The sequence below is a fragment of the Meles meles genome, chromosome 1, assembly GCF_922984935.1.
Source record: "Meles meles chromosome 1, mMelMel3.1 paternal haplotype, whole genome shotgun sequence".
NCBI lineage: Eukaryota > Metazoa > Chordata > Mammalia > Carnivora > Mustelidae > Meles > Meles meles.
The window spans coordinates 202,483,945-202,550,440 of NC_060066.1; the positions used below are offsets into that span (position 1 = coordinate 202,483,945).

Genomic DNA, 66,496 nt, shown 5'->3' on the forward strand with positions numbered 1-66,496 from the left:
CAGACACGCCCACAGACACACACAGATAACACAGGCAGACACAGTCACACACAAAGACATACAGACGCATACAGGTAAACGGGTACAGGCACATGCGCGCGCGCACACACACCCCTAGACACACACATGGATATACACAGACACATTCCCCTGAATTGTGGTCCTTAGAGAAGATTCCCTGACGCCTCGGCTAGGGTCTTCACATGAGTAAATCCAGAGAAATCTTTTTGGGTGTTCCCTGGCCAGTTGCAATCCAATCCTTCTCAAGAATACAAAGAACTAAGCTTTCTGAAGAGGAAAACTTCTCCTTTCCCCTACTTCCTTCTCGCTTCTCTGCAATGATGGGAAATCCAGCCGGGGCGTGGCAGGAAGAAGGCAAGAGGGTTGGAATTGCAGGGAAACTGGGCGGCCAGCCGTTCCCAGTGGAATCAACTGCTCGACAAGTGTTTCATTCTTTCTTAACAAGGCAGGTGACCCCTCTGGCTGGCCGGGCTGTGGTCTGCTCGGTCCTTGGGGGTCAATTGACCCCTTGTCCCGCACGGCATTATCGCCTTCCAGCCTCCACTCCCCCCAGGACCCCCATTCTCTGCAGAAGCTGACAAAACCGTAGGTTTGGAGTCAGACCCAGTTTCCAATGAGGCTCAACTCCTTTTCGACTGTGTGACCTTGGGCAACTCACTTTCCTCATCTGTAAATTGTAGGGAGGATGAACCCAGGTCATTTAGCTAAAATGCCGGGAACTGAGCCCAGCGCAGAATGGTTGCTCAGCCCATATGGTGCTTCCTATCCCTTTCCCACCAAGCACTCTCTCTTTACCCTTCTGGTGTGGTTGGTTTCTTGACAGTCACCCTGGGGTCATGTTCACACCGCCTGCTTCTGACCTAGGCTCTGCAACACAGCAGATGATGCACAAATGGGTATTCAATCAATCTTTCCAAAACCCAGATCTGCTCTTGACTCTCTTGTGCCCCCAGAACCCATCAGTCGGTGTTCATTTCCTTCAGACTTGCAGGCTGAGGGCTTTCGCCTGGCATTTGAAACCTCTCGTCATCTGATCCCAGAATCACCACCTCCCAGTACTGTCCTTAGCCCTCAGATCTGGGTGACTGGGGCCCCTGCCCTGGGCCTGTGCTTTAGAAGATCTGGGGGTGTCTGGGTGGCTCAGTTGGTTAAGCATCTGTCTTCAGCTCAGGTCATGATCCCAGGGTCCTGGGGTCGAGTCCCACCTCGGGCTCCCTGCCCAGTGGAGAGTTGGCTTCTCCCTCTCCCTCTGTGCCTTTCCACTGCTCATGCATGCTCTTTCTCTCTCAAACAAATCATAATATAAAATCTTAAAAAAAAAAAAAAAAAAGAAGGTCCTGCTCTGGCCTTCCTCTGGCCTGGCCCCTCCCCCTGGGGCAAGTAGTCTGCAAGGTCAAGGGGACACGTCCATCCAGAAGCCACACGTTCTCCTCTGGACTACGCTTTGAGGTCTGGGCCCCCAATTCCCAGCTGAATGGCCCTAGGTTTGCTTTCTTTGTCTGCCTGGAGCTCTTCCCAGGGTCATCTTCTGACAGCTGGACCACACTTCCGGTGTGTGCGTCCCTAAGTCCAAGGGACGGCCGCTTGTCAGACCTGTGGATGGTGCTTGGCCCTATTTCTGTGAGTCCCCACCTGTGCTCCTGAAACCCTTTGCAGAGTGAGATGGAATCCGTGTTGGGAAGAGAGGAGGTCGGGGGGTGCTCCTGACATGACCTCCATTGGTATGCTTGCCCCGGGCCAGCCAATGTTAGGTGAGGGTCCAGTACCCTCACCTTTCTGACTGTCCTGCAGGAAAGAGGGTGCTCAGGTGTGGAGGCAGGGAAGCGTGAGTGTGAGTTTGGAGGCCTCTGTGTTACGGACTCCTGTCTTGGCTGGGTCTGGCGTTGTCTTACCCGTTGGAACCACGGCTGGGCAGGGATGGGCTATCCTGTCCATGGGGAGGAAGCGTAACAACAGCGGGGACGAGGTGGTCCTCAGTGATGTCAGGAGGTTCTGAGGAGGTACTCTCTGGCCTTGGTGTGAACTGAATGCCACGTGTTGCTCTGTTCCAAGTTGTGGCCTTGCCCAGGAGCTGGTGAGGGAGGGCCCCACAGAAAGGGAGAGCAGGGACAGTGGGAGCCCCGAACCCTGGTCAGGGCCAGGCGTGCTGAGTGTTGTTGGGTAGGGCCTGGGAGCAGCGGTAAGGACGGGCCGGGCCAGCTCCCATCAGCTCCCATCAACTCCCAGCTGGGCTTTGCTCACGGGGTTGCGTGAGAGCCTTGCACCGGGGAGGCCCGGACTCAGTCCCCAAGCAGACTCATAGCATGAGGGCGGCATGGCGGGCCTGGCAAGTGATCCAGACCTCCCCCTCTTGCTTTGTTTGGGTTCTTTATCGAGGTATAATTTATATACAAGAAAGCGGGCCAACTTCACGTGTACAGTTTGATGACTCATGACAAATGCCTACAGCGGTGCCACCGTGACCACAATCGTGATGGAAAACATGGTCATGTCCCTTGTGCCCCCTTGCAGGTGTCCCCGCCCTCACGCCCAGGCCCAGGTAACCACCGATCTGTTTTCCATGTGGACTTGCCCTTTGCCGGATTTCACACAGATGGGATCGTACAGGATGTGTCTTCTGTGTCTGGCTTCTTTCACTCAGCACAGTTACGGTGAGACTCAGCCGTCCCGTGGCTGTGTCTGTGCATTCCTTCTCATTGCTGGGAGCGTTCTAGGGTCCGCACACCAGTTGTCCACTCACCGGCTGATGGATGTTTGGGTTGTTTCTAATTTGGGGCGATTGCATATAAAACTGTGGTAAACAGTCACATCCAGGTCTTTGTGTGGATGTAGGTTTTCATTCCTCTTGAGTGAAATTGCTGGGTCACACGGTAAGTGGATGTCGAGTGTTTTGGAGAGTTGCTCTCCTGTTTTGCCTTTTCTCCAGCAGGGAATGAGAGTTCCGGTTCCTCCATATCCTTGCTAAAACTCTTCAGCCTGGAGCTCCTGCCCCCGAAGCCCAAGCAGCAGAGAGACAATGAACTGAAGGCTGGTAGACAGGTGAGGGATGCTTGGCTGGGCTGCTTATCTCGGTGAGGACTTAGACTGTTAGAGTAGCAAGAGTCTCCAGGGATAGGAAGCTCAGTGGTATCATTTTACAGATGGAAAAACAGAGGCCCGGAAACAGGCAGGGATCTGGTACAGCTGGGAGGCCGGAGTGGGATGGAGTGGGACGAAGAACAGAGATCTGAGCTGGCTCAGCCCCAGAGTCTAGTCCTGGCTTGCTAACCTCTCTGAGCCTCCACTCTTGCTTCTGCAAAATGGGGACGAAGCTGCCTCATAGGCTACACTGGGAGGATCAAGTGCCTGGAGCTCAGTGAGTTCCAGAAACATTTATTGAGCACCTCGGATACGCCAGGCACTTGGTACAGGGGATAGAAGTCCCTGTGCTCCTGGAGCTTGCAGAACAGGGGGAGGAGATAGATTATAAAGAAACAAACAGGTAACGTCACTAATTATGATTTGTGACAGGTGTTACTTGAAGGAGCCAGATTTTCATCTACTTCAGAGAGGGAGATCAGAGAGTCTCTCCAAAGAGATGATACTTAAGGGGAGGCCTGATGATGGGGGTTGGGGGAGGGAGTTGACGGCGAGCGCAGGTGGTGTTCCAGGCTGTGGGAACAGCAGAGGCAAAGGTGCAGAGGTTGGAAAGGACTGACCACGCTCCACGTGCAGGAGGGGCAGCACGACGCCAGCCGAGATCCAGGAGAGAGTAGCGTGGGGACACGAGAGGGATGTGGCGAGTTCCCGGTTGTGCTGAGCCTTGCAGGAGTTTGGATTTCACATGAAGAACAGATTTATTTTGGACCCAGTGAGTGCTGGCTGTTATTATGCTTCCTCTTATTTTCCATCACTCAGGGCCCTAATTCCCGGTTCAAGCCTTTTTCCGAAAACCCGACGCGGGCAGGTGCAAGCCTGGGGTCTGCAGCCAGCTGAGCCCGGGGCCCCCCACCCCGACCTCTGTGGCGGGGCTGGCAAGCTGAGTGGCACCAGCTGGCGGGGGGGGGGGGGGCGGGCTGGGGAGACCATCTGCTGTTCTCCATTGTCCATCAGCCCATTGTCTGGTCTACGCCCTCTGCTCTGAGGACAGCGGGGACAATGGGGGAACGCAATCCGTGGGCTTCTGTTTCCTGGCCTGGCCCCTCGCCCCCGCGATGACACCAGGAGAATATGCCCCCCTGGGGGTGGAGGCAGGGGCTCTGCCAAGCAGGAGGCGGCACACACGCATCCCTCGCCGTCTCCCTGGCAACCGCAGCTGCCGAATTGTTGGTTGGAGGGTTTTTTTTTAGCATTCCGGGTGGGGGTTTTCTTCTTGCATCGCCCCCCAAAGGGTGGGTGCTCTGGGGAGGGGATGGGCTCATGGCTTCCTGAGGGCCCCAGCTCCCAGCCTGGTGCCTACGGACTCCTCGGGCCCTCTGAGAGCCCCGTGCAGGAAGGTGCCGAGTTGGATCAAGCACTTCCTCAAGATGCCAGCAAGATGGAGACAGGAAAATAAAGTCAAATGTTACCCCAGACAAAGCGCTCGTGGGCTCCTCATCCCCCAAATCAGGACTCTGGTAAACTTCTTTGTGCTCCTTTTATGTTATGGTGGTGTTTTTATTCGGATTGATACAGCATGGGGAGCCCCACACTCTTCTCACAGCACTGGAGTCTCCGAAAGTCTGGACCTGGCCCACAGGGGATGCGGAGGCAGAAGAAGAGCCCTGGACGACTGCCTCCCAGGCCTCCCGCAGAGAGATTCGAGCCCCGCAGGGCCGCTTGGGGACCTGACTCATTAGCCGCGGTTCAGGCGGTCAGTCTGGCATCCCAGAAGCCAAGAGGCTCAGATAGTGATGTAATAGGCAGATATCATAATAGACGATGTTTATTGAGCACTTACTATGCGCTGCTAATTGCCTTCTATATAGTAACTCATTTAATCTTCACAAGCCAAGCTGGGAGATGAGTGTGAGTATCATCAGCCCCATTTTATAGATTGGATCACTGAGGTGTGGAGAAGTTACGTGTGTCATCCAAAAAGTCACACAGCTCTTGGGCGACAGAACCAGGATTTGACCTCAGGTGGCTGAGCTCCATGTGCAAAACTCTTAGGCTCTCTATCTCCCTGCTACCCCGATTCCAGGTGGGCTGGTGCATAGCTCCTCTCCCAGCCCCACTCCAGGCCAGAACCCTGGGGAGAGAAAAATAGGAGCCCGGTACCTCTCTGGGCCACCCTGATGACTTGGCATAGACTGTGGTCAGATGCTAGACTGACCTCGGTTTGTGTCCCCGCTCCCATACTTACCAGCTGTGTGGTCTTGGTTAAGCCTCTTCACCTCTCCGAAAGTTACTCTCCCCATCTGTAATTCGGGGATAACAATCATGCCTTCCTCCGTGGGATGAGTTAATATATGCCAAGCACCTAGAACAATGTGTGCCCCTTAGAATGTGCTCGGTGAGTGCTAAGGGTGGCTGTTATTCTTGCTTTGCCCCCCCTTTAGGGTGATCGTGAGGACTGAGTAATGGGTGAAGGCACTTTGTACACGGAAGACAATTACACAAATGTCAGGGCTCGGTGTGACTCACTGGATAGCAGGAGAGGGTGGGGGCTGAGATGGGAACCAGCTTCCTGGGTGCCAAGTACCAGCTTTGTGGGATGGTAGCAAGGCCACCAGCAGCTAAGAGGTACAAGAAGGATGCTCTGCTCCCTGAGCCAAAGGAAAGTGCTGGGGGGTGGCAACCCCTGGCATAGTTCCTTCCCTCTTGGGGTCTCAGGCTCCTCATCTGTAGAATGGGTGACTGGGAATGAGCTGATTTCTCAGCTCCCCCGTCCCAGCTCTGATTTTCTACGACTCTGATAGAAGGAGCGGGTGTGTCACAATAAAACTGGAAAACAGACACATGGTGCAGCGGATGGATTGTGAAAGTGCCCCGTTCTTGCCTTCTGTCTGTAAGCATGACTTTGACAAATGACTCAGCACCTTGTCCCTTCCGAAGGTGGAGTCTGCATCCCCAGCCCATGGTTCTGGTTGTCCTGATGCTTATCTTGGGCGAATGCAAAGTGCAGGAGGGGCACGGTGCTGGCTCCAAGCAAGCCTCCTCTCCCTCCCTGTCCAGCCCTTTCTCCCGCTCATGGTCTCTCTCTCTCCCTGACCCTTGAGATCGTCCTGCCAGCACTTCCGGGCTAGCCTGCGAGCCTGCTGGAGGATGAGAGACAGGTGGCCCAGTCCCTTCCTCATCCCCACTGACAGCCCGCTAATTGTCAGCCAGGTGAGCGAGAGACCACCCTGGATGCGCCAGCCCGGCCCAGCCCAGCCACCAGCAATGGGCAGGCCCACCTGGGAGGCAAGCCGATGGGAGCCCAGCCTGGCCCAGGGCAGCAGCACCACCCGGGGGGCCCACGGGCTGCCGAGAGAGGGGATAAGTGTGTGTTGTTTTGTGGTTGTCACTCGGCTTTACGTTAGCAGATAAAGCATACCCAGGGCCAGTGGGAAAAGTGTGGCTTGATCCACTGCGCAACCTCTGCCGGGGACTGTCTGTTGCTCTCGCTGCGGGGGTGGGGTGGGGGGAAGGGGAGGATGGGCTCAGCGCCACGCTTGAGGCCTCAAGCTCTAGATGGACACTGTCATCCGTGCTTTTTTTTAGATTTTATTTATTTATTTGACAGAGATCACAAGTAAGCACAGAGGCAGGCAGAGAGAGAGGAAGGGAAGCAGCCTCCCTGCTGAGCAGAGAGCCCGATGTGGGTCTCGATCCCAGGACCCTGGGATCATGACCTGAGCCGAAGGCAGAGGCTTTAACCCATTGTGCCACCCAGGCATCCCCATCTGTACTTTTGATTCCAGCTTTCCCCCTTTCTAGCTGCATGGCTTTGGGCAAGTTACTTCACAGGGAGGCCTCTGTTTCCTCTAAAATCTAGTGAATCGTAGAACCCATCTTTGGGGTTGGCCTGTGGATTGAATTAATGCATGTAAAGCACTTAGAGGAACTGTGCCCGTGGTATAGTTTTTAGGGGTTTAAGGTCTGCAGTCAGGTAAGGTGAGACTGAGTCCCGCTTCTGCTACTGACTGGGGCTGTAACCTCGGTCCTTACTAAGTTGTCCAGCCCTGATCTATAAACTGGGGCTCCAACGACCACCTTCCTCAACGCTGAGGTGGTGGCTACAAAGGCCTTGGCTTGGTGCCTGCTCTAGGGGGTGCTTAGGAGGACTCAGTATTGGGGAACCATCTGCCGCTCATGGAGACATGGAATGGATGTCCCTTGGAGACCAGTTTGTGTTTTTTTTTTAAGGATTTTATTTATTTGACAGAGAGAGAGAGTGCGAGAGAGCAAGCAAGCGATTACAAGCAGGGGGAGCAGCAGAGGGAGAGAGAGAAGCAGTTTCCCTGCTGAACAGGGAACCTGATGTGGGACTCGATCTCAGGACCCTGAGATCATGACCTGAGCCAAGGGCAGATGCTTCATCAACTGAGCCACCCAGGTGCCCCTTGGAGACCAGTTCTAAGCCAGATTCCTCAGATTAAAGACGGCAGAGCTGAGACCCAGCGTGGGACTTACTCAAGGTCACACAATGTCTGTGGCCAGAACCCACGTGCTCTGACCTATAGCCTGGGACGCTTTCCATGATTCAGGGGGGTCATGCCCCTAAGAGGTATGTGTGTCCTGAGCTAGGGGGCTCAAAAGGGCAGACTCAGCTGGTTCCCGCAGCCTGTCCCATCCAGGACACACAGAAGGGGCAGGCTCCCTCTCCCTGGGTGGTGAAGCCTCTCACCTACTCTCCCATGAGCCCACCCAGGCCTGGTGCAGGAGAGCTCCCAGAGAGATGGGGCCGGGCCCCTGGCCATGGAGGACCCTGCATACTGGTGTCAGGACGTGCAGGTGGCGAGTGACCCCCCGCAGTATGAATACAGGGGAAAGCAGGGCCTAGGGTCCCACACTGGGTATCCACGGGGCCACCGGGGCAGGGCCCAATGGGGCAGAAGCAGAGGTGTGACAGAGAGAAGGAACAAGCCAGGCCCTGTGGAGCCCACCCCACCCTAGGCCTCAGCCTGGCTCCGGGAACCTCCCTGGGCACTGTCCTCCAGCCCCACCTCTGTGCCCGATGATTACAGGACTGCGGGGCCTGGCTGTGGCCCAGACACTGGCTCCTGGATCCTCTCCGGGGGAACTGGTCGCTGACTTCACTGTCTGTAGGGGCTGCACAGATGCTGAGTCAGAGATCGCCCAGGCCCCGACCTGCCTCTGTGGATGACCCTCCAGGTCTTAGCTTGTCTCCAGGGAGGAGACAAGAGGTTCCCAGCGTCCTTCCGTCCCTTCCCTGGGCCGGCCCTGTGCGGATGCTGGGGGTGTATGCACGTGTTATTTGTTCCATGCGCTCACTGGGGACATGGCCGGCAGGTGTGTGGGTGTGTTCCCCTAAGTTCTCACCGTACCCATTTCTGTCCGATGTGTGGGCCTCCCACGCGTGAGGTGTGTGCACAAGTTATGTACCATGTGTGTGCACGCATTGGTGGGTAACAGGGCCCTGGGGCAGAGGCATGCCGAGCTCACATCCTGAGCACTTACTATCCACTCTGTGTGCACTGTGTGTGAACTGAGTGTATGCACACTGGGTGTGTGTGCAGGTGTGTACGTGTACAACACAAACACACCGTTTATTATACATGTGGCAAATGCGCAGTGATCAGTGTTCAGAAGTGGGGGGTTGGCTCTGGGGGTTGACTGGGGACGTTCTGGTGCCTGATCTCACCAGCCTGCCTCAGGGCCTGCTTCTGGGGTTCCTGCTGGCACAACTCACACAGGCTCAGGGCATGGAGATTGCCTGGAGGGAGGTGGAGTCCCTCGGGCCGCGTCCTGCACTGAAGGCTGGTGCCGCTCAGCAACCTGGGCCCCTGCCTTTCCTACTGGTGGAGATGGGGGAGGCAGGTCCTGGGGGGCTTCTTTTGGCCAACCTACCCCTTCATCTTTGGCCCCCAAAGATTTTTGGCCTCTGGGACCCCTGCTGTTTTTGAGGGTCCTACATGTAAGAGGTCCCTGAACCTCCATGCAGGGGGGTTGTGGGCTCCTGGAAGCCCCTTGGTTGCACTTGACCTTACAGCCGGCCTTGTTCCAGCCAGGAAGGAGGGAGCTAGGTGGCCTGGAGCCCAGGTCTGTTGGCATCCAGGTCCTGGGCCCCCAGCCACTTCCCCATCTTGCCAGAGACTCCAGCAACCACCCGATGGGGTCGGGGAGGGAACGATAACGGTGGAAACTCGAATCAGTCCACCCATGTGCTCTCTTGTAATCTAGGGCATAAGACACAGCATGGTCTCCGCACCCCTATTCCAGGGCTGCCATGGCAACGCGGAAGTTGGCTCACCATCTGCTGCCTGTGGGGACCTCAGTCAGGCCTTTGCCACGCTAAGAATGAGCATGGGGAGGCACCTGACATGATCCGGGATGGCTACTGGCCCCATCTGACACCTTGCAGCCCTGGAGAGTTTGGCGATGATGCAGCCTGAGATCCTTCTGGCCGCTGGAGAAGAGTGGACATCGAGAGAGCCCATGGTTCTCCCCGGGCTTAACCTCTCCTGGTCACATCCTCTCCCAGGGAAGGGTCAAAGATTTACTCACAATACATCGTAAATGACTAACCCCTTCCGCGAGAGCAGTGGGTTGAGGGAGTGCAGATAGTTGGGCTTTAATAGGAATTAGAAGCTTAAATAAACCAATTACCAATAGAGAAGATTTGGGACATGAGAGGGACGTGTAGGGATATTAGACATTTAAAAATCTGGTTGTGGGGGCTCCTGGGGGCTCAGCCGGTTAAGCGCCCGACTCTGATTTGGCTCAGGTCATGATCTCAGGGTTGTGAGATTAAGTCCAACATCAGGCTCGGCGCTCGGCCTGGAGTCTGCTTGAGATTCTCTCCGTCTGCCTGCCTTTGCTTCAGCTCGCGTGCTCTCTCTCAAATAAATAAATAAAATCTTTAAATAAAATTAGTTGTGAAAGTGGTTCTGGGTATGTGGTTGGACACTGCAAGTCTAACTTGTCTGCAGGAGTTGGCGGGAGGAGGGGAGAGACCCATGTCTCTGGTGGCCTGTGTCTCTGAGGCCTTTGCCTCTGTGGGGAGCTGAGTGTTTTCTGCTGGGCTCCGAGATCCTCCTACCTCCGCATCTGGCTCCTCTATGATTGTTTTCCTTGGAAAATATTCTCATGTTCTCCCTTGGATTCTCTACGAAGTGTGAAAAGAGCAGTGGAGAGGAGGAGGATGTCAGGATTCCAGGAGAGGAGTGAAGTGGGGGTGGGGAGGAGTTGGCGGGGGAGGGGTGGATGGGAGAGGGAGACTGAGAGGGAGAAAGAGAAGGCAGGTCTGAAGGAAAATGGTACCAGTTGCAGGGTCTGTTTGAATCCCTGGTCTGTCCCTAGAGGGCATGTGAGGGTGGGAGAGAGGCTTCTCCCCGCCCCCCCCCCCCGCCCCCATGCCTCAGTTTCTTTATCTGTAAAATCGGTACACTCCCTTCCTGAGGTGGCTGTGAGGACTGGGGGAGATGCCCATGGAGGCCTGGCACGGTGAGAGCACACAGCGTTGCTTGGGAAACCACAGTCTTGACCCCAAGTCCCTCTGCCATGGATTCTGTCTCAGACAGGGAACTTTCCAGACCCTACCCCAGGGCCTTCACTCTTAGGAGGAGGGTGCTCCGGCATCTGAGCCTGTCTCCTGCTGACCTGGGTCCCACAGTCGGCCCGAGTGAGGAACCCCCTCCCACAGGCCCTGGGCAGGTCCCACAGGCCTTCTCCTCGCCAGGCCACAGATCCACAGGCTGGGAGTAACCCACATAAATCGAGGTCGGTGTACTGTGCGGAGCCGGGATGCCAGAGGAGTCCTCCACCTCAGGGGCCCCCAGGCCCAATCCAAGGCCCAGGAACTGGGACATACCGGGAGGACAAACCGGGAGATAAACAGAGGAGTCAATCTCAAAGGTGGATCCCACCTCCCGGGCCACGCCCAACATCGGGGCAGCCAGGCCCCAACAGCACCCTGCTGGGCTCAGTAGGGAAGACAGGAGGGTAGAGTTCCGAAGGGGAGGGTGGTAGGGGGGCTCATATTAAACCCTCTCCACCAATGAGCTCCTTTCTGTGAAATTCTAGCATCTGCAAATTTATTTCTGCCAGCAATTTACCTTTTCTGCAAGCAAGAGAAATCTGTTCTTGTTTGTGAGTCACTGCTTTTTTTTTTTTTTGAAAGATTAGAAAAAGAAGCATCTGTGGATCTGTGGTTGGGAGTGAAACAGGGGGGTGAGGGGTGAAGTTCAGTGGCAGGGCCAGTAAAAATAAGCTCCCGCATAAAGTCTAACGGTCTCACTCCCCTCCAACCAGAGATATCATTTTGTTGGCTGGAGGTGCACAGCTTTATTAATATCCACACATCAGTATCCTTTTTGATAAAGCAAACATTTTTTATGTAAATAAACTTTGAAGCTTAAAATCGAAAGCTCTACTTGACACGATGTAATAAACTGGAAAATGTGCTGTCTGTAGAGACCTATTAGAATATAATAAGTGGAGTGAGAATGGTGTGGGTCGGAGTTCAGTATGAGATCCACAGGGGGGTGCTGGAGAAGGTGGCTGGCCCCTGTCTCTGGGGTTTAAGGCTGGGCCACCATCCTGTCCTCTGAAGGGGATTCCACTATAAGACCCTCTTAGGGGTCCTTCCAGGGACTGTACTCCTTCCCCCTGGGGGCCTCGGTCAGGTACCTTAGGCCACATTGCCTGGTGTTGGGGAATCCGCCAGTTGTCCCCGGTGTTCCTGGTCCCCTAGCTCAAGACTACATTTCCCAGCATCCATTGCAGCTAACCCAACCATGTGACTGGGATCTAGCCAATGGAAATGGGAGTGAAAGTGCCTTAGGCAATTTCTGGGTGTTCCCTTAAAAGGGCTGAAGTTCCCTTCTCCTCTTCCTGCTGCTGAATACCCCTTGGATCCCAGGATGGAAGCCACATGTGGAGGCTGGCAGAGCTGTCCTGGACATATACCTGTCGGCTGTCATAGGAGAGAGAAGTGACCTTTTATCTTGTTTAAGCCAATGTATTTTGGGGTCAATTTGTTACAAAGGCTTATTTTGTACCTTGCTTCTTCATGTGGCAACACAACTTGACAACCAGTCCAAATCCTGAGTTCTTGTGTGTGGTTCCCTGGCAAGTTGTTTAGCGTTGTGGTTCAAAGCCTGTGAGACCTGCCTTCAAGCCACTGTGCTCTTACTTACAACTTTGGGCAAATTACTTCCTCTCATGGCACTGGGAAGATTTCAGTAGGAAGTGCACTTCTTACTGAAGTCACACAGGTGACCCTGTGTCCACACTCATATGTCACTGGGACAGAGGTTAGCTTTATGACATACAGTGTCCTCTGATACCATCTATGCCAGTGGTTCTCAAAGTGTGGTCCCTGGACTGGCAGCATGAACATCATCTGAAAACTTGTTAGAAATGCAATTTCTTGGGCATCATCCTGCACCGGCTGAAACAGAAACTCTGGGGTAGTGCCTACCAGTCTGTTTTTTAACAAGACTTGTGGGTGGTTCTGATGCAGTTAAAGTTTGAGAACCACTGTTTTTACTACATTTTTTTAAAAAAGGCTAGTTATCACCTACTGTATTGATCTCATAACCCACTAATAGGAGTCAGACTCATGTAGACTTAACAGACATCAGTTATGGCTGTTATCCATGGCTCCAAGGATAGGTCAAGACCCCTGGTCAGCTGACATAATGATCAGTTCAGGGATGAGCATGGGATCCTTCTTGTCCAATGAAACCCGATCCTAAGACATTTGCTGCCACTATGGGGAAAGACAGGCTTCATCCCCAAGGCTTGCTGAGCTGTAGAGGAGAGCCCAGGACTGCCCATGTCAGTGTTGTGGCCCCTGGGGGAGAGGCTGCCTGATGCTGCAGGGATCTCAGAGGAGGGGAGCTGAGGAATGAGGAGGCAGTGGGCAGATGTTCCCAGCTCCCAGCATCTACCTTGAGCGTCTCAGGAGCTGAGGAGCCCGGCCAGCCAGAGCACAGGCGCAGCCCTGCCTCTCGGGAGGTTAATCCCCTTCCGGGCCCCTCTCAGCCAGTGTAGTTAGGGGTTACAGCGTCAATGCCCTCCACTCCTGCTCTTCAGAAGGACAATGCTGGGAGGCAACGTGCTTCTCCAAGACTGCAGAGCAGTGAGCCCATGTTGCCTATCACAGCAAATGTGGAAACACGCTCTTTCTCCCCGCTTTCCTTCTTGCTTGTCTCAAGCTCCTCTTTCTCCCATTCCTGCTTTCTGTAATCCCCTCCCAAATAAACCACCAGCATCCGGGTTCTTGTCTCAGGCCTGTTCTCCCAGAAACCCGAGCGAAGATGGATGCCTGTTGACATTTGAGCCTTCGGATCCAGCCATACATGAAACAAACTCCACTCCTGGACTTTCCAGTTAAATGAGCCAAAAAAAGGCCTCCTTTTTGTTAGTGTATCAGTTATCTGTTACCAGATGGATAATAGTTCCCTGTTACCATGTAACAAATTGCCCCCAACCTTAGTGGCTTTCAACAGTAACATTTAGTATCTCACAATTGCTCTCCGGGAGGACTTTACCCGCATCCTATCAAGGCTCAACAGAGAGAGGACCTGCTTCTGAGCCCACCTGTGATTGTAGAATTCAGTTCCTTGGGGGCTGTCGGATGGAGGCCTTCAGTTCTTTGCCCTCTGTTCCTTGCCATGTGACCTCCACGATGGGGCTGCTCCCAACATGGCGGCTGGCTTCCAGCAGAGCGAGCGTGGGAGGGAGCCAGAGAGGGCAGGCAGGCAGCATAGAAGGCAGAGTCTTTTGTCACCTAATTTTGAAAGCTACATCTCAATACTTTTGTTGTCTTTTTTTTTTTTTTTTTTTTTTTTTTTTTAGTGTTAGAAGTAAGTCACTAGGTCCAGTGCAGCCTCAAGGGGAGGGGATTACACAAAGACCCCAAACCAGGGAGTGGGAATCATTGGGAGCGAACTTGGAAGCTGCTACCATGGGCCCAAGGATCACGAACACTTGCTGTTCTCTTCACATAGGACTTTTCTTTCTGCTTGATTTACACGATGCTGCGATCGCACCAGCTGACCTTTATTTCATGATTGTCCTGAGTCCACCCCTGGACTAAGACCTTGACCTGAGTGATCTCATTTCATCCTCCCCTATGACATCAGACCGGAAAGCATCCTCATTTTATAAGATTAGGAAACCGAGGCACAGAGAGGTTAAGTAACTTGCCTGAAGACGCACAGCTTATTAAGTAGAGGCATTGGAATTCATTGGAGACAAAGTCTTTACTTGCCAGGTGATGAAAACCGTCTCAGCCTGGTGAACATAAAGGCATTCAAAGAGGCTTGAGCGAGTTCATTCATTCAGAACCTTAATCCCCTGCCCTTTCACACGGGTATTAAGCTTCTCACCGGAACAGTCTCCTGTTACTGAATTTTCATTACTGCCAGCATTTGTAAACCTCCTTTGGGCCAGGGAGGCACTGGGGAATGTACTGAGGGCTATGGAACTTCCCCTCCACCCCCCCCTCCAAAAAAATACATTCCTGTACTCAGATCAATACTTGCCTTATGATTTCCTATGGCAGCTGGCTTCCTGAAGGACCCCAGGGTGCCACGATGGATTCTCACTGGCTCACCTTGAGTCTCATGCCCAGCCTGGAACCAGTCACTGCAGCCCTGGGGATTTGGTGCTCTGGTTGGCCAGATCCTTAGAGACCATGACATCCCATCCTCTCATTTTACCGACAGAGAAATTGAGGCTTAGACGGGAAGACTGACTTGCTCGAGGTCACATGGCATTGGTGAGCCCTGATCAGACTTATGCAGTCAGGCATGACTGTCCCTCAACCTGCAGGGTCTTCCCAGTCTGGGAAATGGTTGCCCATTCACTCATTCTCAGCCCCTTGGTCTGGGCCTGGCATGCAGTAGGCATTTAATAAGCACTAGGGAAATTGATCTGAAAGGTACGCCCGGAGGGCATAGAGACAGAATCCATGGAAGTTGAGGATGAAGTAGTGTTTACCCTGTAAGACCCCGAACACTGTCCTGCTGGGGGTTATTAGGTATCCCACGAGAAAAGAAGGGGCTCTATGAGGAAATAAATTTGTGAAACACAATGTGAATTTATTTCTTTACATTAAAACTCAGAATTCTTTTTTTAAAATTTTATTTATTTGAGAGAGAGAGAGAGAGAAAGAGAGAAGGGCAGAGGGAGAGGGAGAAGCAGACTCCCTGCCAAGGAGGAAGCCTGATGCCGGGCTTCCTCTCAGGACTCTGAGATCATGACCTGAGCCAAAGGCAGATGCTTAACTGACTGAGCTACCCAGGTGCCCCTCAGAATTCTTAATAGGATCATGACAGAGAATCCCTCAGAAGGAGGATATAGCACGCAGTGTTTCCCAAGCTTGTTTGACCATACAATCCTTTCATTAAGTGGGATTTTTAAAGAATTAGTGTTGAGAAACATATATTGAGAAATTCCAGACACAGAAGGATCAGCATGGACCAGGCTGGTGAGAGAAGGCTTCTTTTTTTTTTTTTAAGATTTTTTAATTTTATTTATTTGACAGAGAGAGATCACAAGTAGACAGAGAGGCAGGCAGAGAGAGAGAGAGAGAGAAAGGGAAGCAGGCTCCCTGCTGAGCAGAGAACCCGATGTGGGACTCGATCCCAGGACCTGAGATCATGACCTGAGCCAAAGGCAGCGGCTTAACCCACTGAGCCACCCAGGCGCCCCGAGAGAAGACTTCTTGGAAGAGGAGGCACCTCAGCTACATTCAAAGATGGGAGGATTGGGAGATTCAGCTGAGAACAGGGAAGGCATCCTAAATGAATCACAGGAGAAAGCACTAAATATGACATAATACATTTGAGTGGAAAGACTTATACCTGTCAAGACTCCATTGGAGACAAGCATCAGAAGTGCAGTTCAGACTGGCTTAGGCAAAGAGGGAAATTTATTAGCCCATGTAACCAATTTCAGGCATGGCTAGATCCAGGTGCTTGAACCACATCCTTAGGGATAAATATTGGCTTCGTTCTAAGGCAGACTCTCTTCCCAGGTGTACCTGTTATCTCTAGGCTCACATGCTCCCAGCCAGCAACCTCAGCAGCAAGGGAGATGCTTATTATCATTTCAATCAAAGTCCCAGGACGGACTCTCATTGGCTCAGCTCAGGCCAGTCTGGGACCAATCACTGTAACTTGGAAGATCTGTCTCATGCTCTGATTGGCCAGATCCTTAGAGATCATTGCACTCCATCCTCCCATTGACAGATGCAGAAATAGGAAACAAGAGAGAAAGAGCAACTTCTTTAGGGCCACACAGCAAGTGGGTGGTGAGCAAGAGCAAGAACTTTCAGTCCAGGGGCCCTTTCTGCTGCAGCTGGTCAGGGAGGGAGGGCACTTAGACCCCTATGGACTGGTGTCTTTGTATTGAGTGCTGTGGGAGAGCCCTGCCTGGAGAGGAGGCTGGAAAGGACAGGAGTTCAAGGCCCTGAAGGACCAGCTGTCTGCTGCAACAGCCTTGTGACCGAATTGGCTCTGAGCTCATGTGGGATTGGCCATGGCCAATAAAAGTGAAGAGAGTAGACCAGAGGTGAGTAAAGGGAATGGCTCCCTGGCTTCTGGTGGGGACAGGTGGGGCAGGGTGAGGAGGATCTGTCAGAATGGGGGTCTGTCTGAGGCCTGGGGTGTTTCACCAACTCTTCCTTCTCCCTACGTTTCCATATCTGAGCTGACTCTTGATTCTGCCTTCCAAATACCTCTAAACCATCCACTTCTCTCTGGTTCTACTGATCCCACCTGAGTCCCAGATACCATCATCTTGCACCTGGCTGCTGGCAACAGTCTTCCAAATGGTCCTCTCACCGGGGCACCTGGGCGGCTCCATCAAGTGGCCGACTCTTGATTTCAGCTCAGGTCTTGATCTCAGGGTTGCGAGTTCAAGCCCCACATTGGGCATCACACTGGGTGTGGAGCCCCACTTCCATTCTTGTTCCCTTGGCCCCCACCCTCATCTGGATTTAGTCTCTTCATAGAAGTCTGGATGCCCTTTCAAAAACTCAGATCACATATCATTGTTAAAATTTTCAAGGACTCTTCATTGGTCCCAGGATGAAATCCAAACTGTGGCCCCTCAGCATCAATCCTGCCTCTTCGTGAAGAATTCTCCCCACCCTCCAGACATACGGGTTTCTCCTTTGAATGGGTTTCTTCTTGAAAAGGCCCTTCCCCCGGGCCTTTGCACGTGCTGTTTCATTTGCCTAGCACTCTCTTTTCCCCTTTCCTCCTGGCTAAATCTTTTTTTTTTTCCCTTTTTATTAATTTTTTCAGCGTAACAGTATTCATTCTTTTTGCACAACACCCAGTGCTCCATGCAAAACGTGCCCTCCCCATCACCCACCACCTGTTCCCCCAACCTCCCACCCCTGACCCTTCAAAACCCTCAGGTTGTTTTTCAGAGTCCATAGTCTCTTATGGTTCGCCTCCCCTCCCCAATGTCCATAGCCCCCTCCCCCCTCCCAATCCCACCTCCCCCCAGCAAACCCCAGTTTGTTTTGTGAGATTAAGAGTCATTTATGGTTTGTCTCCCTCCCAATCCCATCTTGTTTCATTTATTCTTCTCCTATCCCCCTACCCCCCCATGTTGCTTCTCCATGTCCTCATATCAGGGAGATCATATGATAGTTGTCTTTCTCCGATTGACTTATTTCACTAAGCATGATAAATCTTGTTCCTCCCTCCAATTTCTACTCAATGTCCCTTTCTTTCCTGGGGGAAATCTTTGGTCCCTTCCTAAAGGCTGGACTGGGCCCATCAGCTCCAGGTCCCCATAGTGTCATGTCCCTGGAAGGTGAGGGAACTCCAGAAAAGGAAGGGACCTGTCTGAGGCCACAAGACTGGGAAATGGCAGAGCGGGCGATATGCAGTTCAGGTAATATACGCTGAGTGCCTGCTGTGGGCCAGACCCTGTACCGTGTGTCCAGCCCTAGGGGAGCCCTCAGAGCAGCTGAGGAGACAAACTTGTGAACAGGGATGAGGATGGCAGCTGAGGGAGCTGGGAGGGAGCTGTCTCAGGGAGACAGGGAGGGCTCCGGGGGGAGGCGGGAGAGGCGGGAGTGATGTCTGAGTTGAAATCTGATGGACGGATGTCCAGGTGCAGGTGAGATCATTCATTTGCTCACTGAGCGAAGGAGCGATTCTGCACATCTGTGTCTCGGGCGATGTAGGTGTCGGGGGTGTGTGCATGTGTGTGTGTGTGTCCCTGTGTGTGAGTAGGTGTCGGAAGGGATTAGTAGCCATTTACATGCCCCTGAGTGTTGGTATCGTGCAGAAAACGCCGTGTGTGTGTGGAAGTGCACACAAGCAGGTGTGTTCACAGGAGTATATGTATGTGAGGACAAACACGGTTGACATGGCATAGACATGCATTCCGGGGCAGCATCACGCAGCGGAATGAGGCTGCTGGTTCGAATATTCTCTCTGTCTCTTGTATGTCCTGGGCAAGTTAACCTCCTGGTCAGTCTGTTCGTTCATAGACTGGGGAAGAGGATAGTAGTTCGCTGGCTAGCTAGGGTCTATGAAGCCCCTGAGAAAGGCACACAAGTGACTTGTGTCGGGAGAGATGGTAAGGGAGTGAGGGAGGCAGGTCCAACTAGAGGGGTCGTTAAGCTGCCGGAGGCTTTATCTGCCGGTAGCCTGGGCCCAGCCCATGGGGAGTCCTGAAGCCTGAATGATCCCAGGGGGTTAACCCAGCCTGAGGGAGGGAGGCCAGCTGCTGCCCACCGGCATTGGCTGTGCCTCCCGAGCCCTCCACTGGGAGGAGGAAATAATCTCATGGGCATTTTCTGGGGAGGCTGCCAGCTTGGGTTGAGGGAAGCATTCCAGAGCCCGGCTGCCCAGCAGCCTTTACCATACCTCTGCTTCTCAAAATGAGCTTCTGGGGCCGGTAGCATTGGCCTCCCCTGGAAGCTTGTTGTAAATACCGTGTCACAAGCCCTTCCCCAGGCCTACTGGCTCGGAACCTGCATTTTAACAGGATTCCCAGACCTGAAAAGGCAAGTTCAAGAAACACTGTAGGACACAGTGACTCGTAGGGTTTGTTGTGAGGATTCAAGGGGGTTAAAGTGTAGAAAGCATTTACAAAGCATGCGGCGCAGGATCGGGTCTCTTAATGTTATTTGCACTGAAGTGTACGGTGCTCGTTTGCTTATCCGGATCCTTCTGTGCAAATAAATGCACGCAGGAGGGAGGGCTGGCTATGAAGTTGGCTGGGTTCAGTGCAAAATGGAATGTGGGTCCCCTGTTAAAAAAGAAATTGACAGCAGACAGAGCCTTCAACTGGCCCTGGGAGGGCGGGGCTTCTGAGAATGAGGTCCCCTGTGAGTGCACAGGTGGCCAGAGGGAAGCAGGCACCTGGATGGATGCGCCGCAGTTCCCCAAGCCTTGCTGATCCGCGGCTTTCCTTTATTTGGCCCATCCTTGTGGTTTCAGAGCAGAGCCAGGGAAATCAAGGCGAGGGATACACGCAGACAGTGGGACTTCGGCCTCCCCATCTCCCCGGGTCGCCCCCCCCCTCCGGAGCAGCACGTGCTTGTGTGTCTGAGGCCGCCTCGGTGACTTGGGGGAACCGTGAGAACTCACGGCTGAGAAATGTTCTGTCACATCTGCACACTGCGACCGGAGTATGTTCCCCCATGAATCGTGGGCCTTCGTTCCCGGGGAGCTCTGACTGCTCAGTAGAAGGGGTGTGAAATTTAATTTGCACTAATTACGCCGAAGTGGGGGGGGGGGTGGGAAATGAGCTGGCGCCGCGCACGTTTGGCCTCTTCCTAGGTGCTAGGGTGGGGGTGGGGTGGGGGATGCTGGTACCATGGCAACCGCAGCTGCTGGGATTTGGGGGGAGGTTGATGGGGGAGGGGAGGCAGTGGGCCAGGCTGGGGCCGACCTGGGACCTTTGTCCCTGTGACTGTGGAGGTCTCGATGGGGTGGGGGGAAGGAGAGGGAGGCCGTCCCTCCTCTTGCGACAGCTGAGTGACTGAGTGAGGTCTTGGGGGGAGAAGGTCAGCAGCTCTGTCCCAGGAGACAGTGGGGCTGTCCCAGCCTGGAGGGAGAGAACGGAGTTTCAACCATTCCGCGGGGCAGGGGTGTCCCTCTGAAGTCGCCAGGGCTTGGGCTGAGCCGGAGGGCAGAAACCCAGAGGGGCAGCCCGTCCAGCGAGCACTGCAGGAGGAGGAGGGACTCTGGAGCCAAGAAAAATGCCCTGCGGGGTCTCCTCTGGCTCCAGGCCCACCCCTTCCTCAGCCTCAACTCTCCCTTCTCCTCCTCTTCTCCTCCCAACCCCGCCGTCAAGTCCCGTCCCATCCTCTCCCCTACCCCTTCCCGGCCACCTCCCTCCCTTCCTTCTCTCTCCCCTCAGCCGCCCTTTCCTGCCACCGCTAGAGGGCGCCGAGGCGCCACAGTCGCCCTTGACTTATCTGCCTAGGACGGGGCTGTGGGCGCCTGGATGGGGTGGGTGAGGGAGGCCCCACGGCAACTGGGTCCTCGGAAGAGCTGGGCTGATTGTACTCTGGAGCCTGGGGCAGGTCTGGGCTGCCCCCAGTGGCAGAGGCTGTCGCCAGGACCTCTCCCTTACAACCTCCAGGGGAGGAGGTTTTGGAGGAGAGGGTGTTCCCTTGGGACCTGGAAGGACCAAGCCTGGATTTCCACCCCAGCCTCCTTCCTTCCTCCTGCATGGCATCACCTTGCAGTAAGGGTAAGTCCCTTCACCTCTCCAAGCTGCGGTTTTGTTTTTTTTCTTTCTGTAAAACAGTTGTGAGAATAGCACAGAGTTAAGTACAGGCACTGAAGTGGGAGCTTTCCTTTTACCTGAGTAGGTTAGTTCTTCAACAAGTAAATGTTTGTTGGGCACCTACTAAGTGCTAGGAACTCTGCTAGGTATTGGGGATAACTGGGAACAAGGTAGACACAGGGCTGATCACCATGAAGCTTTCAGCCTAGCAGGGATGAGATTATTATACATAATTGCAAATTCTTAAGTCATTATAAATGTGTGCAATGTGTTGCAAAAGAAAAGTTCTGCATGCCGTGGGAATGAGGATCAGGGAACCTGACCCCGTCTGACATTCAAGCTGAGCTTCCTTTAGAGCTCAGTCACAAGGGAGGCAAGAGGGAGGGGTTCCAGGCAGAAGGAGAAGCAGGTGCAAAGGCCCGGAAGGGAGGAGGTACGGGATGCATTCCAGGCTGTCCATCGTGGAGGGGGGTGAGAGGGAATGGGGTATGAGATGAGTTGGAGAGTGGGCAGGGCTGAGCACCTGGAGAAGGTGAGTGCAAGTACGGCAAAGTAGAAAGCCTGGTGGCCCTTTTGTGACAGAGGAGGTGGGCGTTTTCAAAGGGGCGTCAATGTGTCTGAACAGGAGAGCGGATTTTTTTTTTTTTTCCCTAACACTCTTATAACATCTAAAAATAAAACAGGCATGGAGAGGACATCTCCGTGATGACATCACCACGCTGGATCTCAGATGTGGATAAGAGGGGACGCCCAAGCGGACCAGGAGGCTAAGCTAGCCCCGTGGCATCCAGGGGGAGGACTGAGGGTCAGGTCCCTGGGCTCTAGGATGCTGCCCCTGGAGGGTCTTTGCATTACAGGTTGACTCCCTGCCCATCTGTGATAGGAAGAGAGCTAGTCTTGACTGCGTCCCAGCTAGCCTGTGAAAAGCAACCGTGAACTCCTTGCCAGTAGGAGGTTTGCAGGTACCATAGTCAAGGTTTGCCCCATTGCCCCCAGTCCTGAGCAACCACAAATCTACTTTCTGTCTCTCTGTGTTTTTCTCTACTCTGGACATTTCATATCAACAGGTCTTATAGCATGTGGCCTTTTGTGGCTGGTTTCTTTCACTTAGTGTATGTTTTCAGGGTTCATCCGTGTTGTAGCAGGTGTCAGTCCTTTGTTCCCTTTCATACCTGAATAATGTTCCATTGGATAGATAGACCACATTTTGTTTATCCACTCATCAAATGATGGACAGTTGGGTCCTTTCTACCTTTTAGCTCTTATGAATAATGCCTTCGGGAATATTTATTTGTGTGCAGATTTTGTGTGTGGATGTAAGTTTTCATTTCTGTTGAGTGTATTATACGTAGGAATGGAATTGATGGGTCATAGGATAATTTGATGTTTAAACAGTTGAGAACGGCCAGACTCTCTGCTAGGGCAGCCGTACCATTTTGCATTCCAATTAGCAATGTATGAGATTTCCAATTTCTCCACATCCTTGTCAGCACTTGTCGCTATCTGACTCTTTGATTATAGCCATTCCAGTGGGCGTAACATGGTAGCACATTGAAGTTTCAATTTGCATTTCCATGATGGCTAATACTGTTGATTATATTTTCAAGTGTTTTTGGACATTTGTATATCTTCTTTGGAGAAATGATTATTCAGATTCTTTGCCCATTTTTAATTATGATTATTTGTTTTTTTTATTACAGAGTTGTATGAGTTCTTTAGATCATCTAAATACAAATCCTTCATCAGATTTATGATTTGTAAACACTTTTCTCGCATTCTGTGTGTTTTCTTTCCACTGTGTTGCTAGTATCCTTTGAAATACAAATTTTTAAAATTTAGATGAGCTCCAATTTACCAATTTTTGTTGTTGTTGCTGCTTGTAGCTTCAGTATCACATCTGAGAATATATTGCTAAATCCAAGGTCATTAAGATTTTACCCTTTCTTCTAAGAGTTTTATTGTTTCAAATATTACATTTAGATCTTTGATCCATTTTGAGTTAATTTTTTTGGCATGGTGGGAGGTAAGGGTCAGACTTCATTCTTATGCATGAGGCTATCCCGTCGTCCCTATACCATTTGTTGATGGGATGGTTATTTTCCCATTGAATGGTCTTGGCATCCTTGTCAAAAATCAAGTAGCCGTAGGTTTTTGGGTTTATTTCCGAACTCTCAATTCCATTCCGTTGATCTGTATGTCTATCCTTATGCCAGTACCACACTGGTTTGATTACTGTAGGTTTGTAGTAAGTTTTGAAATTGGAAAGTATGATTCTTCCAACTCTATTCATTTTAAAGATAGTTTTGACTTTTTGAAGCCTCTTGCAATGACATGAATTTTAGGACCAATTCTTCCAATTCTATAAGAAATGCCATTGAGATTTTTATAAGCATTTCACTGAGTCTGCAAATCAGTTATGGGAGATATCACCATCTTAATAATATTAAATTTTTTTGAGAGAGAGAGAATGGGAGAGAGGAGAGAGAGAGGTAGAAAGAGAATCTTTTTTTTTCTTTTTTTAAGATTTCATTTATTAATTTGACATAGAGAGACATAGGGAGAGAGGGGACACAAGCAGGGGGAGTGGGAGAGGGAGAAGCAGGGTTCCTACTGATCAGGGAGCCCGATGTGGGGCTCAATCCCAGGACCCTGGGATCATGACCGAAGCCAAAGTCAGATACCCAGCGACTGAGCCACCCAGGAGCCCCAAGAGAGAGAATCTTAAACATAGAGCCTGATGAGGGGCTTGAACTCATAATCCTGAGGTCATGACCTGAGCTGAAGTCAAGAATTGGACATTTAATCAACTGAGCCACCTGGGTGCCCCAATAATATTAATTTTTATGATCCATTAAACATAGAATGTCTTGTGTTTAATTTGGGTCTTTAATTTTTTTCTCTTCTTTTAAAGATTTTATTTATTTGAGAGATAGACAGAGAGCATGAGAGAGAGAGAGAGAGAGAGCGCGCACATAAGCAGGGGTGGGATGGGGGGGAAGGCAGAGGGAGAGGAGCAGACTCCCTGCTGAGCAGAGAGACTGACACAGGGCTTGATCCTAGGATGCCAGGATCATGACCTGAGCTGAAGCCTTAATCAACTGAACCACCCAAGTGCCCCTTTTCTTTTCTTTTTAAGCTTTTTTAAAAAAATTTTATTTATTTATTTAAATAATCTCTGCACCCAACATGGGGTTCGACATGACCCAAGATCAAGAGTCACACGTAAGGTGTTGTGGTTTTCAAAGTATAAGTTTTGCACTTCTTTTGTCAAATTTATTCCTAAGTATTTTATTTTTTTGATACTAACTAAATGGAACCATTTTCTTAATTTCATTTTCTTTGCAATTGTGTAAAAATACAGTTGGTTTTTGTATATTGCTCTTGTATCCTGCAACCTTGCTCAATTTGTTAGTTTTCAATGAGATGCTTAGAATTTTCTATATATATGACCATATCATCTGTAAATAGAGGCATTTTACTTTTCTTTCTCTTGCCTAAGTGCCCTGGCTAGACCTCCAATACAATGTTGAAGTGGTGAGAGTGGATGTCCTTGTCTTGTTCCCTATTAAATTTAATCAATTAATTAATTTGGGTGGTGTGGGGCAGAAGGAGAGAGAGAATCTTAACCAGGCTCCACACTCAGCGTGGAGCCCAATGCTGGGCTTGATCTCATGACCCTGTGGTCATGACCTGAGCTGAAATCAAGACTCATACACAACCGACTGAGCTACCCAGGTGCCCCTGTCTTGTTCCCAAATTCAGAAGAGCAATCCAGTATTTCACCATTAAGTATGATGTTAGTTGTGGATTTTTCAATGATGCCCTTCATCGAGTTGAAAGTTTCCTTCTATTCCTGGTTTGTTGAGTGTTGTTGCTTTTTTTTTAAATCATGAAAGGGTGTTGGATTTTGTCAAATGTCTTTTCTGTGTTTATTGAGGTAATCATGTAACATAAAATCCTGTTTACATGGCGTATCACATTGATTGATTTTCAGATGTTAAACCAAGCTTGCATTCCTGGGCTACAACCCGCTGGGTCATGGTGCATCATTCTTTTCATATATTGCTGGATTTGGTTTGCTAGCTTTTATGGAGAATTTTGCATTTATATTCATAACAGATATTTGTCTGTAATCTTTTCTTGTGATGTCTTTTTCTGGTTTTGGTATTCAAGTAATATTGGGATTGTCTTTATTTCTCCTTTTTTGAAAGATGGTTTTTCTGGGTTCTTGGTTGGCAGTATTTTTCTGTAAGCACTTTGAATATGTTTTGCCACTGCTTTGTGGCCCTGGTGTTTCTGATGAGAGGTCAGCTCTTAATTTTATTGCGCTCCTTTGTAAATGATAATTTTTCTCTTGCAATCTTGGAGATTTCCTTCTTATCTTTGGCTTTCAGCACTTTTGTTGCTCTACGTTTATCCTTCTTGGAATTTTTTGAAGTTCTTAAATCTATAGATTAAAGTTTTTCCTAATTTGGGACAATTTTTAGCCATTATTTGATTTTTTTTTCCCTGCTCATTTCTTTGTCTCTTCTCTTTTTGATGCTCCCATTATGCATGCGTTAGCGAACTTAATAGGGTTCCCACTTCCCCGAAGTTAATTTTCTTTTGTGCTTTTTCTGTCTGTTCTTTGGCTTGCATAATCTCTACCAATCTATCTTCAAGTTTGCTAATTATTTCTTCTGCCAGTTCCAATCAACTGGTGAGCCCCTGTAGTGAAATTTTCATTTCAATTATTGTCCTTTTCAGCTCCAGAATTTCCATTAAAAAATAACTTCTGTCTCTTTTTTAATGTTCTGTATTTGATGAGACATTGTCATCATACCTTCTTTTACTTCTTTAAGCATGACTTTCTCTAGTTATTTGAAAATATTTATAATAGCTACTTAGAATTCTTTGTTAAATCTGACATCTGGTTACTCTCACAGGCAATTTGTTGCTTGCCTTTTTTCTTGTGTGTGGGCCCAAAATTTCTCATTTCTATGCATAATTTGTAATTTTTTGGTTGGAAATTGAAAGTCTTAAATAATATATGATAGCAATTCTGGTTTTCTCTGAGGATATAGTTTTTGAGATCGTTGCTTGAGATTTGTTCTGACCCTAAGAGGAATCTTCCTATCTGTCTCCTTCCCTGGTTCTCTCTAATACACTGATCAGTTTAGGATTTCGCTTAAATGTCAAACGAGCCCCTGGTCTCCTCTTAATTGTTTTTCACGGCAGTATTTATTGGATTTGAGAGTGTCCTTAAGCTTTAACTTCCCCAGCCTGTGTTGCAAATGAATTCAGCGCTTTTGAGACAAGTTTTGGAATTCTCTATTTATGGTTTCTCTCTCCCCATGGGCAAGGTATCTGAGCCAGGGCTCTGGAACTGGGTGTGGGGACAGTGGCGCTCTTCTCTCTGAACGACATTCCTCCTTTAGGAGCTGGGTAGTTGATGGAGTGGGGGCTGGCTGTGCCCTTTGGTCTTCTCAGTTTGCTTCTCCTGGCACGGAAGCTCTGCCTTATGAATGAGCCAGTATGAAGGTGTTTGGGACTCCAATATGCCATACACAAGGCTCCATCCCTCTGTGGGGGTTGGGAAGAAGAAGGAAGCCCCCATCTTTCAGTTGTACTCACCTAGACTTAACGTGTGCAATACTAAGCTGAGGCAGGATGAGATATACTGATGTCCTCCCCTTCCTGGGAAAATACTGCAGGCCCCCAACTGGGAACTGGGGGAGAGAGAGCCCTGGGCTATTGGCTCTCCCCATCTAGAGTGGAGTTTCCATAATGCTGATCTGAGAAGGAAGAGGGAGGAAGTGGATCATAGTTCAAATGCTGCAGACTCTTGCTGTTCTTATAGAGCTTTATTAGGTTTTCTTGAATGAATGTTTCTTCATTTGCTGTATGCCCTTAGGAACATTTCCACAGACTTTAAATGGTTGTTTTAAAATAATTTTCAGCAGTTTCACTGGGAAACAAATCTGCAGAGCTCCTCACATTGCCATGTCAGAAGTGGAACTCTAGCTATCTGGCTGTACACTAAGGAAGTTGAGGATTTGGCTCTCTTTGGTCCCTCCTCCATTATATTGCTCTTCCCGGTCTCCTAGCCTCCCAATAATGCAATGACTTTCCCCCTTCTCTGTGCAAGTTTTTGGCCAAGAGTGTGAATCTCCTCTCAAGACACTGGCATGCATCCATTTCCTATCAGTTTCATCTCCCCGATAAGTCTTCCAGAGCCCCTGACCTTCTTCCTGTTGGGCTGGTGGCTTTCTGCACCCGCTGCACAGTTATCATCCTGGGATCCTTTGCTACCAGCCGCAGGGATTCCTCTGACTCTCTCTTGTGTTGGATCTTTAGCTTCCTGTATCACCTGTCTTCTTTTCTCTTGGCTTGTTCTTTTGTTTTAGGAGAACATATCTACCAGTAGCCCCCAGAAAAAGATCCATGAGATGTTAATTTTTTGAGACTTGGCACATCTGAAAGTGTCTTTATTCTATCCCCATCCTTGATTGTTAGTCTAGGTATAGAATTGCAGGTTGGAAATTATTTTCCTACAAAACATCTGAAGGTTTTGCTCTATTGGCTATTCCAGAAGAAGGAAGTTGTTCTCATTCCTTACCTTTTCAATCTGGAATCTTAGTGAATCTTCTCTTAGGGTCCCAAGATAGTGACGTTTCATGATGATATACCTTGGTGTGGGTCTATTTTTATGTATTGTGCTGGCCCTCTCTGAGTCCTTGAAATTTAGAAAGCTATCTTTTGGATCTGTGAAATCTTCTTAATCTATTTTATTGATGATTCTGCCCCTCCTACACATTTTTCTTTTCTTCCTAGAATTGTTATTATTTGAAGATGGAACTCCTGGACAAGTCTTCCAATTTTCTCTCTCTTTTTTTTTCTTATCCATCACTTTGGAAAAGCTGAACCTTATTTTCCAATTTTTTCCTTTTCCTTTTTTGCTGTTATATTTTTAATTTTTAAAAGCTTTTTTTAAATTTTGTGCTCTGTGTCTCTTTTAAAAAAATGAGAATCCTATTTTAATTTCACCTATGCATGTCTTATGATGATACTAAGACATGTTTTTTTACGTTGGTGTTTTCTGTTTGTTTTATTTTTATCTTTCAGGTTGAAGGCATTCTTCTGATGTCTGGCAAACCTTTGTTATCTGTGCATATTTAAAAATAGTAAAGTAGGAGCTGATTGGAAGCTCTGAGTATGTGGGTAGGTCTTGTGGGCTGTGGGCTTCTTCCCAGGGTGACCTGTCAGAGCTATTTGGTTGGAAGACCTCCACTGTTGGTATCTCTAGGGTTTCTCGGGGTCTTTTCTTCTTGGTTCATCATGTTTCCCAGAAAAAGCTCTTCCAGTTGTCTGCCCAGAGGGTGTAAGTCTGGCTGCGTGCTGGTGTTCTGAGAGCAGAGTGATGGGAGGTGGTTAGGGTCTTGACATCCAACTTCTTCACGGATTCTCCCTATCATCAGTGGAGGACCATCTTGGGCACTGTGCTTGGTGTCCCTGAGTCTACAGGTGTCTGGGGGCTGGGGTGATAACAGCTTCTTAATCAGCCTTTCAAAGAAGCTTCTTTATTTGAATTGTTCTTTACTCCAACTTCCAGAGGTATTTGATATGGTTAATCTCTGGGTCTTTGGGGGATTTCCCCCTGCCCTGATTCCTTTTCCTCAATTGTCCATTTATCTACCAGCTCTTAAACTTCTATTTTTTTAATAGTTTAAATATTTTTATTTATTTATTTGACAGAGAGAGAGAGAGAGATCACAAGTAGTCAGAGAGGCAGGCAGAGAGAGAGGAGGAAGCAGGCTCCCTGCCGAGTAGAGAGCCCGATGCGGGGCTTGATCCCATAACCCTGAGATCATGACCTGAGCCGAAGGCAGAGGCTTTAACCCACTGAGCCACACAGGCGCCCCTCTTAAACTTCTATTGCTGTTGTTTCCACCCCCATTCTTCCCATCCTGTGGGCTCAAAACTTTCAAACGTTTAAAGAAGCCCCTTTACTATTGTTTTAGCACCTGAGAGGTGGGGCGGAACCAAGGTGATTGTGTGTGTTCAACCTGCCCTCTTTACATGGACATCCTCATGTCTCCCTCCCTGCCTTCCTCATCCCAGTACACGGGGGCTCCATACTTCCAGTGGCTGAGGTCAAAACTTTGCAGCCATCTTGGCTTCTCCCTTTTCCCTACAACCCACATCCAGGCTCTCAGCAAATCTCTTGAGCTCTGCTTCCCATGCATATCCAGAATTCACCGCCTCCACTGCTACCATCCAAAGCCAGACCACATTGACTCTCACCTGGGTGCTTGCCAGAACTTCCATGCTGGCCTCTGTTTCTGTCTTTGTGTTCCTTACTGTCTGTTAGCACAGCAGCCTGTTCTGGCCGTATCCTGTCCCTGTTCATCCTGAAGCTCTCCTGGGTTACTGTTTCACCATGCATAAGAGCCCAGATCCCAACAAAAGCCAACAGGAACCTGTGTGATCAAGCCCTGCACACCTTCCAAGCCACACTGGCCACCTAGCCATCTCTCAGCCTGCAAGCCTGCTCATGTTCTGGCCGTTCTTTTCACCTGGAGCATTCTCTTTGCACATACCTGTGGGGCTCACACCCTCCCTGTCTTTCTTATCCCACTTCATCTTTCTCTGTAGCAACTCTTGAGACTAGACATATTTATATCTCCTTATTTAGTGATTCATAGTTTGTCTCCCATCTCTACTGTGGATGGTTTTGAGGGTAGGGATTTGGCTCATTTTGTTCCCTGCTGTATCCCCAGCACCTAGAACAGTGCTTAGCGTCTAGTATGTGCTCAACAAGTCTGTGTTGCCTGCATGCATTCACGAAGGAGTGAATGCTTGCTCAGTCCTGGCTCTGTTTCTGGGACTCACCTTGTTCCAGACGGAGTTGTTGAGGAGCTCTGGGTCTATAGCTCTTCCACTCATCCATCCATCCATCCACCCAACCATTCATCCCTTTATCCATCCATGAATTATTATTGTCCTTGTGAGTGTTAATATTCTACAGGCAGAAAGTGGCAGAGGGCGTTTTGGCTCCAGCCTGGTTCCAAGAGCCTTGGCTCCTGGCCATGCTGCTCATAAGGCTGGAGGAATAAGACTAAAACCCAGTTTCTTGTCTTGGGGTAAGAAATTGGAGTGGCACCTACCCCTAGGTTGCCCATGCCCATAAACTTCTCCCTGCCTGCTGTTCAGGCCCTTGTGAGAATCCTGCAAGTTCCAGCTCCAATGATATCCCCTCAAGGAAGCCTTCAGGACTGCCCAGGACAGAGGTAGCTGTTCCTTGCCAGCTTTGTCAGAGCTGGGTACACCTGCTGTTAGGGGGAGCCTCAGATTTCTTATAAATGGCTGCTACTTTCTGTCCACCCTCATCTGCAAGCTCTTCCAGGACAGACTGAGTCTTGCTCCTCTCAGTGTCCCACGAAGCTTGCAGCTTGGGGGGTGCGAAAGGAGCAGCTGAATGGAATGAACGATGCGGATTAGGGGTGTGGTCAAAATGGCCGCCTGGACAGGAAGTCAAACTCTGTCCCTCACTAACTGGGGAAGTTTCATACCTGTCTGGACCTCAATCCCCTTTTTTCCTACAGAATAGGGGAACAAGAATTCTCCATTCCACGAGGATTCAATGAGTTAATGAAATCACTTTGCAGGGCCTGGCATGGAGTAGGTGTGGGATAGAAATTGCTGTTCTTATGAGCCAGGCATCGCTGGCCCCTGCCCATTGGCTCTGCACATCCAACAGCAGATGCCTCCACCTGACTCCTTCCTGGTGCCTGGGGCAGCTTGGCTGCGTCCCTGGTCCCCCCAGCCTGGCCCTTCACCACTTAGGGATTGACCTGTCTGCATGTGGTGTTGGCTTCTGAATAGCCTGGCCCTGGTACTTGGAGTCCTTACCCGCTGGCCATGCTGGAGACAGTCATCCCTGGGGTGACTGGTGGGGCACCAAGGTGGGGAGCAGCAGAGGCAGAGTGGAGCCTGGGGTGCCCATGGGACCGGAGCTGCTGCGGCAGCGAAGGTAGGCAGGGATGCTGGGGTGTGTGTGTAAGGGAGAGGAGGAGGGCTTCTTTACTTCTGTTGTGTTTTTAAAAAGCCAAAAAGAGTTTTTCTCGAATCAAGACCTGCAGATTTCAAATGCCAGTCTTCTTTGGCATGTTAGTCCGACTAAACTAGGATTCTTCAATTTTGAGGGGGAGACCCTTCAATTCCTTTCTTGAAGCCTTGAGATATGGGGCTGGGGGCCAGGCATGGGCACTCTGACTGAACAGATGTTTCCATAGTCCTTCTCTTCCTTTGATACACTGAATGGTGAAAGGCCCGACTTCCCTCCAGGAAGATGTCAGGGTCAGGTCTGGTCAAGTTCATACCCCTTTGTGTCCAGCGCATTGTGTACTGTATCAGAATGATTATCACTGTTCTCTTTAAATGAACATTCTCACCAGGCCTGACGTAGGTTCTACTATTCTGCCCACTTTGGGATGAGGAAGCAGGTTTGGAGAGGGTAGGCGGCCCAGCCTGGTCCTGGTCTCACACCTCCCCGCTGGAGGCAGCAAGGCTGAGGTCCGACCCCTCCGTGGCCTGCCCCCTTGTTTTGTCTGCCCTTTGCCATACGGAACAAAAATTTCCTTGAGCTCCTAGCAGTGAGGTGTGCGGTGGCGGGGGCGGGGGGGGCGGATGTATCACCAGGGGAGGGTTGGAGAGGCTACCCTCTGCCAGCTGCAGCGTTCATCAGGGACAGGCCAGGAAAGGGTGATCTGGGGCCCACCCATGGGATGATTGGGTTCGGACGGGAGATCAGCCAGAGGCGCAGATGTCCTGGTGGGGACTCAAGCTGCCCAGGTTGTTCTCAGCCTCCTCTTTGGATGGTATAGATTGCGGTCTCTAAGGCGAGGGCTTCTCCAGCCTCTGTTGGAACCTTTCCCACAGTGGGGAAGCACCCTTTGCAGGGGTGAATAACCCAGATTGTTAGGGAACCTCTCCTCCCCATGCTTCCCTTCCTTGCTTGGCCCTCGTTTCTCCCTGGCGGGGTTCTGCAGAATTAAGAGGGGTTGGCCTGATGCCCTTCTCCATATTTGTTGAACAAATAATACAAAGATGCCAGTCTGGTCCTTGGGGAGTTTCATACAAGCTCAGATTTCCATTCCCTCCCCTAGTTTGCCCTGTTGTTAGCACCATACCGGACTGTGGTGTATTTTGTCAAAGTGAAGAGACCAACTTGGGTACATGACGATTCACCCAAACCCAGACTTCCTTAGGGCTTCGCCCATTTTCCCACTGATGTCCTTTTCCTGTTCCAGGAATGTGTGCAGCGTGTGGCTGGCCTGTAGCCTTCACGTCCTCCGGTCTGTGATACTCTCAACCTTTCCTTGCTTTCTGTGACCTTGAAAGGGTTGAAGCGTAATGGCCAGGTCTCTTGGAAAACGCCGCTTCATTTGGGTTCGTCTGATGTTCTTCTCATGACGAGACAGAGGTTATGGGGTTTCGGGAAGTGTACCACAGAGGCCACGGGGCCTCCTCGTCCCATCACATTGCGGGTGCACGGCATCACTGGTGACATGAACCTTGACCATCAGGTGAAGGTGACATTTGCCAGGTCTCCCCACTGTGAGGGGAAGGGGCTGACATTTAAGTGCCTGATGTGGACTGAACACGATCATGGGCGTTAGCTCATTTAATCCTCATGCCACCCCAGGAGGGACACTTGCTTACCGTGTCCGTCTTAAGATGGAGAAACGGAGGCACTGAGGTAGAGTCATCTAGGCAATGTGCCCTTTGATCCCAGCAACCTGCTAGAAAGCCCATGTTTTAGCCACCCCTCAGCACGTCTCACCTGGTCTAGGCACCTCCACTGGCTGCCTGCTGCGGGGATTCCTGCAATGGCCTCTTCTTGTTTCCCCTCTGTGCTCATCTCCTACCCCATATCCCTTGGCCACTCTGCTCCAGCCACACTGGCCTTTCTGCTTCAGGAATATGCCAGGCACACTCCTACCCCAGGGCCTTTGCACATGCTTCTCCTTTGTTCAGAATGCTCTGTGTTACCCAGTTGGTTTGGTTGGCCTTTACTGAAATGTTGTCTTGTCAGCGAGGCCTTCCTGGTCATATTTAAATTTTTTTTTTTTTTTTTAGTTTTCATTTATTTATTTATTTTTGTGGTACAAAAAACTGGTTTTATTGAAACGTGGGGACAGGACCCATGGGCAGAAAGAGCTGCGTTCCCCAGTCATATTTAAAAGCATCCCCCACTTCCCAGCACTCTGTGGCCTCCACTTTAGTGTTTCTATAGTATCTACTAGCATCTGGTCTTCTCTTTCTTTTACTTATCTTTTGGTTGATTATCCGTCTCCCTCAACTAGAACATAAGCCCCACGAGGAGAGGTTTTTGTCTGTCTTGCTCATCGCTGTGTCTGCGGTGCCTGGAACAGTGCCTGGCCCAGAGGAGGTGCTCCGTGAACATCTGTGCATGAATGCCCAAGCTTGCTGGCACCCGGGACTCCTCCATCATCCTATCCTTGATGAGAACGTCCAGAGAAAGAATCGTACACCACGTGAGCGGAGACTTCCTTCAGGCTGCCATTGATTCATGTACAAGCACCCCTTGAACTGGGTCTGTTCGAAGCAGACCAGACTGTTTCTGCTTCTACTTAACCATCCAGTCCCTCAGCCCTGACATGGGCTGCTTCTTCTGAGAAGAAAGGGGGTAGGTCTGATTTGTTTGTTCTTGTAAACAAAATATATTTAATGTCTTGCCTTGTACACACTAAGTGCCTAATAGTTGCTTGTTGAAAAACAAACAAACGAACACGAAACATTGAAAAGAGCCAGCAGTGACTCGGTCTCCTTTAAAGTGACGTATAAACTATCATGTTTTCTTATGGTGCAATTCCCATAGGCCTTGTCTAAGGGCAACGTGGACAGGAGCGGGTAACCTTGGCCTTGGGAACATGCATTTAACAAAGTTTCATACATACCTACACAGGCTTGGGTGATCACGGTGGGGAAATAGCATTTGTTTCCATACCAATATCTTAGTGGCCTGATTGTTCTGAAAGGAAACCAGGTGATAATCTCCGGGGGGAGCCATGAAAATATTGTACAATGGGATGTATTTGTACACAAATAGTTTACTGTGATCAGAGGCTCAGGGGAAGCTGGTGTGAGGCTGTGAGTGGGGAGTGCAAATACAGAGAGGTCCCCCCTTGCCCTCAGAGGAAAACTGGAGCTCTAGCATCTTTGAGAAGTGAGATTTGTTTGGTGCCAACTGTATGCCAGAACTTTCCCCAGAAAACTCACTTCCTCCTCGCACTGGCCATCCCTTCCCTTCTGCAGCTGAGGACATGGAGACACCTGGTGCCCAGGTGGTGTGCCAGAGGCTGCAGAGCTGGTCAGGGCAAGAGCGGGGACAGGACCCCAGCCTGTCTGGCTTCTCTGGCTTCTCCCACCATCTCCCACCTGCCTTACCTTTGGGGCCTGCTATCCTGTGAGATGGAGGTAATCCAGCCCCAAGCCAGTGGGATGGACTCGGTGACTTCTCAGACACTTCCTGTGTGTCCTTCCTCCACCAGAAGCCCTTCTAGGTCTTTGACCCCTGGGTTAAGTGTGACAGGAGGGCGACCCTGAGGAGGGGGGTGGGGAGCCCTGTGCCCGGGCACCTGCTCTACAGGCAGGGGCGAGGGGGCCTGGGGAAGAGGGTGGGGAGAAGCTGGGGAGAGGCATGTTCTCCATTTGGTCTGTCAGCCTCCACTCTGGAAATGAAAAGCCTTTTAATTTCATCGTCTGCTCGTCTGGTTTTTCCTCTGTGAGGCTGTCTGTGCCAGGAGGCCCTTGGCCACAGGACGCATGTTTAACAAATCCAATAAAGCCTTTGTTTGGCCGGCTGCTTGCTCCCCAGAGCTCCGCAGCCTGGGAGACGATACCTCATTCATGCTTCTCACCTGTGGCGCAGGGCGGGGACCCGGAGTAGGCGCGAGGGAGAGGCAGAGGCCAGGGAGGTCCATGCTGCCCACAAGGGGTGACAGATGGTGCATGGGGCAGTATCCTGCGACCTGAGTGCTGGCCTCAGCCTGGCCACCATTTCTCCACCTGACAATGCCTGGATATGCTGGGCCTTAGTTTTTCTCCCGTGAAGCAGCAGGATTAGATGAGGTCAATGGGTTCGATGTTTTTTTTGAGCAGTGAAACCCACTTTCCCCAAGTGGAATGGGCTGTGGAGGTCTCACCTCGGATGACTCTGGCTCTTGGTCACTATTGCCCTGAACTTTTTCTCTTTTTTAAGATGGCGGTCTTGTTTCTGCCTCAGGACATTTATACTGGCTTTTCTTTTTGCGTGAATATCCTGCTCCTAGAATGATCTGTACATACGTGGCCCTTGTCCATTCAGGAGTCAGCTTGGATGTTGCTTCCTCAGAGCGTCTTCTCTGACCCGCCTAGCTAATGACGTTCTGCCCTCGACCACCCTTTGTGACCTCCCTCCTCCCACAGTCTTTGAAGCTCCTCCCCGCCCCCCATTTGTGTGCCACGGAACCCAGCTTGAAAACCACTTGGACTTGTTTATCTCTACGGCCCCTTGCAGCTCTGACAGTCCACAGCCAGCTCTGTCTGCCCCACCGCCAAGCAGGGCTGCGGCTTCAGAGAACCCTGGGGAGCAGCTCCAGTCACCTCCAAGGAGGGGTCCTTAAACCAGTTTGGAGGTTTAGAGAGGTGCAAAGAGCCTTAGAGGAGGGAGAAGAGAAGAGAAGCCGAGGTCTGAGAGCCGGGGCTGGGCCTTCTCTAACAATAGTGAGCCAGCCGGCTTGGCAGAGGTCACGGCAGAGGTCAGGACTGTAAATGAGAGATGCGGGGTGTGTTCAGGTGTCAGGGGGCCTCGGATGCTCAGGGGAGGCAGCCGAACCCATGTGCTGTGTGTGGGTGGCGCTTCGGCTCGGAGCAGGATGGTGGGATTGTCGGCCCTTGGGGGAGAGCAGTGGAACCAAGAGGGGAGATGGGAGGCTGGGAGGCTGGGAGGCAGGGAGAGAGGAAGGCTGAGAGCCTGTAGGGCCTGGGCTGTGGGAGAGGGGGCCGAGTGAGGGGTGGGCTCAGGGAAAGGGAACTGAGGTTGGAGATGACCAGCGGCAGTGAATAGTGTGGTGGGAGAGGAAGAGGGAACAGACTGAAATAGATGGGAACTTCCAGCAGCTTGCGGGGAGGATGCTCTGGTTTATACATCGCTCTGGGTGACGGTGTTGGCAGGAGTGGTGGGGTAGGGCTGGCTTGTGGACTCCTCTCACCCACCCACCCCCAAATCTCTCTCACCCCCCCACCCCCACCCCAGGCCAGGAGGGAAAGGCTTCATAACTCAGCTGCCCCCCATCTCAGGCTGCCTGGGCCAGCCTCCAGCTTGGCCCCTCCTGGAAGGGCCAGGATTAATGTGCCGATGGTCACCCAGGGGCCTTGGCGAGAGTAGGGGTGACTCAGCATCGATTCATCCCCACGGCCGAGAACAGGGTACACCATGGAAAGTGCTGTGAGCACCGGGCTGGGGGAGCTGCCCTTGACCCTGAGGGCTGGCTGGCCTGTGCCCACACGTCTGGGGCAGGGTGGGCTTCCTGGGTATGAGGACAAGGTCAGTTTTCTCAAACCCTAGGCTCATCCCTGGACCCTCTTCTTTCTCCAGCACGAGGACTGAGTGCGCCACAGTCCTGAGGTTCAGACAGAAGACCAGCCCCTGGGAAGAATCGACTCAAGAGGGAGATAAGAATGGAAGGGCATGTCTGTCTAGGGGTGTGTTTTAGAGTTTGATGGAGCTGCCTGCGGAGTGTGCCCTGACTGCCAGAAACGAGGGGGATTCTTTGGATAGCTAGAATGTGTTCTGGGCTGTGGGAAAAGTATTCTGGAATTTGAGGACAGATTTTGGAATTCTAGGCTTGTTCTGGAACTCTGGGCTCCAGTTCAGAATCTCAGGGATGGTTGAGAAGCCTACGGTGTATTCCAGAATTCCAAGGCCAATTTCTGAGTCCTGCGGGGCCCACTGGCGTCCTGGGCCGGTTCCTCATTATTCACCTGCTAGACCTGTTTTATCTGCTGTGATCTGCGGGGACACATGGTTGCCGGGAGGTGGTTGCTATGATGACAGCAACCGTGGGGTGTATCAACTCCCAGAATTTACTCTGAGCCTGTGACATTTTAGCTGGTGGAGAAGCACAGTTAGCTCCCAAGAGCCTGATGAGCAGGGATTCCTGCCAACCCTTCCTGTGTGTCCCCCTTCCCCCCAACCTCAGATAACCTCCCACTAGGGCCTGTGGATCGGGCTGCCCAGCCCTCCCTTGGGCAAATGAATATTCAAAGGCAGCCAAAAAGTGTATTCAAATCCTATAAACTTCCGCCTGCCTTGATCCATTTAAATGCATCAGTATCTTCTGTTTTGTCCCATTTATCTGCCAGGAAAATGAAGGGTGATTCCAGGAGCCCAGAATAAGTGCTTTTTCCCAAGCTGCTTTAACCTCCTAAGTGGGGTTAAGAGAGGGCTGGGGCTGGGCTCCTCACTCTATGGATTGGGTCCCTCAGGGAAGTCTCACAGGGTCCTAAAATCCTGGAACGGATCTGCTGAAACTGGGGTCTGGGGAGAGGAGGTGGTAGCAGGAAGTTGCAGAGGCTGGCTGAACCCTGTCTCCCCTCCCTGGGGCTGTCAGGCTGAGGCCCTGCGGCCAGCTCCCCTCACCCCCACCCTGAACCCCTGCTTCTGTTTCCAGAATCACAGACTGTCATGTGTGGAAGACCTTTGAGAATCACCTGGGCTCGACAGATGGGGAAACTGAGGCCCAGAGACATTCCTTCAGATGGTGGCAGGAAAGGGACCTGAATTTCAGGCTCCCAGTTCCCAGCCCAGAGCTCTTGCTGTCACACTTAACCTCTACCTCATAGAATTCATTCATCTGTCCATCCATCCAGTCCTCTCTCCATCCATCCTGCATCCATCCACCATGTCCATGCATCCCTCCCTCCATCCATCCCTCTCTCCATCCATCATGTGTCCACACATCCCTCCCTCCATCCATCCCTCTCTCCATCCATCCTGCATCCATCCACCATGTGTCCACGCATCCCTCCATCCATCCATCCCTCTCTCCATCCACCATGTGTCCACGCATCCGTCCCTCCATCCATCCTGCATCCATCCACCATGTGTCCATGCATCCGTCCATCTATCCATCTGTCCTGTATCCATCCCTTCAGCCACTCAGAAAGATATTAAGTACCTGCTGAATGCCCTGCACCACCATGGGATGAACAGGACAGAAAGCTCATGGTTGGGTCACCTGGTCCCTACCCCTCCTCACCCTCTGCCATTCATCTCCCCTTCATCCAAGCAGATGTTCTCATATGAGAGCAACACATGTCTGTCTCTGCCTCCACCCCACAGTGCCAACAACCTAAGCTCCTACTTTCTGCCTTTTTGCTCATCATGTCCCCCTGTCTGGAATGCCACTGTAACTCACAATTTATCCAAACTCTACCTCATCTTCATCCACGAAAAAAACCCCCCATCCTCCACAAAGAGTTTACTTGCCACCAAGGCCATCCAAGCCCTCCTTTCTCCCATCACCTTTGGAGTAGAACAGCACAGAGGAGCCTCCATTTTCTGCTTTTTGGTTTTGTCCTACATTACTCCTGGGGAACAGGCCCCATGTTATTTGATTGCTTATTGCGCCATCAATATACGACATTATTACATTTGGGCAATGCCGTGATGTAAAGAAAATGCCACAGGATGTGGAGTCAGACAGGGGGTCAAGTCTTAGCTTTACAGATGAAATACTGTGTGTCCTGGAGCAGGTCGCTGAACCTCTCTGAACCACAGAAGTGTGCAATGCAGTTCTATAAGCTGGTGCCTTTGAATAAAGTGCTGAATAAACAGAAGTCTTCCTCATTTCAGGATCTGTTTCCCTCTGTGCTGCTTGGGCTTGTAGGCTTAACTAATTATCGGTTGCTTGAGGCACAGATATCCCCCCCTCACACCCCAGGAGGTGGGGAGACTTTACTTCAGGGCAATTTCCCAAGAGGGGTCTTGCTAGGCAAGCTTTTCTTTTAACTCTCTTCTCTCCGAGTAAGATCCAAGGCAGTGATAGTGATGGGTGGAATTCTTTTCTTCCTGGAAGATGGGTTTCCTGATTGATTGAGGTGGGGGGTCTGGACAGGTGTTTGAGGATTTCCCAAGAGGACGTGGCTTCCTCGGGGACAGTCTCCTGGCTGGGAAAATGGAAACACTTGGTGGCTTGGCTCCCCCACTCTGGGCTCCTCATTTTCATCTTCACCAGGTTCTCTTCCCTGATGGTGGCTTTAACACTCTGGGCACTCTGACCGATGGGAGGAGGCTTATGCCCTGAGCACCTGTTTGCCCCCCCAATCCATCTGTGATTTCCAGAGCTAAGATTTGTTCGCATCACAGTGGTTCCAGGAGAAAAACTCAAAACCCATCTATGTAATACGTATCAGCCTCACTGTGCAACTGCGTGTGCCTGCTGTCTGTGCAGGTCCCGGGGGTGCACACAAAAAGGCAGGTGTTCGCAAGGGGATGGACATGCTGGACCTCACGTGTGCATGCCTCCCTGCAGGCGTGCAGCTGTTGTCTGTGACCCGAACCTTTGTGCTTGGCTGTCTTTCACACGCCCGACGGGGGTCCATTCAGATCTACCTAAGGGGGTAGATTTACACATGCGGCAGCATACTGGTACACAGTGCGTACAGGCTTGCACACCCCCACGCCACTGTCTGTGTAAAAATGCAGACCTGTTTTGCATTCGCATGCCAGAGATAATCACAAAAGCTGACAGTGAACACGGTGGGCTCCAGGCGCCGTGTACGGGGGGTGTTGACTCACTGAGCCCTTCCAACACACACATATGTAGGTCTGTATTATTATCCCCAGTTCACAGATGTGGAAGCTGAGGCTCAGGGAGGTTCCAATCCTTGCCCAAGTTCCCATAGCTAGGACTTAGGAGGGATGGGATGTGGGGTCAGGCCCTCTGCTCTGCGGTCTGTGCCTGGAACCACTGCACTAACGTGTCATACAAGGCTGTTTACGTAGGTGCTGCAAGAATGAAGCCAGACCTTCGGGTGCGCCTTTCCTTCCCCACCAGTGTGAAGATGGGCTCCTGGTGAGTTGCACATGCCTACTCCAGGCTGCCCCCTCGGGAGCCGCCAGGGGTACTGCATTGTCTCCAGGGGGCCGGTGCCCTGTGGCTCCGAGCCCGGCTCTCTGGAGCAGGCCACATTCTGCGGTGCTTTCTTTTCTCATGTCTCCCAGGTCCCAAGCCCCAGCTGAGCCCCACCAGGCAGCAGGAGGCGAACCAAGCTGCTCCTGCAGTCCTGGCTCTTCCCCCCTCCCCCCACCAGTCGTGCAGTTCTTAGGGCCCTTGCCCCACCGTGCTCCCATCCCTACCCTCCTCTCCTCTTGTGGAGATCACTCTTGAGGACAGATGCCATGACCCTCCCGGACCAGTCTGATGGGGTTGCCCCCCTCAGTGTTGAGCACCTGCAGTATGGCTTGGGATCTCCCCGACTCCTACTTCTGGCCCTGCTGCTTCTCCGCGGTGTGACCTCAGGCAAGTTTGTTAGCCTCTCTGAGCCTCAGCGTCCTCATCTGTGAAGGGAGAATAGTGACCCCGGCTGCAAGAGTTCATGGGAAGATTATTTGGGTCATACATGGGAAGGGCCGGAACTGCACCTGGCATTCCGCTACGTCGTCCCTGGGGCTGTGGCATTTGTCACCACCCCTGGGAGGGTAGGGTGTTCTCTAAAGGCAGGGACCACGACCTTTTTCCTCTTCTGTCCCAGGGCCTGGCTTGGTCCCTGGTGTCTCCTTGATGTGGCTCGGCAGTGATCGGATGTCTGAGTGAGGGAGTCCGGTCCTTTCCTGGTGGGACCAGTTGTCCCCTTGTGTGGGATAAGCCCACCTCTCCTTCTTAGGGGGTGGGGTGAGGCCGCTAGCTCAGCGCCAGGGATGCAAAGTAGGACAGGCCTCCCCAGGGGGGTTGCCGTGGCAACAGGGAAAGTTCTGCTCAGAGGCAGCCGCACACAGGGTTGGCTGGGAGGGTTGCTTGCCTGGAGTAAGGAGACAGGCTATCAAAATGGCTTTTGGGCCTCAGCGACTCATCCGTAAAATGGGGGCTTGGCTTCTAGCTCATGATGAGGGTCAGAGGTAAGGGGTCGTGGATGCCGGATGCCCTTGGAACATGCAGAGGGGCTGCCCAATCTCGGCTGCTTTACGACTGTCTTCCCTGACAGCACAGAAGTGTCCCAAAGGGACGGACATTGTTTTATTCACTGCTTACACTCCCGGCACCCAAAACGGTGCCTGACACATGGAAGCTGCTCATTAGTAGTTGTTAACCAAAGAATTAGATAAGAAGGTGGGGACAGGTCAAGGTCCTGGCCCAACCCCGGAACATCTAGAATTCTACCAGGTCCTGATTCTGAGCTGTTAGAGACCAACATTAGAGACCTTCTTGCCACCATCTCTGACCTACTGCAGACCCCCACGGACCCCTAAGGATCACGTCGCCCCCAGGTGTGAACTCTGAGCACAGGCAGGGGACTAGGGTCCCCCTGGCTTCGGGAGAATTGTCCCAGCCTGGGATTCTCAGACTTGGCTGAGGACAGGAGTTTGGGGTGACAGTGAGAGGTGCGGGGCATGGGAGGGGATCATGGTGGATATAAAGAATACAGGTTCCCAGGCCCCTGCCCATCCCTACTCAATCAGATTTTGGGGTGTGTTCGGTGTTTCGGGGTGTGACAAGTTCCCCCGGGGCTTCTGGTGAGTGGCCAGGTGTGGGGACTTCTGCTCAGGACAGAGCCTCCTGTAGTTGGAGGGGCTTTGAGGGGTATCCTCAGCCCATCCGGGGTCTGGTGCTTCTTATACCCTTGGGGAGCCTGAGGTCCAGAGAGGGGCATGAGTAGGCCCAGGCCCAGCTCCGGCAGTCCTTCGCCCTGTGACATGGGCAGTCTGCCAGGGCTCTCTACTTGTACTTTTGTCAACACCCCTGGCATCCACCTGGCCCAGCTGACTAAGCGCTGACTGCCTGGCTCCCACCTTTAATTGAGGTCCCCCCTTTAATTGACCAAAGTAAAGCCATGACATTTCATTTGGTAACCTGCTCAGAATTATAAAAATCACTCCATTTGGCCCAGCCCATACTGCCCAGGGCAAAACTTTCAGACAATACTAATCCCATCGTGCTCTGTTGTTATAAACTGCGTATTTAAAAAAACATCTTCAGCGTCCCAAATGTGACGCTCAGTGCGAAGCATATCAGACAGAGGTGGCCGGGGAGAAGCAGATGCTGAGTCTGTACTGGCTCTCGTTTTTGGGCTTCTTGGGAAAGTGCCCTAACCTTTCTGACCTGAGAAATGGGTATCCCGTGACCTTGACAGCTGGGCTGGCTTAAATCTCTGGTTAAGAGTTTGAACCTTGCAGCCGGGGTGCACAGATTTGAATCCCGACTCCGTGGGGGTTGACGGCTGCGAGACCCCCGCATGTGACTTCGCCTCTCTGGGCCTTAGCATCCTCCTCTGTGAGAGGAGGGGGATGAATCCCAGCTTCCCGGAGACCGTGGCGAGGATCCGGTGTGAGGGTGCCCCGAGAAGCACCAGGCAGGGGCTCCGATGCAAGGAATGCTCTTTGAGAGAACAGCAGAAAGGGGGCGACTCACATGTACAGCCTGGTCCGCCCTAGCGCTGGAGAGAGGCCAGAGAACAGGCCTGGGGGCTTCGCCTGTATCCGAAGGGCAGCCTGGAGCGGGGGCAGTAGAGAGGAGAGGTGTTTATTTGAACAGCCAGAGATGCTGAGAGGCCCCTGGTGTCTGTCCATTAGCTAGTTCCTGCTGAGCTGGAGGGAGCGGGAGGCTGGGGAAGTGATGAGCGGCGCAGCTGTGCCGGCTTTCTCTGCTGAAAAGCAGTTTCTAACTCGTTATCTTAATGTGTCCTCACCATAACCCTGGTAATGGTTAGCCCAGGGATGGGGCTTCCTGCTTCAGAGGGGCCATGAGAGCCCAGAGAGGTCAGCTGGCTTGGCCAAGGTCACGGGCGGCACAGCAGTGGCAGAGACAGGGAATGGGGAGGGTGACCATGTTTCCGAAGGAGAGGACAGCCCTGGGGTCATCACTCCCGGCTTCTGTCTTGCTCACCTGCCCTGGTCTCTGGAGCCCCACATCCGTGTTTGAGTCCTGGATCTGCCACTTCCCAAATGTGCGCCTTGTCTCCTGTAAGCCTGGCTTCTTCCTCTGTCGGATTGGAGGAACCACGGGACCGACCCCACAGAGCTGTTTCGGGGAGTAGCCCAGTCTCGGCAGAGCGTGTGCCTGGCACGCGGGGGCTCGCTCTCTTGTGCATAGCTCTGCTGCTCCCAGGTGAGACGTCACCTGTCTGGGCCTCAGTTTTTTCGTCTGCCAAATGGGCATTTATTTCGTGCCAGGCATTATGTGAGTTGGGACGTTGTTTAATATGAACAGTAACCAAGGAGGCCAATTTCTTTTAGTCCCCTTTCTCAGGTAAGGAAACCAAGATGCAGGGAAGTGAACTGATGTGCGGTAATTTGGCTGATGACCGAGATAATCCAATGCAAACACAGACCTGAGATCCTAGAGCCCATGGCCCCTCGAATTATATCCCTTAGGTTTCCCTCCGGGGAGTTCTTCAGGGCTGATATGCTTGCCTGGGGCTGTGGAGTCTGGGGGCAAGAGCCTGCACGGAGGCTGGAGCAGCAGGACACAGCCCTGGTTGGTACCCAGCCCCACACCCCCACTGCCAGGGACTGCCTCCCTGGGCCTTCCCACTCCCTGGGGCCGGGAGGAGGAAGGCCGGCCACAGCACGAGAAGGCCATCAGCGCCTGAGTGCTGGTAATGACCCGATTTTCACACGGAGGCGCTCAGTCTCTCCCCACGCTAGAACCCGCTCCTGGAGCTCCCATTCTGGAATGAAGCGGCTGCAGATTGTATAACTCGGGAACAGGTTATGTAAGGGTATAGCAGGGCCCTGGTGGGATTGGGGAAGGAGCGGCGCTCTCAGCCCTTGCTCCCCACCCCCCAGCTGAAGTCTCCTACTCCCACAGCTGCTCAGCTGCCTGCCTGGGGCTGAGACCTCCCGCTGGGACCCGGTAGGGGAGGGGAGGGCGAGGCTGTGGTGTGGAGGGGGGCAGTGCCGGTCTCCCAAAGCCTGGGTGGGATCCCTGCTCTGTCATGAACTGGACAGATCCTTTTCCCTCTCCCGGCCTCAGTTTCCTTTTCTGGAACACTGAGGAGGAGTGGCTTGGCGAAGCTCCAGGGGCCCTCACAGTTTCAAGGGTGCTACGTCCCTCTCACCTTGGGGGCAAGGCCCAGATTTCTAGGGACTGATGTTCCTGCGGTTGTTCGTTGGTGCCGGCTCCCTCGGGGCCCTGACTTGCCTGGGTGTCTCTAGGGAGGGGGGGCTCCACTCTCCGCCACCCCCCGGGGCCAGACGTGCCTGGACTTTTGAGGTGTTCTGGAGGTGGGCAAGAGAGTGGAAGCAGAACGTTCTGTCCCTTCTCTCTCCTTGGCCCCGACTGAGTCCTTGCAGAGAGCGGCCAGCACACAGATGGCAACAGTCACAATGAAGAGAGCTACCGTCGCTCGTCGCTCGGCCAGGCCTGGGCCCGGTTAGCTCTCCCGAGAGCCCCGTGAAGTATGTACGCACCTTTATTACCGCTGTTTTACAGATGGGGCTGAGGCTCAGAGGGGGCAAGGGGCCTACCCCAGCTCACACAGCCAGTCAGCGGCCACGCCGGGAGTTAACTGCGGGTACATGAGACGCTCGAGCCCATGATCCTGTGACTCTGCACCGAGCGGCCCTCTTCTCTCGGGACACCGGAGAGCTGGGTATGGCCAGATGGCGTAAACAGCCCTGTTCTGTGGTCTAGGCTCTGAGGAATGTCCGTCCCCCTCACTAGCCACCCCCGGGCCTCTCTGGACTCCCCACCCCTCTTTGTTCCCTTTGTGCCACCCACGGTGGCCACGGCGGCATCTGTGAAGTGGGCAAGCGCAGGCTGCGTGGGCGGTCAGCACGGAGGGTGCGCGGGCACTTGTATTTTTAAACCCCGGCTCTGGCCAGCCTCTGAAGTCAATTGAGATGGGGCTGCGGGTGTGGTTTCCTTTGGGCACTGCTGACCCTCAGTGAGAGGGCTGGGGGGCATCACCGGCATCGGGAGGTACCCCGCTGGTAAGTGGGGGCTGTTCCCTGTCAGGGAGAGGCTCGGCGCTGGCTGGGGTCTGTGCCCCTCTGAGCCCGGGAGCCCCAGGCAGCCTGAGCAAAGGCCACAAGAGCAAGGGGGCAGGTCGGAGGCCTGGGAGGATGAGCCAGGGAGAGCAGGAGAGGAGGGATGGGCTGCAGGGTGTGGCTGAGAGGGTCCTTACAAAGCTGAGAGTCCAGCCCAGTTCCTCTGAGATGGGGAAGCTGAGGTCCCAAGAAGGAGAAGGTCCAGGTCATGCTGTGATTTAGAGACAGAGTCTGAACTGGACCCCGGAGTGCTTGATTCTGAAGCAAGAGCAAGTTTGGGCTGTCTCATCTCGGCTCCCAGGGAAGGGAGCCTTCCCTATTTCATGGAGGCTCTGCTCCTGGGTAGGGGAGCTTTACCGGCCCTGTAGGAAGGTGGGGGAGGGGGCCGATGCTTTGTTGAAGGAATCAGGGCAGGATTTCATGATCAATGCCAGAGGAGAGCAGAGGATGTTGAGTGGGGGCAAGAAGAACTTGCCCGAGCCCCGGGGCCCCACCGGGGCTGCCCTTATGCTCTTCCTTCTGATTCTTGGTTCATCGGCCACTTTTCTTGCCCTGACCGATGGCACCAGGGAGGTCCCTGATCCCATTGTACGGAGCAGGAAATTGAGGGGAGGCCATTTACAGGAGAAATGGGATAAAACTGAGGCACAGAGACTGGGAAAACAGCCTCTGCCCCTGGCTTGATGCTCCTGCTGCATAACTTTGTCAAGGCATGTTTCTGGACTGCGGCTTCTTCCTTTATTAAGTAGGGGACAATCATGAGCGTTTACCAAGTGCTGGACTGATCATTTGCATATGTTATTCTACTCAACCTTGCGACGACCCAATTTTCAGAGGAGGAATTGGAGGGTCAGAATGGTTACGTGGCATGTTCAAGGTGACTCAGCTCTAAGTGGCAGAACTTGGGGCTGTCTTCAAAGCTCAGGCGCTGAGCCATATCAGATGCCCCCCCCCCCCCCCCCCCCGCAGGAGCGGGGTGTCAGGTTGCTGAAGGAAAGACAAATAGTGGGAGGAAGGGCATTGCAGAGGGGGCTGGGGATACATACAAGCCAGTGTTTTCAGCCCTCTTCTCTCACCTCTGTCCAAGCCTCTCTCCAGATGCCTTCTTGCCCACCCCTGCCTAACCCCCGCTCCACACCATTGCTGCCAGCACTGGTCTTCGGAAAACACAAACCTCATCTTCCCGCTCCCCAGCTGGAATCTTCGTGGCTCTCCCCTGTCTCCAGGGAAAATAAAAATTGCCTCAGGTGGCATTCAGGGCCCTTTCCCTTTCATAAGCTGCCACTTTCCCTCCTCTCCAGGGTCCCTCTACTCTGGCCACATGGTTCTCTGGACACATTTTCTATTCCTCTCTCACGCCTTCATTTAGGCAGCTCCCTCCGACACTCACTCTATCCTCACACTTCGGTTCCTCCCTTGAAACCGGCCCAAAGACACTTCTGTGAAGCTTTCCATGCCTGTCCTTGGAGGAAGGACAGTCCCTCTTGATGCTCCCATTGCCCTGACAGTGGTTCTCGTCACCTAGTTTTGTAGTTAAGTGTTCATGCAACACTCTCCCCAACTCACACCACGTGAAGGTCCCTGGGGGGGTGGGGGAGGGAACTGTGTGAGCCACTCCAGTGTCCCCAGCCCCAAGGCTGAGAGGATGAATCAGGAGTGGATCAGGAAGCTACAGAGAATTGTAGATCAGAAAAAAGTTCTTTCTGCGTAGAGGTCATGTCTTGGGTTCTGGGGTAACTTTGTCTACCTCCCACTCACTAAGGATGGCTCAGGTTGAGAACTAATGTCCCAGCATTGGACAGACCTGGAATTGCAATGTATGATCCTGGGTGAGTCGCTGAACCTTTCTGAGCTTCTGGTTCTTCATCTGTGAAATGGGCAAACAGTAAGGTTAAAGGGAGGATTCAGTATGATAGTGCCCAGGAAAGTTCTAGAGCAGAGCATAATCTGTAATAAGGTAGGTGCTACAGATCTCTTCTCTCTTCCTGCTATCATCGCAACATCATCACCACCACCTCCATCGTTAGAACCAGCATCATCATCACTGTGACCCCAACATCATCATCCTTTTCATCTCAACATCATCATCGCTTCCATCATTATAAACATCATCCCCTTTATCCCAACATCATCACCACCACCTTCATCGTTATAACCAACATCATCAACACCTTCTTTCCAACATCAACACCACCACCACCATCATGGTACTCATCACCGTCACTATCTTTATCATCATTCTCCAGATCTCTCTTCTTGCCCAGATACCTGCCCCTCTACTAGAGATTCTGCAAGTAGGAAGTGCCAGCCATGTGCCAAGAATTGCACTAAGTGCCTTCCTTTCATCATTCCATTTAATTTCCACCCTGAAATAGAAACACAAGCAAAAGTCTCTTCCCTTCCGTGGAGGATCTTCACATGCACCACATGGGTTTCTACAATGATCCCCATTTTGCAGAGAGATAAACTGAGGCTCAGAGAAGCAAAACAGCTTGCCAGGATCATCCACAGCTAGTAAGCAGAAGAGTCTGGTTCAACTTTGGTCAGCTCTTTTAGCAACACCAAGCTGCTTGGGGCTGCCAATGCACTTGCCCTCAGGGTTTTCCACATTTGCTTCCTGCTGCTAGAGCTCCCTGCAAAGGGTATTAATTTTCAGCTCTTTCTTGAGTTCCCCTGGCCCAGAGCAGAGAAACAGCTGCATTTTCCACTGAGAGATTTAATCTCTCAGTCAAAATCTAAGAAAACAAAATTGGGCACAAGCAAAGATGCCAGGAAGCTGGGTGAAGATTTGCAGGTTCAGAAGTCAGGGTCTTGGACCCTTACTAGCTTGCTCACTCTGGACATGCATCATCATTACTCTGGACTCTTCCTTGTGGGGGTCTTCCTTCCTGAGGATCCAGTGCAAAGGATCCACTCCAGAGAAAATCTACCCTCACCCTGATCTCATTTCCACTCCCCTTCTCATCCTTGTCCTTCTTTCTGGAGAAACGTAATTGGCATCTCTGAAGTTGGAATAAAAATTCCCATGTTGGCTTTTTTTAGGTGGGTCTGGTAAAATTCAAAGGAGAGAATTGTATGTTCATTCATTCTTCAAATCTGTATTGAACACCTACCATGTACCACAGTGTGCTGGGCATGAGGACCTGGCCATGACTCAAACACTGCCCCTGCCCCAGAGGAGCCCCACCTGGATCACTATCTCTAGTTGTAGCTGAGACTTTCCTATTGCCCTGCCATTGTTCTGTGAGGGCCCATGGGCAGGGACCCTTCGTCTATTTAACAGAACTGGGCACAAAAGGGCTTTCAGAGGATCTTTGTACAATGGAGCCAAACTAAACCTGGTGGGAATCAATATCACCTTATGATTCTGACCTGACTCTTCCTGTAGGTCCATCCAACGTCTCTGGGTGGAGGTACCTTCACCGGGGTTGGATTGGGGGAGGTCTAAATCGGATGGGGGAGGGAGGCAAGGGGTTGGACATTTTGTATAAATGTGTAAATCCAAACTTCTGTCTGAGAACTTGTAGGTCTTTGTTTCTTCTGCCGACCCTGTTCAGGGGTCTAAAGTAAGTAAGAGGTTGGTTTATTATTCTATGCCTAACTGAGTACCTCATACATAGTAGGTGCTCAATCATTATTTGTGGATGGAATGAATGAGTGGATGAATGAGTGTTTATCTGTATTATCTCACTTATTTCACTAGATGCTGCTGACTGGAGCCTCCTCATTGATGGAGAAACATTGGAGGCTTATTCTCCAGGGGCTTTGGGTAAGTGGCTTCTGGAAATCCTCAAGGCAATACCCATTCATCCATTTACGCACCCAACTGTCCATCCACTCACCAACCCACCCATCTATCCACCATCTCTCCATTCATTCATGTATCCATCCATCATCCATCCATCCATCCATCCAGGGTTGGAGCCAGATTTTTCATTGCTATTGAATGCCAGCTTAGGACTTTAGACTGAAAACGATCTTTTGTGACAGCTGTCAAGGAGGGGAGGTTAATTTGCATGAACAGCCCAAGTGCATGCTAAAAGCTAATTAAGGCTTAAGCAGGGATAGTCTGCAGATCCTGGAATAAGTGGGACCCAAGCATTTCAGGAGACCTCTCCACAGCCTCATGCCAGTTTTAGAGAGAGATGGGAAGCAGATGGGACATAGAGACTCTCATGAGCAAAACACCTGGGGTATGTACTTATTGACCAGTTTATACTAACTCTAGAGTATAGGACAGCAGGTGGAATGATCTGGATTGGCTGTTCTTGAACGTTCTTAAAAGGGAGAGCACGTAGTTAGGCTTTCTGGCATCCCGGTTGGGTTCAGGACTGGGGACCAAACACTTTTTGAATGGACAAACAATCTGGGAAGGGTTGACTTTCAAAAGCACCTGTCTTGGAGTAGAGACCACAAGTATCTCTTCAGGGTCAAAGCCAAGACTGGGCCTGTGAGAGCGGCCAGGCCTCTTGGAGGAACTGTCACCTTAGACTTTCTCTTTGCCGCCGTGTTCCCCTCTCCGCATAGGTTGTGCTGGATTTCTGTGCACGCTCAGTGTCTGAGACACAGTAGATGTCAATAACGTTTACAGGATGAGTGAGCGGACAAATGTACCCATTAGTCAACAAATACTTGTTGAGTGCTTCCTGTGAGTCAGCCACTGTCCTAGGAGCTGGGGGCACAACAGTAGACGGGACAGACGCCCCATCATCATGGATCTCAGTTTAACGATTAGAGGATTTAAAAGACGGAGGTGAGTTGTGAGTCTTGGAGAGCAGGTGCTACCACTGTTTTGTTTCTTGAGTCTGCTGGTTCGTGCTTGTAGATGCCAGTGGGTGACGGTTGACTTGGAGCCTAGGCTCAGTGGTTGTTTCTGGGGGAAAAAAAAGGCAAAGATAGGGCAGCATTTAACAAGGAGTGCCAAGTAGTGGAAAATCCCAAGTGCTGTTTCTTGAGCACTTGTTAAGTACCAGCCTATAGGGAGTCTCTGACGTCTCTGCCATAGGGGGTAGGCTCTTTTATTTGCTCTGCTTTCCAGAAGAGGACCTGAGACCCCTGAAGCTGCTGTGCCCCACCCAAGGCCGCATGGGGAGAGGGCTAGAAGTCAGGATTTGAATCCAGGACTGCTTGGTTCCCGTGCCCAAGTTCTTAACCACTTGACTTGACTGCTAGGGAGAGGGAAGGGGGTAGTGAGAAGGCTAGGTGGGAGCGCTCTGGAGAGCTCTCATCTTTGGATGCTGTCTTGGCCCTAATCCCTCTTGTCCTTGACTGTGAGGCTGTCACAGGGGACTTCAGGCAGACCTCCCAAGCCGGGCTCCTTGCTGCCCGCCCACAGAGAAGGCCATTCTGCAATGCAGATCGAGTCTGCCCACAGCTAATATGGATCCTATACATTTATACAAATCACTGAATACAAATTACAGATTGTTGTAATTTCTAAACACTGCCCTGCCACTTGGAGCTGCAGGGGGAGGCTCTGAACTGCAGGGGACACTGTCAACAGCTGTCAGCCCTGCTGGGCACGTCACAGCTCCGGGAGGGTAGAGTAAGTTGGCGCTGTGGCTGCTCCCACCTCCACGGTGGCGGGAGGGAGGACCTGGTTCTTTGGCAGCTTCGTTGGTTGACCCGGGCCTGGCTCTTGGTCCGCATGTGCACGGATTCTTCCCACGTCTCGAGGCCCATCCAGAGTCGAGAGACGTTTCTCGTGGTAAAGCGGTGCGCACAGGCCCCGCTCACCGAGCCCTTTCTGTAGCCCACACACTTCATTCTCACTACAGTACTGGGAAGTAGGTATAGCTCACACCCACGTTATGAAGCTGGAAACAGGTTCAGCAACTCGCTGGAGGTCACCCTGCTCGTCATTGTTGGAGATGGTCACAAATCTAACTTTGATGGAGTGAAATGTCTGGCGTGGTCTTGTCCTCGAGCTGCCTCCTCTCTCTGAGACCCCCCCGAGAGGAGCTTACTCGGGGCAGCATCCCACAGCAGTGGGCACAGGGAGGATCCACAGAGGGGCCAACTTACCATGGGTGCAAAGGACTTGGAGCCCGTGTCCATCTGTGTCCACATATGTGTCCTGTGTGAACATCCTCCAGATGTCCCAAGTGCCCGTGCGCTCGAAGTGGTGGTGTGGGTTCCATCCGTGTTTGCATCCCCACGTGTATTTGCAGGCGTGGGGCTGGGGGCTTTGGTGCCCTTGTTATAAGTGTCAACATATATGTTGTGTTCACGCTGTAACATGCACGAAGTGGGTACCTAATTCTCGCCAGGTGCTTGTTGTTCCAGGCGTGAGCTGAAGTGCTTTACTGGTCTCGACTAATTTCGTCTTCACAACAATGCAGCGCGAGGCACGTGATGTTGTCCCCAAACCACGGATGAAGAAACTGAGGCACGGGGTCGGGTACCAAGTTGCCCAAACATCTCTCGTGATTACAGAAACTGTGCTCATCCTTTGAGGCTCTCCTCCCACTTGGGGTCTCTATGGCTTAGGTTTGGTTCCCTCTGCCTCCCAAACACCAGGGTTGGCAGTGGGACCCACATGTGGCAAATCAGAGTCACCATGATGGGTTCAAGCGGCTGAGCCAAGCAGCTCGGATGAAGGCAGTTCAGTGTTCCTGGAAGCGTGGTCTGCGGGCGGCAGTGTCCATTCGTGAGCCCAGCCCACACCTCCGGGCTCAGGAATCTGCTTTCCCAAGCCCTCAGGGACCCCATGCCTGTGAGGATCAGGATGTTGAAGCCACACCGCCTGGAGATCCAGCTCCGCCATCATGAGCCATGGACCAGCTACAGAACTTTCGGCAGGTCCATCTCGTCTGTGGAGCGGCAGTAAGAGCAGTCCTGGCATTTCTGAGGATGAAGAGGTTTATACATATGAAGTGGGGGCGCCTGGGTGGCTCAGTCATTAAGTGTCTGCCTTTGGCTCAGGGCATGATCCCAGGGTTCTGGGATCGAGCCCCGCATCGGGCTCCCTGCTCGGCGGGAAGCCTACTTCTCCCTCTCTCACTCCCCTGCTTGTGTTCCCTCTCTCTCCCTCTCTCACTCCCCCTGCTTGTGTTCCCTCACTCCATTTGTCTCCCTCTGTCAAATAAATAAATAAAATAGTTTAAAAATATATATATACATACCAAGTGTCTAGAGCTGTCCCTGGCATGTGACCAGAGGCTGGAGGGCTCATTGCCACTCTGTCATTACTCAGGGACAGGCATGGGAACCAGTCCCGCCCTGAGAGCTTTTGGGGGCGCCTTCCGGAAGTCTCTCTGCTGAGAGAGGAAGTTAGCCTGTGGCGGCTGCTGTGACCAGGCACCGCCTCAGGGAAGCGCTTGCCTGAGAGGAAAAAGAAGAAGAAAGGGGAGGGGAGTCCTTTGGGGACACTGCCTGGTCCACACCTAAAGTCGCTGTGCTCTCAATTTCATGGGCAAATACATTTTGTTCTGCCTTTAGCCACTTTGAGCTGGGCTCCAGTCGCTTACGTGTGAAGGACTCCTGCCAAGTGCCTTCTCTGACCCAGACATTTTGTAAAGTGGCCACTGAAGTGAGCCCACGACCGGGCTGAGAGTTGGGGCAGTTCTTGAATTTCTGACCCCAGCCTGGCACCTCTTCTGGGCTGTCTCACGGCACAGAGCGCCGCCAGGCCTCCTCTCCTGGCCTGCCTGGTGGTTGTCTCTGGCCGGCAGTCCTGGGTGTGCTGAAGGCCCAGGGCGTTGCCAGGCCAGCGTCGCTGTTTGCCCGAGTCCGAGCTCCATGTTACCCTCGCCCCGCACCCAGGCACTGAAGCCCTGAGGGAGTTTTTTGTTGAGGCCCCTTTGCCTTTCAGAGGTCAAGCAGATCTGTCCTCTGTGGACGCTGCAAGGCCCTAGGCCCCAGGCCCTAAGCTGGGAGAGGGGCTGAGGTCAGAGGCAGAGGGACCTGGTGGGCAGTGGCCGTGTCTCTCTCTTTCCTTCCTTATGTAAGTTATGTACCGGTGCGGGCCAGCCAGGGGCCATTTTCTGCCTTAGCTTCCCCAACATGCAGTACTCTGGTTTCCTTTGTTTTCCTCAGCCCACTCAGGCTCTCTCTGCCTTCTGTCATCACCCCCTGGCTTTCCGTCCATCTCCCCCAGACCCCCTCTTCCCCAGCCTCTTCCCAGATCCCTTCAAGTCCTCCCTTCTCATCGCCCCCATCTCCCTCAGCTTCTGTAATCCACCCCCCCCCCCACCACGCAGCCTTCCATACCTGCCTCCCCCCACCCTGTCTGACCCCTCCTGGTCCCGCAGCCTCCCCGACTCACCCCCACTCACCCCCGGGTCCCTGTGACTCGGGCCCTTCCCTCTTCCCAGGCCTCTCCTGGCGTCTCCATCCTGTCTGGATCTCCCTCTTCTTCCTCTCCCTGCCTCAGGCAGCGCCCTACACCTGTCTCCCTCCTCCCTCTCTCTCCTCCAGGTGGCCCACTGCCAGTTGGGTACCAGTTGGGTTGCCATGGGAACCACTGAGCCGCTTAGAAAGCTGCCATAGATCTAATCACAGGCTGTGAGGTTTCAAGGAACAGCTCACTTTCTGGACGGAGGACGGGAGGACCGGCGCTGACAGCTGATTAGGCTGATGCTCGGATGGGGTGAAGGGGGAGCCGGGGAAGGTGTCAGCCAAGGCAGGGCCAGGCCTCAGCGGCCCCTTGGGGCAGGAGGCCAGATCCACCCAGCCCACGGTTTCCTGCCTCACTGGTGCTCTCAGACCTTCTAGGATTTTCCTGAAGAGATCAGTAATGCTCCCTTTCTTCTCTCCTTCTTCTCCATCACTCACTTTCAGTCATTCACTCAACACCTTGCCCCCCACTTTAGGTCGTGTCCTCTCGAGGCCTTCCCGGTGCAGTGGGAAAGACAGATCGTTAGGGAGCGAGCTTCCCCGGGGAGGGGGAGGGCTATGCGCTGCTGGATGGATCCAGGGAGACACAAGGAGGGTGGAGGTCCATGCCAGCTGGGGACAGGGAGGAGCAGGGGAAGATACCTCACAGGGGATCCTTGAGCTGAGTGTCGAGGGACAGAAAGGCATCAGCTAAGCGGAAGCTGAGGATCCTTTTGGACCCGCAAGTTCTGTCTCTCAAGGTGGGCCTGGGCTGTGTTTTGGAGGACACCCGAGTGAGGCCATGAGGAGCCACTATGGACTCCTCCAAAGGGTGCTCCCTTCAGAACAGACCTTCTTACAGCTGTGCCGAGGAGGGGTGGGCAGGGGACGACCCCACTCCTGGAAAAACAACCCGAAGTTCCCAGCACCCAAGTCCCCCAGGGCTGACAGGAGGCCAGGAGGGGTGATTATCTGGGGGAGATGCTCCCACCTGCTAATGCCCCCGCTCACTTGTGTGGCCAAAAGTTTTGCGTCAGAGTTTCATGGCCTTTATGGCCAGAAGGGCTGGCCAGCTTGGTCTGATCTCAGATGGCTTCCCCTGGTACCAGGCTTTTGGTTTCTCTCATCCAAGCCAGAGACTGTGTTTGCACATAATTTGCATACATTTGCATGTGGTGTCGGCAGGGCCCAGCATAACATGGGAAAAACACATTTTTCTTGCCAGGGTGCTTGCAGCCTGGATTAGAGCCCAGGTGTGCAGAAACCAGGCCTATAAAATTCTTTCCTTCTTTGGCCCTCTTAGGCAGTCTTCCCCACATCCCCTCCCCATCCCCCCACTGTGGAGCTTGGACCCCCAAGTCAGCAGGTGGCAAGGGTGTCGCGTTCAGGAAGCCTGGATTCTCCTGGTCCTGGCTCAGCTGTGTACTTGCTCTGTGACTTGACAAGTCACTTTTCCTCTCATTGTCTCCACCTGCCTTTGTAGAAGTCTAGGGTTTGTGGAAGATCAGGAAGTAGAGGGTGTGCACCTGAAGAAGTAAGTCATTCATTCACGCATGCATTCATTCATCTGATTTTATTCATTGCGTGCTCACAATATACCAGTGCCCTCTGTTCTGGAATCAATAAAACCAGCCATGAGGCCTGCCTCCGGGGTGTCCCAGGGAGACTGCCATTAATCAAATGACCACACAAATCGATGTACAATTGCAACTGTGGTAAGTGCCCCATAGAGACATGTGGTGCTTTGTGGGAACCCAGAATTAGTCTGAAAAGTCACAGAAGACTTCCTGGAGGAAGAGTCTTTCAACTGACATGTTAGATATACGATGTTAGTTAGGTAAAGAGAGGCTAGAAGAGCCTTCCAGGGAGAACAGAAAACATGTGCAAAGGCCCTGGGGTGGAAGGAGCAGAGTAAGTGTGTAGAAGGGAGAGGAAGGTGCCGTATCTGAGTGAGGGGGTGTGAATAAGAATAGATAAGAAGGTGGGGCCAACCAATTTTGGGCCTTTCTGACCCATTGGGGAAAGTTGTCTTTAAAGCAATAGTGCCAGGGTGGCTGGTGGCTCAGTGGGTTAAGTCTCTGCCTTCGGCTCAGGTCATGATCTCAGAATCCTGGGTTCGAGCTCTGCCTTGGGCTCTCTGCTCAGCGGGGAGCCTGCTTCCCACCCCCTCTCTCTGCCTGCCTCTCTGCCTACTTGTGATCTCTGTCTGTCAAATAAATAAAATCTTTAAAGCAATGGTGCCAAAAAAAAAAAAAAGAAGCAATGGTGCCTTTATTCCTTTTTTTTTTGAAATTTTTATTTATTTATTTGATAGTTACACAGTACGAGAGGGGACTCAAGCAGGGGGAGTGAGAGAGGGAGTAGCAAGCTTCCAGCTGAGCAGGGAGCATGATGCCGGGCTCCATCCCAGGAACCCGGAATCATGACCTGAGCTGAAGGCAGTTGCTTCATGACTGAGCTACCCAGGTCCCCCATGGGTGCCTTTATTCTAAGAGCGGTGGGAACCAACAAGCCAGGAAGTGATAGAAGCAGGTTTGCGTTTTGCAAGGATCAGCTGGACTGTGGTGTGATGAATGGGTGGGGTGAGCATAGGATCCCCAGGTTACAAGGCAGGAGGGTGGGATTGTCCTGAGAGAAGGCTAGGGCTTGGCTTAGGTCACAAGGATGGAGATGCAGAGGCGGGGAGGCTGTGAGACCTTGGGGCGGCAGCACAGGCTTGTGAGAGTTGAGGAGGAGGCCGGTAGGGGGAGGGCTGCTGGCAATGACCTCTGGCTATCTGGACAGCCTTGGAGCCATGGACTGAAGTGGTAAACGTGGGGCTGGGGGTGGGGGCAGGCTTGGGGATGGAAAGCAGGAGCTGAGCTGTGGTCAGGTAGAGTGTGCATCGCCTCCGAGGCATCTTCATGGCAGTTGGTAGAAGCATGTGGAGCTCAGGGAAGGGCTGGATAGAGGTGTGGTGTCCTCCCAGGCCCCAGCCCCAGGTTAAGGGGATGCCTCAGTGTTCCCTCTGCATCCAGCACCTTCCAGAAGCAACCGGCCTCATCTGTCCTTACTACTGCAGACTGATTTCTAATCCAAGGTAGACAGAACATTGGGGAATGTGATAAGCGTCTTCCCACGTTACCTGTATTAAACCTGTGCCCTCCTTATATGGGGAAGGTATTTTCTGAACCCCAAGCCAGCACCCACAGAGGAATTCCAGGCTAGTTCTAGGAGAGCTGCACATTCTGGAAGACACGTTGGATGCAGAAACTTTAGGATTCCTGGGATGTTTGATGATGTGTGGGGACAAGAGAACAGAATATTTGAAATCAGGACAATCAGAACATTGAGGTTCTGTACTTTCCATGCTCTCTAGGAATGGGGGAAGCCAAAAGGGAAGGAAGTGGAGAGAAAGTAAAGATTTATTATGTAGGAACTACTGGATGCCAGCTCTTAGTCTAGTCTGCCTGCCTGCCTGCCTTCCTTGCTTCCTCCCTTCCTCCCCGCCTCCCCCCTTCCTTCCTTCCTTTATTTCCTTCTTTCTTAATACTGTCCTGCTTCTTACAAAAGTGAGGTAGGTATAAATCAGCCCATTTTATAGGTGAGAAAACCGAGTCTCAGAAAGGTTGGATCACTTGCCCCACGTTGCACAGGTAGTATGGGTTGGAGGTGGAATTCTAGCCCAGGCTTGTGCTCTTTCTATCACATGAGCTGCATTTGAAAGTGGAGTTTTAATAGGTGCCTGGGAAGGATTTGACTTTCTTAAGGACCAGGTGCCTGGAAGGCAAGGAGTCACTCCTAGCTCTTGTACTGCCCAGCAGGTGTGCAGAGCTCAGCATAGGCTGAGACTACTGAGAGTTCTGCTCTCAGTCCAGTGGTCTGCATCAGGCCCCTACCCCTCACTTAGCAGTCTCAACTCCCCCTTCCCCGGTAGGAACTTTCCAGCTAGGCCCTGGCTCTTCTCGTTGCCGCCTGAGAATGCCACATGTGTTCTCACCTGCATGCTGTGGTTCCCTCTGTGGCTACTTCTAGAACGCCTTGATCTGCCCAAACCCTGCCTGCCCTCTGCATCCCAGCTCTTGGCATACTCCTCCTCTTCCTTCATGGCCCAGCTCAGGGGTCTCCTCTGAACCCCTGCCTGGTCCTCCAAGGAGCATTGGCCCCCTATCTCCTGGACCAGGAGGGTGCCCGAGAGCCCCAAGGCCAGGCTCCAATCCTGATTCCTCCACTTAGGAACTCTGTGAGTTAGGGCACCCTATGTGGCCGCGGGGCTGCTCCTCTGTAAAGTGGGGATCCTAATGGTTCCACCTTCACAGGCTCATGGTAAGATTAATTAAATATGACAGAAGTAAAATGCTTAATCCAGTGCCTGGCACTAAGCAAGTGCACTAGCGAGCCTTCCGTGAGTGATGGCCATTGTATGCGTTGGAGCCCGCTCTTTTGTTAGTATTTATTTATTCATCTGTCTCTCTCCCAAGCTGGGAGCTCCTTGGGAACAGAGCCTTCTTTTATCTGAGTATTCCCAGGACATGCCACAGGCCTGATACATGCTAGGTGTTTAGTGCGTTTGTGGAATGAATGGACAGATGCTAGCATTGCTATTCTATGTATTGTGCTTCCTTTCTCTGCACCTAGATTTTCAGGGCAACAGCCGGGTTTCATACTCAGCGGTCCCCCTTTTCAGAGCTGAGCCTGCACACAGCACACAGTAGATGTTCAACGAATGTCTATAGTTTATTTCCATAGGCAGCCCTTTCCCAGACAAATGGAATTCGGCTCCCGACCCACCGGCGTCAGCCGTCCTCTAGGGTGTAATGGATACAGATTTCTTATTGCCCGTGTGTCTTGCCTTCCCTGCTGAGCACCGTGTTAAATGGCTGTTCGGTAGCTCAAGTACACAAATATTACTTTCAAAATTATTACATTCACCTTTTGTTGGCAGAACATGCCATATGAAACATCCCAACCTCTTACTGAGTGTGGGTGTGTGCTTTCTGCTGCGGCCTCTGTGGCAGTACTTAAGGCCAGAAGGCCATGTCGGGGTTTCAAGTGCCTTGCTTTGCCAAGTATTGTCCGGACTCAAAGGACCAGAGGGAGGTGATTCTGGGCTAACCTGAGCTGACCTAAGCAGGGCTGTCCTCACCGTCACAGTATCATTATCTTTGTCATCGACACCACCATCAGCACCGTTACTGTTTCACCACTGCCGAAGCCACTGCCACTGCCGCCAATATCACCATCAGTATCACCACCGCCATCATCATCAGCATCAACATCATCACCACCACCGTCACCACCACCACCACCATCACCATCATCATCATCACCACCGACATCGTTGTCATCACCAACATCAGGACCACCATCACCACCATCACAAGCACCACAATCGCCATGACCACCATCACATCACCACCGACATCACCATCATCACCAACATCATGACCACCGTCACTACCACCACCACCATCACCATCATCATCACCACCAACATCGCTGTCATCACCAACATCAGGACCACCGTCACCACCATCACAAGCACCATCATCGCCACAACCATCATCACCACAATCACCACCACTACCACCACCATCACCATCACCACCATCACATCACCACCGACATCACCATCATCACCAACATCATGACCACCGTCACTACCACCACCACCATCACCATCATCATCACCACCAACATCGCTGTCATCACCAACATCAGGACCACCATCACCACTGTCACAAGCACCATCATCGCCACAACCATCATCACCACCATCACAAGCACCACAATTGCCATGACCATCATCATCACCACCATCACCACCACTACCACCACCGTCACCACTATCACCACCACCATCACCATCACCACCGACATCACCATCATCACCAACATCATAACCACCGTCACTACCACCACCACCATCACCATCATCATCACCACCACCATCACCATCACAAGCACCATAATTGCCACGACCATCATCATCACCACCATCACCACCACTACCACCATCCTTACCAACAACATCACCACCATCACCACCATTACCATCACTGTCATCACCACTACCGCCACCAGCATCATCACGTCACCACCATCTTCACCACCATTATCACCATCATTACCATCTTTACTACCATAATTAATACTACTAATTATTAACATTTTTTGAGAGCTTTCTCTGTGGTGACATAGAGCTTAGCATCTTACATGCATAATTTTATTTAATCCTCAGAATGACCTCATAGGTATGTATATTGTTTAGTTTCTTCCTTCAGGTAAGAAAACTGAAGCTCAGAGAGGTTAAGCACACAGCCAATAGGCTATGAAGTCATAAAAAAAAAAACCCAAAAAACTCATCTCAGCAGACACTTAATGAGTGTCCATTAGCACACATGGTATGGTGCCCCCCCATTACCAGGGACACAAAGATGAGTGTGCTTCTTGACCGTGGGCGCCTTTACAGCCCTCTGAGGGAGATTAGATGCAAGTGTGTCTTAGGCAAACTAACTGAGGGTGATAGGAAAGAAATGTTATGTATGGTTCAGACCCATACCTAGAGGCACTCTTATACCACACACATTTTGATAAAAGCTGTCCTGGGCTTTTTGGTCACTTAAGAGCCTTCTTGTCTTTTTGACTACCCCAGGAAGTCTCCAGGGAAGACTTGGCTCTTTCTAATTCCATGCCTTAAAGCCCCGGACCAATTTCTTTTGCTGTTCTAGATGTCCCTGAATCCTGGGTTGGTTTCCAGCTGGAAGGGAGTCTAGCAGCCTCTTACAGATGGGGAAATGAAAACTCAGAGAGGGGAAGAAACATCCTGAAGGCTCAGAGTATATTTCCTTTTTGTCAACTCCCTGACAGCACAGACATTCTGTGAGGACTGTATGGACTCTATGTTTATCAAGAATGAAAGGTGATGGGGGCGCCTGGGTGGCTCAGTGGGTTAAAGCCTCTGCCTTCGGCTCAGGTCATGATCCCAGGGTCCTGGTATCAAGCCCTGCATTGGGCTCTCTGCTCCGCAAGGAGCCTGCTTCCTCCTCTCTCTCTGCCTGCCTCTAATAAATAAATAAAATTTTTAAAATAAATAAATAAAAGAATGAAAGATGATGAAGGCACCCACACTAAGACTGTCTTTCCTCGTCGCTGGTTTATAGTAAATGGTGGAGGAGGGACCTCCAAGTCCCTTCCAAGGGGACCTCAAGACAGGCTGGTTGGGCCTGGAGTGGGGAACTGAGAGCTCTTTGTCCATCAGTACTTCAGGGGTTTGTATGTCCCATAGCTGGCCAGGGAATCCTTCCCTTAGAGAAGGAAGGTTCCAGAGTACATGGTATGGTCTCTAGATCCCTCATGAGAAAGATGACCAGCAGCATTTCAGTCTGGGCTCCTGGCCAAGAGTAGCAGACTGGCCCCTTTTCCTGAGAGGCTAGAGCAGCCCAGAGGCAGAGTTGGAGGGATTTAAAGATGTTTGGTCTGAGCAAAAATTATAACCCCGACTTTTGGCATTCTCTCAAGAGACTACAGAAAGCCTTCAACTTGCCTTCTCATGATTTCTGGGTATAAGACCAATGTTCCTCTGACTGTGACTCATGCTGATATTGACTTCAGGGAAGAGGTGAAATGGTCTGGTTTGAGGGGTGCAATGCTGGATTCTTTGGTTTGCTCGTATGACAGATACTTGTATCTCCCAGGAAGTGTCAGGCATCGTGGGGGACCAGCGGTGTAGACAAAGTAGAAATGGCCCGTGCTCTTGTGGGGAAGACAGACATGACTCCAATAGTTTTACAAATGGAAACATTATTACAAATACTTTAATCTCTACCCCAAAGAGATGGGGACTGTTAAGAGAAGTTATTAACAGGGAATTGGAATTGGTTTTAGGAGTCGAGGCTTCCTTGAAGAAATAATGACCATTATTTTTCATACCAGGAAACTGAGGCATGGGAAAATTGAGTAGGATCTGATATATACAGCTGGTAAGTGGCAGCGTGGAGATTTGAACCCAGGCCCTCTGGCTCTGTAATCCAGATTCTCAGCCATTTTAATCCCAGTGTTTCTGGTGGGTGAGAGAATTTAACAAGGCAGAGATGGAGTATGCGTGGGGATAGGGGTGAGTTCCAGGCAGATGGAACAGAGCTGCATGGAAAATGCTGGGTGGTAGGAAGAATGCAGAGTGTTCAAGGAGCCAGATGAGGGCCAGTGCAGCTGGCACAAGTGGTCCAGTGGTAGATGGGCCGATTGCATGGGGCCTACTAGGAGCATTAGGGTTTGGGTCAGGATCCTGGCAGAATGAGCTCTACAGGGCAGGCACTCTGTCTGTCTCCACCCTGAGTACCCACTCTGAGCACACTGCCTGGCACATGGTAGGAGGTGGTGAATGGTTAACTCAAGAGGGAGAGAACTCCCCTCTCTGCAGACCTCACCCTGGTTGGCTTCTTCAGTTCCCACTTTCTGTCAGAATCCCCAGCAATCTTATTAAAAATATAAATCCTGGGGCTGCAGCCCTGGAAAAATTCAGTAATTCTTGGTTGAGTCTAGGGATCTCTATTTCCAATAAACTTCCCAGGTGGTCTGACCTGGCTGTCCCCTAGGGACCCCTTGAAGCCAATAGTTTGATTTTCAACCAGCCACATGAAGGTGGGATGTTGCCCTGCGACACTTGCTGGGGGACACACCTCACTGCCTCCCATCACAGGGTTTATCTACAGCCTTCTGGAGAGAAATGCTCTCGGTAGGAGGTCTTCTGATGGATGGGCAGTCATCTTCCTTTGGGAATACAGACATCAGTTCCTGGACTGAGCCTGAACACCTGACCACCTGAGACCCCTGGACTGGATCATTGTTGACCTCAAGTTTCATGTATTCCTAAAAGTCTGCCAGGAACCAAAAGAGAGAGAAATTAGTCAACCAACCAACCAGCCAACCAACGAACTAGTCAATCCAGACGAGCTAGGAAGAAGAGGGTGGGATGGGGACAGGGAAGAATGTGAACTAGGAGAGGAGATGGAGAGAGATGCAATATGGATGCAAAGGGAGAGGAGAAAGAGAGAAAATGGAGAGATAGAGACAGAGCGGGGAGAGAAGGCACCGGGGAGAGGGGAGATGGGGTAGTTCTGTGGGGACAATCCTGAGCACTGCCAGTTCCAAGAATCCCACAGCGGGGCACTAGCTTTCCCAGACATTCTTGGAGGGGCTCAGAGGGGTCACCAGGAGACATGAACACAGCTTGCAGGTATTGAGGGAGGTGATGGGAGATCTCTGAGCCCCAGGGACTTTGCATACGCTCTTCCCTCTGCACAATGTCTCCTCCTGGTTTTTGCATGACTGGCTCCTTCTTGCCATTCATCCACATCACCTGTCTCAAGTAGCTTCCCAGTCATTTGCGATTCTGTGACCCAGTTTTGTCCTTTTTGTCACTCCACTCTTGGCAGCTCCCAACACGTGCAGTCTATTGAAAAAGGGGCCTTGTTATTCTTAGTCTTGAGTATTTGACTCTCATCCCTGTGTCTTACTCAGTGCCTGGCATACATAGGCACTGTGTGTCTATTTGCTGAACAAAATCAGTGAGTGAGTGAATGAGTGAATAAATGAATGAATGAATGAATGAAAGAAATGCAGCTAAAGCATTGGTGCTTAATTGGTGTTATTTCATGTAGGTATTATGAATACTTACTTCCCCTGGTACTGGGGGGATATCACTGTCAGCCTCCTGCAAACGAGGAAACCCAGGTTCTCAGAGGTGAGGTCCCATAGTTGGGACCCAGGCCAAGGACTCTGCCCCCAGAGTCCTCAGTCTTTCCATTTCCCCAGGTTGTCCCACCCTTCGCTGAGCTAAAAGGAGTCCCAGGCAATGAGGAAGTGGGAGTTATTACTTGCATTTAGAGGGAGGTGGTGGTTCAGGGCCAGTCACCGGCTCCAGGCTGGTGGCACTCAGCACTGCCACCCACAGGCCTTTGGTGGTAATGACCTCCCTGCATGTTCTGGTTCTCACCACCTGCAACCCTGTGGTTTCCAGAGGCCCAGGGCAGGGCTGGGAGGCTGCTGTGTTGTCCACCCACCGCCCCCAGCAGCTGGGTCCTGTAGAGGCCAGGGACAGATGCCCAGTGTGAATAAGGTGCTGGGGCGTGGGAGAGAGCACTATCCTCAGAACCATTTGGGCTCACTTACCAGCCAGACCTCTCCTGGAGAGGTGGGAAAGGGGCCAGGGGAAAGGCCTCTCCTGATTTCTTCCTGGTGGTACAGGGCAGCTTGAGGCCTCACGCCCACAGGACAGAGGATCCTTGCCTTCCTTTGTGGGCAGCAGAGAAGTACCGCGTGTGCCTTGAGCTTGCAGGGATGGGCCTCATGGGTCCCCTGTTGGGAGTGGCCTGTACCTCTAAGAACCATTGAACTGAGGCTTATCACAGTCAAGGAGCAAGGTGATGGCCTTTAGAGCTACTCAGGGATGGATTCAAGTCCTAGCTCTGCCACTTACTGGTGGTGTGATGTTAGGCAAGTCATGCAACTCTCTGAGCCTCAGTTTCTCTATCTGTACAGGGAGAGCACTTAGCAAAGTGCCTGGTCACAGGAAATCAAGCAAGAGGCACCATCTTCTCACCATCTGGCCACACTGTGACACTCTGACTTTAGCCCACTGTTGGCCTCTGTGCACGCGGTCCTCGTCTTGCCCTCCCTTGTGCCCTGGACAAAGGCCTCATCCTTCTGCATGGTGAACACCTCCTCAGGGAAGCCTTCCCAGATACCCCAGAGGACTGGTTAGCCCTGGTTTCTCTGGTGGGAGCTCTGGAGTCTCTGGAGGGAGGGGATTATGAAGGTCAGTGTGTGTGCACTGAGGACCCAAGCTGTGTCTCTTTCATCCATGTCCCCAGCGCCCAGCACAGGACTCAGCACAGAGTGGGAGAGCAGAAGGGAGGACACTTGAACAAATAGATGGGGGAGGAATTAAAAATAGGAATGAATTAATGAGGAGGAAAAGAGGGAGGAGGGAAACAAGAACACAGAAGGAGAGGAAGGGAGGAGGAAAGGAAATGGGAAAGAAGAGAAATGAGAGAGAGAAGGCAGATGGGGAAGATGGGTTTCAGGGCTGTGTCCCCAGGCCCCCACCCCCTGCTCAGCACTGACACCTCGGAGCCTGGCCCTTCTCCCCTGCCTGTCACTCCACAGAGAGCTTCCGTTGCTTCTGGCTCCCACGAAATGTTCACTGTTCTCTTGCCTGCTCTACTCCATCTCTCCCTGACTCTTAGGTGCCAGAAATGGTGGAATTATCAGAGGTAAAACATGTCTGTCACCAGGCCTGGTGAGTGGGGCTGCTGCCACCGGCTGATTCATCGAAAGACGCTCCTACCCCTGGGGCAGGGCTTAGGGTACACAGGCTGACTCAAGCCTGACTGTGTCTCCCCCAGAGGACTCAGGGAAGGTGACAAAGACTATGGAAAGGAACAGTTCCTGGGGCTGGAGTGCCTTTGGCTGGAGTGGGGGGCTCAGAGTGCTGGAGGGGGCTTGGGAGGAGGGTGCACAGTGAGCTGGGCATCCTGGAGGAATCCTATGGGCAACTCCTTGAGCACAATGTGGGGCTGCTGGGCTCTTAGCATAGGCTTGTGCTCGGAGCAGGGGACAGACTCACCAAAGGGAGCTGGACACAGGCTGAGAGAGCGGGAGAGAGTTACAACTGTAGGCTAAGGGACAGAGGCCAAGAATCTGAAAGGGGGCTGAGGCCTGAGCCAGCCCAGGTGTATGATGATGGCTACAGGGAGTCCAGCTACTAGATGCTGTTTACTGGGTACCCATCTGTGCCAGACCGTGCTGGGTATTCTAGAGGCCCTTTCTTATCTTATCCTCAAACTAGGCATCATCCCCATCCCTGTTTGGGGAAACCACAGCACAGACAGGTTGAGGAAATCATCAAGCCCATGAGGATAAAATGTCAGAATCGAGATTCGAACCAAGGACTGTCAAACCCTGTTGCCTACCTGTCAAGGCTCACTTAAAAAAAAAAAAAGATGTATTATCTTCCTAGAATATAATAATACATGCTATCTGTAAAGATTTGGAAAGTAGGGTTCAAAAAGAAGACAATTTATCCTGAGCCAAGGTTTTATTTTTTTCCCTATGCTCTAAAAACAAAAACAAAAACAAAAAAATCCATATAGCACAGACCACTTGGCAGCTTGTTTTTCCTACTTAGCACCAGAGCATAAGCAATTTCCTAGGTGAGAAACAAGTCCCAGTAACTATAATTGTTAATGATTGTCGCAGTATTCTGGTTGGGGTTATGTACCCCAATTTCCTTAGCCATTCCTTCATAGCCAAAACATGGACTCCCAAGTTTTCCATGTTCTAGGCAACATGGATGCACTTCTTTGAGCTCAATGACTTCAGGTGATTGCCTGAGCCTAGATCTCTGGAAAGGGAATGAATGGACCAAAGGAAGGGCTGCTTCCAGGGGCAGGTAGATGGGAAAGGGACTGGGGTTCCAGGCATTCCGCCCCAGGGAGGGTGGTTTCTTTCCAAGGGAGACCAACTCCTGAGGGAGGCTGGCTTCCTTTGGACTAATGTGTTCCTGATTTCCGGCCGTGGGAGGGAGACCTAAAACAGAGGTTTTGCTGATACCCCTTTGACTGTTTCTCCATCCTCTCCGTGGAGCTGGTGGGTAGTTGTTGGGTGTGGGGGGGGGGACTTCATGTAGTCACTTAGCTCCTGGAGGCATCCAGCAATTCAGGGATTTTTGGGATCATCTCACCCAGCCCTCCCCACATTCACACAAGTGTGTGTGTGTGTGTGTGTGTGTGTGTGTGTGTGTGACAAATGGGGTCCCAGCAAGGACAGGTAACTTGGGGGTCCCTCTGCCTGATAGCAACTTCACTGTGGCCAGAAGCGAGCCCAGTCTGTTGTTCTTTTCGTGATGCTAGATGCTTCTCATTTTGTGATTCCAGGCCATGTAATTCTATACCCTGAGCGTAATGAATAAGAACCGCTGGTATCATGGTTACCATGGCAACATTAGCCCCAAATGTTCTCCCAGAGGGGCTGGGAGTGGGGTTTGGGCTGGGAGAGACCTAAGGCTGAGTGGGGGCT

The 66,496-nt window shown here is 51.8% G+C and overlaps 2 long non-coding RNA genes across 4 annotated transcripts; one reads left to right on the top strand and one right to left on the bottom strand.

The window, feature by feature from the left end:
* Positions 1–33,217: 33,217 nt before the first annotated feature.
* LOC123951327 lies at positions 33,218–52,063 on the top strand. 3 transcript variants are annotated; one of them, XR_006820446.1, is made up of 3 exons: positions 33,218–33,556; positions 48,825–48,890; positions 51,407–52,063. It is a non-coding gene; the product is annotated as an uncharacterized LOC123951327 (long non-coding RNA). The 3 variants fall into 3 exon arrangements; XR_006820447.1 differs by lacking the exon at positions 33,218–33,556 and adding an exon at positions 44,445–44,530; XR_006820445.1 differs by lacking the exon at positions 33,218–33,556 and adding an exon at positions 44,966–45,064.
* LOC123951334 lies at positions 49,318–51,412 on the bottom strand. Its single transcript, XR_006820455.1, has 2 exons — positions 51,146–51,412; positions 49,318–49,994 (listed from the first exon to the last, which is right to left on the bottom strand). It is a non-coding gene; the product is annotated as an uncharacterized LOC123951334 (long non-coding RNA).
* Positions 52,064–66,496: the final 14,433 nt, after the last annotated feature.